General features: G+C 41.0%; 2 protein-coding genes, 5 non-coding genes and 1 pseudogene across 7 annotated transcripts; 6 read left to right on the forward strand and 2 right to left on the reverse strand.

Moving 5' to 3' along the window:
- Positions 1 to 3,396: 3,396 nt before the first annotated feature.
- On the forward strand, positions 3,397 to 17,174 carry LOC142106818 (uncharacterized). The gene is made up of 7 exons (XM_075189844.1): positions 3,397 to 3,604; positions 10,957 to 11,082; positions 11,466 to 11,600; positions 12,320 to 12,386; positions 13,460 to 13,683; positions 15,143 to 15,253; positions 16,708 to 17,174. Exons 1-7 carry the CDS (start codon positions 3,436 to 3,438, stop codon positions 16,785 to 16,787), a joined length of 912 nt encoding a protein of 303 aa, XP_075045945.1. The 5' UTR covers positions 3,397 to 3,435; the 3' UTR covers positions 16,788 to 17,174.
- Positions 17,175 to 20,857: 3,683 nt separating this feature from the next.
- Positions 20,858 to 20,940, forward strand: TRNAL-CAG (transfer RNA leucine (anticodon CAG)). Its single transcript has one exon. It is a non-coding gene; the product is annotated as a tRNA-Leu (tRNA).
- A 275-nt stretch (positions 20,941 to 21,215) lies between these two features.
- Positions 21,216 to 21,288, reverse strand: TRNAF-GAA (transfer RNA phenylalanine (anticodon GAA)). Its single transcript has one exon. It is a non-coding gene; the product is annotated as a tRNA-Phe (tRNA).
- A 392-nt stretch (positions 21,289 to 21,680) lies between these two features.
- On the reverse strand, positions 21,681 to 21,753 carry TRNAR-CCU (transfer RNA arginine (anticodon CCU)). Its single transcript has one exon. It is a non-coding gene; the product is annotated as a tRNA-Arg (tRNA).
- Positions 21,754 to 22,056: 303 nt separating this feature from the next.
- On the forward strand, positions 22,057 to 22,138 carry TRNAL-UAG (transfer RNA leucine (anticodon UAG)). Its single transcript has one exon. It is a non-coding gene; the product is annotated as a tRNA-Leu (tRNA).
- A 1,271-nt stretch (positions 22,139 to 23,409) lies between these two features.
- On the forward strand, positions 23,410 to 41,504 carry LOC142106828 (L-amino-acid oxidase-like). Its single transcript, XM_075189856.1, has 7 exons — positions 23,410 to 23,433; positions 26,251 to 26,471; positions 33,771 to 33,880; positions 34,448 to 34,649; positions 36,223 to 36,291; positions 38,732 to 38,865; positions 40,309 to 41,504. The coding sequence occupies exons 1-7, from the start codon at positions 23,421 to 23,423 to the stop codon at positions 41,090 to 41,092; spliced, it is 1,533 nt and encodes a 510-aa protein (XP_075045957.1). The 5' UTR covers positions 23,410 to 23,420; the 3' UTR covers positions 41,093 to 41,504.
- A 15,122-nt stretch (positions 41,505 to 56,626) lies between these two features.
- On the forward strand, positions 56,627 to 56,708 carry TRNAL-UAG (transfer RNA leucine (anticodon UAG)). The gene has a single exon. It is a non-coding gene; the product is annotated as a tRNA-Leu (tRNA).
- Positions 56,709 to 64,739: 8,031 nt separating this feature from the next.
- Positions 64,740 to 70,241, forward strand: LOC142106819 (L-amino-acid oxidase-like; annotated as a pseudogene).
- Positions 70,242 to 72,089: the final 1,848 nt, after the last annotated feature.

Below are 72,089 nucleotides of genomic sequence, written 5' to 3' on the forward strand. Positions count from 1 at the left end.
GGCCCTTGTGTGTCAAGTCTGCCTTATTTAGTTGACAGTGCGCTGTTTTTTTTTTTTTCGTTTTTTTTCAACAATTGATGTATACCACTAGGATCGCCCCCTTTCCTGAAATGTTCACACAACATAAACCACATCAGTCTGCACAGAAGATGAAAGACGTGATTGTAGAATACATTTAAAGGGACACTAATATTTATTTTTTTAATCTTATGAATCATTGAATTTACAGTGCAAAATAGTCTATTGTTAATTAAAATTTTAATTATGAACGGTGGTTAATTGAAACATAGCTGTGTATGTATATATGTAAATATATATATATATATATATATATATATATATATAAAAATATTAGAGAGATCAGTACGTTAATTGACTGCTATGAAATTGACCCTAGTCTGTCTGTCTGTGTGTGTGTATGTTAGGGAATTTAGACTGTAAGCTCCAATGAGACAGAGACTGATGTGAGCGAGTTCTCTGTATAGCGCTGCGGAATTAGTGGCGTTATATAAATATAGCTGATAATGATGATAAAGAGAGATCATTTTAGGACTGGTCTGAAGGGGAAGACTTGGCATGGGTTGGTCAGTTTGACATATATTGCAATATGTGGCACTAACATCCCCTGTTGTTAATATAGAAAAGTAGTTAGAAAAGCATTACTTGCACATTTGGAGAGCGCAGAGTATCCATGGTCTTTTATTTATATAATGTTGGGCAACCCCCTCCTTCAGTTTGTACATGGAGAGTGCAGAGGATCAATGCGATATATATATATATATATATGTCCTAGTTCATCTACTATAGCTATATTTTTAAGGCATTATCACATCACTTTTAACATTATAGTCACTTTACTTTGTTTTGTTTTCTCTACAGCTTGGATTGTTCCACGTGTAGTAAATCCATCCATTCATTAATTAGTGCAGAGAGCTTGCTGCACGTAATTGATTGAATGAAGATTGCTAGCACAACTTGGATTCTTCTCTATAAACTTGATGCAATCTATATATTTTATCCTAATTAACATACTGAGTATATACGATTTTAAATAGTTATTTAACAGTAAATGTGTAAATTTTTTTCATAAATTTCCTCTTTTAACACTGTGACAATGTAGTAATTAGACTATAATGGATTTGTATCATGCCTTTTTGTAATCACTAGATTTGAACAGTTTGTAAATGGAAATTATTAGTGATAGAGTTCCGCTGTAACTGTTTGTGCTTTATGTATTATTTTGGTAACATATTTTTATGCCATTATATCAAAATATAAATACTGACTAATTTACACCAATTGTTCACACCAGAATAAGGGGTATTGCCCACAATTTGTTTTCTGTCTTGTGTTTGCATTAAAAAAACATACCCCACCTGGGGTAAATCGCTCACTAATACTTGTGGGCAGCCTTTGAGCAAATGTCCCAACACCTAGCTATGCAGTAATAGATTTTGCTGGGCACTGTTTGCTCGTTCTAGGATCCATGAAGCTGATAATGGAGGTGGAAGGCTGGCTATACTGGTATTAAATATCGCTACAGCCTACTTCCCTACATTTGTCTGGGTCCATTTTTACTGCGATACCCACCAACCAGCCACGATTGCTTTAGTACAGTGGTCAGGGCACAGGGGTAAATTACCTCAAATGGGGTACAAATTAAATTCCTGGGGGTAATGCTGCCTGTTCACATGCTGTCAGTTGGATTGTAGACCCCTTTAAATGTGAAATTGCTGTTGTACCAGAAGAGCCTCAAGGGTTGGCAGAGGCACTTCTTGAGCTTCGATGCAATAATGAAGCACGTATTGCATTTGAAAATAAAAGCAGATCTGTCATATTTTTGGATGTCAACAGCTACAAAGGCATTCATTGTACATGAGGAGGCAGTCAAAAAGTTGCTGCCTTTTGCAACAACCTACCTTTGCGAACAAGGATTTTCCACTCTAGCGATCATAAAAACAAAGCAGAGACATCGATTGGACGCTGAAAACTGTATCCAAATTGCTCTGACATCAAAATGCCCCAATATTGATGCTCTCGTATCAAAAATGAAGCAACATCATTTCTCCAAAACCTGAAGTTTTGAAGTTGAAGCTTTCAAAGCAATTTTGAATAGATTCAATTACATTTTGAATTCCAATAATTAATAATATATAATAAATTAATAATATTTCCTTCCTTTCAAATCAAGGGGGTAACGTTGTGTATCTAAATATATTTGGGGGTAAAAGGTAAAAAAGTTCCCTGACCCCTGCTTTAGAGGAAGCGGTGATTGTTCTACTGAATTTTCCTTTCGATAGGAAGCATTGAGTGACATCTATGGGCTGGGAAAACGTAATTTCACGTGTCTGGTTTTCCATATACCTCTACCCTGATCATATCCAATTCATGTATAGTGATGTATTAGTCTTGTTAACCCATCTAGAACTTATTGTATCTGTTCATGATAAACAACATTATGCCAATCCTATAACACATGAACTTATTTTAGTATCCTTAGATATTGTGGTTAAATTCACACTTTAATATGATGTCCAGGAAATGTTCCTATTGCACTGTACAATTCCTATTTTGTATGGAATGCAATTCTCATTCCATACAAATTGTATTAATGTTTATTCAAAATGAGTATTAGAAATGCAAAATAAATAAGACATTACTTTCTATCTCTAGTAGACATTTCAGAAGGAGAAGTATAGTGTACTAAAGCTAGGTACACACTACAGAAATTTCGACCAACTTTTTATGCCGAGCGATTTTACATGCGACCGATGTGCCGAACGCTCGGTCCATGGACTGCATACACACTAGCCTTGTTTAGGACCAGAAAGGGAAGAGCGGACGTCCGTTTAGCGACTTTTTACAGCCATGTTGTCGTGAGCAATGACTGTAATTTCGTACTCACTGTTGTGGATCGGTCGGAAGTTTATAGACACTACACAACGGAAACGAGATTGGAACGAAAATATTGAACGGTACGACCAACCAAATGAGGCGATAATCGTCCATTTGGGCAGACTTTCGACCATCGTGTCACTGCACACACTGACCCGACTTTTGAACGAGCGGTCGTATGTCGGCTGTTTGAGCCGATTATTGGACGAAAACAGTGTAGTGTGTACCCAGCTTAAGTTACAGGCATACAATGTAGCACATTAAACTTGATGAGGTGTCTCTGGAAGTGACAACCAGCTGTGTATGTATAAGTATTATTCTACTGTGACAGATGTGTATTTATAAGTATTATTCTAATGTGACACCCGGCTGTGCATGTAGAAGTATTATTCTACTGTGACAACCAGATGTGTATTTATAAGTATTCTTCTACTGTAGAGTGCTGAGCTCACATGTTCATATCAGAATTTTATCTAACACCCGCCTCTAGTTATGATTGGTTATGGAGAACTGCAGAATTTCCTCCTCAAAAGTTAGTGAATGAAGAGGAACTGGTCATTTGTACTTGAGATGGCTGCTGGCTTCTATATCCGGCTTACTGTACTGCTGCCTCTTCTGGTCCATGTTCCTTCTACCTTAAGCTGTGGTCCAAACCAATATCCAGAATTGTCTGACAAGAAACAGTTTTGCTGTGACTTCTGTGCTGCAGGTGAGACAATACTCTCTTAATCTGTTACAATGTGTTTAGTAGCCGCTGCCAATAGAGTTTTTATTCTGGAATGAAATGTTGAATGAAATATTCCTCGCTCAGGAGTAAAGGCACTTGCTTAAAATCAACAAATTATATATCTTCAATCTTGCAAATTATCTGCATTATATAGAATAATGATACAGTATTAACCAGAATGGCACTTTTCCTATTACCGCCACTGAACAATGCACTGATGACTGATTCTATCTGTTTGTTTAGCTGTTTGTTTTAATCTGATGGATAAATATTGAGCTGTTGATATAATTTTATTTTGTTATAAGTTACTTGCATTTAAGTTATGAAAAGTTCATTATTTTTCTATGAATAACTTGCTTGTTAAGAGAAAAAAATATAAAATCTTCTTAATGATTAACTGGAAATTAAATCCTGAAAATTAAAGTTTAAAGGGAGAATGACTAAATTGGCCAAGGATGAAATTATATATGGGGATATATGTCATCCTCTTGCAGTAACCAGGGCTGAATTAATTAATTAATTCATTGTTAAAGATATCCTTCTCGTCCATTCATTCATTCGTTCATTCATTTATTCAGACAAGTTGCTAGGACGGTTGAAAGTAGAGCGTTTTGTGCCAGTTTAGAAGGGGTTAGGGTTCACTTGAACAAGCACATTTAGAAAACTTGCTAACACTATGTTACAAATGGAACTGCGCTGAAAATCGTGCTGAACTAATTAAGTTCTGATGATTAACCCCGTCACAAGAGGTGACATTTACAAATGTCGCAACTTCTTTACATTTTCAAATGTCATGATGGAGATGAGGGGTCACCATATGATATCAACAGCGATTTCCTTCAGATTGGCGGGCCCGTCCTTGCTTGGCGCATCTGAATCAGGTATCCCATGCAAGGCATTATTAATAGATCTATGCTGACATGGATCTAATAGAAACTGCTACTGAAGTAATTTACTATATCTAAGGGGTCAATGTCTATAACTTGCCTAGCAGTGAAGTTAGTAATTGGTTAGGTTGCATTCTGACACATACTGGTTCAACCCATCAATAGACAAGGACGTATTGACTCTGTGAGCAAATATTTCTTACGCAGGGGGATTAGATACCTGCTCCCCAGGGGCTGGCTGGGCTGGGGGCAGGGGGTCTGGTTCCACTATAGTGGGCCACGTTAGGCTAGGTCACTGGGCCACCTGCACTTTGTTTCCCCCCCCCCCCCCTGCCCCTCTCTCCCGGGCTAAAATTTGCCAGCCTCCCCTGCTGCTCCCTGACTCCTATTTAATGCCTTTACCGTAAAGAAGACAAAGTAAAACACCTGTCACAACAGATATTAACAGTAACATTCAGTCTGAAAATAGACCTAAATCTATTCTAGGACACTTTATTGTATGCATATAAAGAATACTTCTTATCTCTCACCTGTACCTACTGCAGTCACAGAACTGGTTATTCAGTGCTTGCAGGAAAGACAGCGAGTGTTTGATGTGAACCCTCTGGCTCCCAATGTCAGGTACCAATCAATCAATATCATCATAAGATTTGCTTTGCGCTCTTGATGATGCGAATAACGTCATGAAACGGCGTCCACCTCTTCTTTTTCATCCCTCTTCCTAGACGGGAGAAGAAGAGTAGAATTGTTTTTATTATTATCGTTATAATTATCTATCTATAAAAGCATGGGTTATCGCATGCTCTTTTCCACAAGACCACAATCTGCTGGTGGATTTAGGCTGGGTACACACTACATGGTTTTTAAATGATTATCAGGCCAATCACGTGATAAACAAGCGTTTGGCCCAATATCACATTAGTGCGTACGCTACAACGAGGAACGATTAGCGTTTCAAAGCACTGTGTATCGTTTCTTTTGATTCTTACTCGGTCAAAAAATCTCGTCCAACAATGGAACGATGTCGTCCCAATCCTGCAGTGTGTAAGCACTCAGGACCGGCAGTGTCCATAGATCTCTATGGAGTGTGCAGAGTCACCATCTTATCTGCCGATGGTTATGACAGATTAAGAGCACAGATCTGAATGTGTTTAGTGTGTACACATGGATCGGCATGCTGATCGGGATTTTTTTTTTTTTTCAGTCGTTTGTAAAATCGTTAAGGATATCGCATCAGGAGAAATTATGTATAGTTTGTACCCAGCCATAGTAAAGTACAATCTGCTGACACTCATACAGTGCCTGATTCATTAAGGAAAGTAAAGCAAAAAAAATAAGTAACTTTGAACCTTTGCAATACCATGTCGCATTGAAGGGGGAGGTAAATTTAAAATGTGTGGACAGATTTATAGTTGGGGTAGGGCATGTCCTAGATCAACTTTTAAAGTCAGTGTAAAAATAAAGCTATCAAGTATCTGTGTCCACCATGAAAAAGCAGCCAGTATTTTCCTTATGTGCAAAACAATAAACTCATTTGCGCCCTTTGCACTGCAGCATGGTTTTGTCCAGGAGAACACTTACTCAGTTTTTTGTTTTACTTTCCTCAATGAATCAGGCTCTAAGTGTCTACTGAGGAAAAGTTCTCATGGTCGGCTGTGGTATGATTATAAATTTCCTTAAGTCTGATGAGCATAATGCGGGGGAGTGATATATTTCTCCTTTTGTAAAAATAGACAAGTATTATTTTTTTATATTTTTTTTGTCTGAAAATAAATGTAGTGTACAGAAGTGACACATTACTATGATCTGCAGATAATGCAGTTTTCATGTATCATGAAGTGGAAAAAAATATCATAGGGGAAAACCCACAGCGAAGGTGGACTAGTTTCATTGCACACTTTATTTTATTGTTTGAGTGATGTTTGTGTAAAATTACACAGAAAATGATTCATAGCTCATTGATAGACACAACTGCTGTGTTTTCCCTGAGTACATTCTTAGATATGTTAAATGCTACATGTTTAGCAGATACAGGGGCATATACAACAACTAGTGATGGCACACTTCCGTGCACTTACCGTAAAATCCACGGCCCTCTGTGTGTCCCGCATATTTAAGAACGGTGCATCGCAGCAGTTATCGTGGATATCTGCTGCTTTGCATTCTGCTTCGTTTTTGGGAGCAGTCACCATTCAATAATATGGTGACTGCTCCCTCTCGCAATCTAACAAGTTCCGAAAAATAGGTTTTTTTTGGAAACTTGTCATGATAATGTACGCCAGCTGAAGCTGGCATACATTAACATAATTAAAAAATTTCAGTGCTGTCAGCTCTGCTCCGAAGAGCAGAGCTGGACAACGCATGTGTGGAGGGATCACGTGATCCCTCCCTGTCACTCACCGCTCTGTCTCTGCTACTATAGTTGCAGAGACAGAGTGGAGATGTTTGGGCGCATGTCCAGTTCTTTGAACTGCACATGCGCAATTACAGTAAGAAGAGAAGCGAAGAGGACAATGAGGAGATCCGGACACAGCGCATTACGAAGAGGCGGGATAAGTGTGTTTTTTTTTGTTTTTTTTTATCACAGAAACAGCAGTTTATCGGAAATAATTCAATGCGATAAGGATTGAAAACTATTTTTCACTTTATGTGAACATTGATAATTGTGCCCTACAGTCCTTTAAGCGCTGGAGAGAAGTGACTCTGGAGTAAATAGTAATAAAAGATCACACATGTACGTTCTCAAACACCCTAATCTTTTGTCTGCAGCCAGGGCTCAGTCAGCAACAGTTCACAGATCATTTACTCACAATTCGTTCTAGATGACACGAGAAAATAGCTCAGGCATTGGGACAATGTAGCTTAGTGGTTACGTGCAAATTCTATTCACAAGAGCAGCTGTACAATCTACAGATGAGAGCCAACCGGAATAAAATTGTGGATGCACCACTTTCTGACATTTTCATGTGACCCGCAGATTACACTGTGATTTGTGTGAACAGCATATGCACGCAGACACCGGAATCCATGATCCTGATGCCTGCGTTATTTCTGAGCGCATTTCTTGCGTCTCGTGCAATGATTCAGCAGCAGCAGCTATTTATATAGCGCCACTAATTCTGCAGCGCTGTACAGAGAACTCGCTCATATCAGTCCCTGCCCCAATAGAGCTTACAGTCTAAATTCCCTAATAAACACACACAGACTAGGGTAAATTTTATAGCAGGCAAATAACCTACCAGTATGTTTTTGGAGTGTGGGAGGTAACCGGAGCACCCGGAGGAAATCCACGCAAACACATGGAGAACATACAAACTCCACACTGATAAGGCCATGGTCAATGCATTGTGAGAACATTCTCTGAAACTTTATTGAAGTATGAAGAGAAAAATGAATGAAAAGTGGATGATCTGTTTATGATAATGAGTATGAAGACCAGCAATACAATGAGTAAAGTCACCTTCTTGTGAAACCAATCTTTTTCCGTTTGGTCGTGAATAATAACAGGTCTATTTCTGTAACCACTAGGAGAGTGTACAGATAGTTGCTGTGAATGTGGTTTATTTCTTACAACGGAAAGTAGCAGTTACTACTGTAGAAACGCCTGCTCCTTGCTGCATTATTTACAACCATATAGTAATCTAGTAACATTGGAGCTGTGATATAGATATTTCTGAAATGTTTATAGGATAGTTTGTTGGTAACGCACAGTTAATTTTTTTTTTCATTTTCATTATCCTCCCTCCACTCCAAAAAAGTTATAATAATACTGATAACACACTTCTTTTATCATTTTGTATATGAATATTTGAATTTTCTTATGACCGCGCAGTACAATGCATGCGTCACTTTTTTCTCTATTGTTATGTCATGTGGCTCTTGCCCTGTGCTTAGGCCACTAAAAACATGGGTAATGTTCATAGTGAGATGGCATTGACGGGTTGAAACAACCCTACAAATGGTCTTGCATGTTGAGATTTGTCTGTTCGCTGTTCAGACCATGGGTGTCGAAAATGGACATTTCTGACTATTTTAGGAGCTCTATAATCAGTGCTGTTGGCGATTGCGGTGTCCTCTGGATTTTTGTCCAGGAACGACTGAAAGTCTGCTGGGTTTCACTTGTTCTCAGCCAATCTTGGTGGTTAGCAGGGCCGAGCAGACGCAGTCATATCGGATCAATATGGTGTACAGGGGCGCACGCAGGATTGTCAGAGAGAGAACTGCTGCGCATGCCTGCTATAAAATTTACCCTAGTCTGTGTGTGTGTTAGGGAATTTAGACTGTAAGCTCTATTGGGGCAGGGACTGATATGAGCGAATTCTCCGTTTCGGCAGCGCTGTCCTATACAGCACGGTGCTGTATACAATACAGCACGGTGCTGTATACAATACAGCACGGTGCTGTATACAATACAGCACGGTGCTGTATACAATACAGCACGGTGCTGTATACAATACAGCACGGTGCTGTATACAATACAGCACGGTGCTGTATACAATACAGCACGGTGCTGTATACAATACAGCACCGCCGCGGACGCTTCTTTGACAGCGCCGCGGCTGCTGTATAGGACAGCGCCGCTATGGTGGCCACTTAGTTAGCGCGCGGGGGGGGGGGGGGGGGGGGGTTTCTGGAGACTCAGAAACCCCCCATGCATGCGCCACTGGTGTAAATTGGCCAAATTAGCCAGCAGAATGGACTCCTTAAAAAGCTTTGGGGAGCAGAGCGAGAGTGTCTGTAAGGTTCACAATTGGGATGCTCTCTCCATAAGATATAACGGCTAACGCCATCTTCAGATGGTGTTAGCTGTTGGGGTCAAGCTCTGAATTTCGGAGCTTGGTAAATAGGGTAAATCAGCCCCTGTAGTTATCTATGGGGACTGGATATGCAATTGAAGAGGCTGAGAACGCAGCAGATACCGGAGATATCTGCTGTGATCCTCTATTAATAAAAAGCCTGGAAATTTAAACCTCTTTGGAGGTTCATTAATAGGCCCCAAAGTAGGGTGTGGTCCTCATTTAGGTTCAGAGTTATTGCAAACCATAAGACCAGAACCATACAGTGATAATAATTTTGTATGCTTTTAGATTGTAATTGTAAAAACTATGAATGTGGCACAAATCCGTCCCTAGTGTAAGATCTAAAAAAAAATATCAGTCAATACATAGCAAGAACCATTGTATATGTAGCATCCTGCCCACCTTATGGGGCATTCAAATTTGAGCATGGTCCTCTTAACTGTTCTAGGGAATGTCGTACAATCCCCAGCACTGCAGTGACAATGTAATCTATACTAGTTGTCTGAGCCTGCCACTAATGACATTTGCAAGAGAGCAGGTAGTGAAAGTTTCCGGCATGGTCACACCAGCATGCATAGGTCTAGCGCGTGTCCTAGATTTCCCAAAACAGTTCGTCTTTTTCCACCCAAAATCTTTAGCCCACAATATTTAGTTATGGCCTCAACAAATATCAGGTCAGATGGGTGTCCCAGTTCTTCCTTTAAAAATTATAGGACCCGTCCCAGTGCCAGCAAGCCGTAAACCACCACTGTCCATATCCCATGTGCCCGGTTGAATCACATCACAGAAGATTCGCTCATTTAGCCGGTAGATTGCATCTGCAGTATTTTTCTGAAAAAGCAGAAATTAATTTACTATCCTTACATATGTTGTACTGTGTAATAAATATATATATATATAAAATCTCATGCTTGCCAACTTTTCCTCGTTGGCTTCAGGGAGATCCTAGGAGAGGTGGGGGGGGGCTTGACAAACAGCATAATTTTGGCACCGCCACCTAAAAGATTGTCACAATTTTGGCCAATTACAGCAGGGCTAAAATTATGCAATATTTGTGTCATTAAGCCCCGCCCCGCCACTTATCTATTGCGGGGGCGAGAACCGGGAGTCTCCTGGACATTCTGGGAGAGTAGTCAGCTATGCGTTAAAGAAAAGCAGCTAATGAATCTCTAGAGACTAAAGTGTCTTTTACATTTTTGTCTCCATTACTGAAGTAATTTTGTCTTACCAGTCAGTCTTTGAATAAATATTGGTCTCCATGAAAATGGCCACCTCCATAAGCATCAATACATGGACATAGGACACAATTTCTGAACCGTGTCATCATGCCACAGATGGCGAAGCCAACCACGTCTTGTACTGGCTCAGCATCAGGGAGAATGCCAGACTCTTCAGGGACTCTCCCTGACATTCAGGGAGAGTTGGCAAGTATGATATATATATATATATGTGTGTGTGTAAACAAGCAGGACTGAACAGTACATAGAATATGACTCTTATACAGGACACGAAAAATGGAGCACCAATATATGCAAATGGAAAAAAAATTGGTGACAAAACAATCCAGTATCACCAGAAAGTGAGAATGTGTGCAGGTACTGTTATATTTTACTACTGATTTATTTATTAGTGCTTTATTTTTTTTCAGGTCAACAAATATCAGACATATGTACATTCCACAATGCAGCATCGAAGTGTACTGATTGCAAAGACCAATATTATAACCCAAAGAATGCCAGAGGCTACTGTAAGCAATGCATGACTTGTTATAAAGGTAAGCAAAAGAGCAAAGGAAAAAAAAAGTAAATTCAACGCTAAAAATGTAATTTCGGATGCAGTTCACTATGAGCAAAAAAAAAATGCAAAATACCTACTTTTTTTAAGATGCACCCTCCATCTAGCCGGTGTATGGGATGGTCTGAAGCTATGATTCTCTCTCCTAATAAGGGGGGCCTTGTCTGCTGCAGTCTTGTGGATGCCCTGTCCTCTGAATCCCCCCCCCCCCCCTCTGATTTGCATGAAGGGGCGGGGCATTGACAACTCTGCTTGCTTGAATCAGGCAAGCTCTAGTAAAAGGGAGAAGCTGAACCAATTTTTTGTAAGCTCCCCCACCCCCCCCCCAAAAAAAAATGTTTACATCTGTTTGTCGCTTTACAGATGAAGGAAGTATTGAAATATCGCCATGTACCAAAAGTTCTGATGCTGTTTGCGCCTGTCCCGAAGGAAGTACCCCAAAAAATGAAAGGAACACGGCTTGTCGTTGTGACCAAGGCAAAGAAATCGTAAATAATAGTATGTTCCATACAATTACGTTAGGTTTAATATAGTGCAATAGGTACATTGTGAAGCAGAAAAAAAATGGACTAGACACCTCCTGCGACACCTCCTGCGGGCAGCATATGCTAAAACAGTAGAACCCACCTGCTGCCCTCCACAGTATGCTGAAATTCCAGTAGCCCCATTCCTCTCCTGGAAATGTTCTTATTGCAGCTGGTTGAGAAGAGCCCCAACCAGCCACAGAGGTCAGGGGATGACGAGTTCACTCTACAGCCTACAGACAGCACATAGTTCATCTCTAGTATTTATAGTTCAGTAATATGCAGGAAACAGCTGGGAATAATGTATTGTTGAAAGCCGGTATGATAATTGGAAAAGCTAAATGTAATGGTTTCACAGCTGGGTATAATGCATTGTGTACATGCCAGGTGTAATATGATGGGGGCTGCTGAGGGTAATATGTTGAACGCAGCTGGGTATAATATACTGGATACTCCTGAGTGCTGGACAATGTTAGGTTTAATATGTTGGGTACTGCCGAGTATGAGATGTTTGGGTAATAGGTGACGTTTAACACATAGCAATCGTTTCTTTAATACAACATAATTATAAAGTATTATTTTCTTTTCAAATGTCTATATAGTCATTTTTTTTAACATACATGTTTGAGTACAACTGCAAATTTAGCACTGATTACCCACAAACAATGAACTTGTCTTTTCTGATTCTTTTAGAATGCCAACCCTGTCGTTCGGGATATTTCTCGACTATTGAAAATAGTGTCTGTCGTCCATGGACGGAGTAAGTTGATCCAACTTTATATTGAAAAATGTCTTATTTAGAGGATGTCACTTGTGTTTTGTGGGGTTTATCCTTGTAGACAAGACCAGGGGTACTCCCATATCTCAGAAATTCTCTATCACTTATATCAAAATTGCCTGTTATCAGCCGTTAAGTGGTGGTGGTCTTGACTCATTGAGGTTCCTAATGAGTTGATAGGCCATAATCTTGAGAATATTGGTTAAGCCCACATATGGACTATTGCCACTTTATGCATGTGATGGGGGCAGTTTAATGGGACTCTAACCCCTTTTTTAATGATGTTTTTGCCTCCTGTGTAGACAGCCTTAACAGATCTTGAACCTGTCCTATTTGACTGGTGGTTTTCTGTCATTGAGCTTCACACTGAGAGGACCTGATGGTGTGGTCATGCCCGTATCTATATTTTTCACCTGTGATTCTCCTGTCCCCTCCCCCTTTCTTGTCCCAACCCCTCCCCCCTCTCTCCACTGCCCACACTCCAACGCCCAGCATTTTACCATCTGACCTTCTTTGGCTCACGTTCCTGACCTCCTCTGTCAGCTCTGTCAGTAAATCTCAGGGTGGCCGGGTTCAAGCTGATGGTGCTTGGGCTCTTTGCGGCCAGATAACTGAGAGCGGGCAGCCCTAACTGCCTCCATGAGACTCGTTGACAGTGAAGCTCTTAGATGTGGGCTTGCCTGTCATGGCCTCATGTACAGAACCAATAACTGAACCAATCCAATGGAAAGCTGTCTCGGAAGTTCCAGCAGGTAAGTACTGGGAGCTCTCAGGTAAGTACTGGAAGCCACTGACAGCCCAACTCCTTGCACCAGCAATGTAGTCTGATAAAATAGCTTTTTTTTTTTTTGCTACCCCTAAAGTTTTGGTTGTAAGTCCCACCTGAGGCAAGGTCCTACAAGGAATCCATAGATGGGGCTGAGCACCCCCCCCCCCCCCCCCCAAAGGGACCATGAGTTTATATGTGTTTGTATTTATTCACTGTTTGCACAACCTGTAAAAGCAGCCTTATTTCTCTGCCTATCGCCTAATCCCTGTCATCGTGTCCTTACCAGCTGCAGCGCAAAGGGTGAAACGGTTGTGGAGACGGGTTCTGCCACGCGAGATGTAAAATGTACCAAACCGAAGAACGTCACGGTGGATATCCTCCCCAGTGCTGTAACGTCAACACAGACACATTCAATCCAAGGAAGGAAAGCGACCACTCTTCAGAGTACCAGAAATAACCCTCCTGACATCTTCAACACCGAACCCACAGGAAACGGCTCTCTGTCCTGGGGTGGGTATCAGTCGTTATAAGTTTTTTAATCCTTGACAGATACTGTGCCGTTATTTTTTATACCCAAAAGTGGTCATTTTTCATACCACGTGGGAGTCTCTGACATAGGTGCTTAGTGCAGATAAAATGTTCCTCCTCATTGAGGCAGAAAACAATATTATGTAAATATATTGTGACTTTTTTTTTACTGATATATTTGCACATGTGCACAGGATTTTGCCCTATCTTTGAGTGGCAAACTTGCTTAACTAGTGCTTGGGATGTTATTTATGTCACAAAGTGTGATTCATAATCTTACTTTTACAGATAGTGGCATACACGTTTCTTGCTGGTTGCTAGTACTACAGTATAACTTTGGCAGCCAGGGTGTATGTTAGGCTGGGTACACACTATACAAACTTTTTCCCGATGCGATATCCTTAACGATTTTACCAACAATTAAAAAAAAAAAAAGTCCCGATCAGCCTGCTGATTCCTGTGTACACACTATACACGTTTTACATGATTTACTTTCAGATCTGTGCTCTTCATCTGTCATAACCATTGACTGAAAAGATGGTGACTCTGCACACTCCATAGAGATCTATGGACACTGCCGAATTGGAACGATATTGTTCCATTGTTGAATTACATTTTTAGTCCGGTTTAATAATCATATGAAACAATATGATGAGCTTTGGAACCATAATCGTTCATCGTTGCAGTGTACACACTAATGTGATATCAGGCCGAACGGTCGTTTATCGTCTAATTGGCCGATAATCGGCTGAGTAAACTGTAGTGTGTACCCAGCCTTACACTATACACTGTGTCTATGTTACCTCTACACTTACCGGTAGCACATTGCTAATTGTCTTTTGCTTGACTTTTCATATGAAGTGAAAGGGAGATATAAGATTACTACAACCTTCCCAGTGGTCACACGGATCAATATGTTGGCATGAAACATTTCTGACCCCAGTTGTGATAAGCAACATGCTATTGATCCAGAAACTGAAATGTAGGGACTATACCTTTTTATTATATTTTATGACACCTATAGAGAGAATTATGTTGATGTAGAAAAAAGGCAAGTGGAACTACAAGTCTCAGTGTTGTTCTACTTTGTTTAGGATGATCTAAAGCTCGTCGAAATGTTCAAGAGGGTCAAAATAGTTCAGCAAAACATTGGCCGCATTTGATATTTGGTAGTGAACTTTCAAACAAAATTTGTCGTAGTGTTTCAATCCGACCTCAACTATCCCGGCAAGCTGAAAGAATAAATTATGGTCCCTCCAGTTTTATTCATTGGCTACAAATTCCGCAAGAATGGTGAAGCAAAGCAGGACAGAGATTGTATCATCAAACCTCTGTGATTCAACATATTATGCAAACCTTATAATGCTTTAGAATGTTTACCGGGTTCTGTTCTCCTTTGCACAGATTGTATGACGTGTAATTTCCTGTTTTACTCTCCTAGGGACCCTGGCATTTATTCTGATTGGCAGCACCCTACTCTCAATCTCTGCCGGAATAATTATAACTATGATCATTCAGGCAATTCGTAAGAAGAGGAACAGAGGGTTCATTAGTAAGTATTACAAAGTTCAATCACAACTGGATGGTATAGAGGATGCAGACTCTCTCGGTCAGTGACCATACAAAGAACTACATGTTGTATTAGAGAGAGGGAGGAGTGTACTGGCTCAACTTCCCTAGATGTCAGAATCTATTTGTTTACTTGGAAAGCAATTAAGAAGTTGCTGTTTGTACACAGCTATATTTCTGTGTTAAAGTCTCACAGTCACTGACTTTAATCTGTCAAAAAAGCCTAACAACAGTGGAGGTAATTTATAAAGTGCACTCAATACGCACCAGAAATTGGTTTTGCATTAGTGCGCCTTGATGGTCCATACCGTGAACATCAAAATGTACAGTTAATCTCCTCTTAATAGTATCGTTCATGGGTAAGTGGAGAAGCAGTGCAATAGTAAAGTGCTTTGCGTCATGAAAATGATGGTGCGCACATCCGCAACAGGGAACGCCCCTAAAACTCTTGCATCCTCACCCCTACTAACGATGATTTAGGGCTGTGTCTTGGCTGCTTTTGCGCTTTGGAAATTGCTGCCAGTGTATGTTGCAGCAGGATTTTTAAACCTCTTTTGGGAATGCTCGTAGACAGTAGACTTGGCAATAGTGCTCAATGTCAAGCAGCAGCTGCAAAGGCCAATAAATTATTGGCATGCATAAAAAGGGGCATAGATGCAAGGGAAGACGGTGTAATTTTGCCACTATATAAATTTTTGGTAAGACCTCATCTTGAATACGGAGTACAGTTCTGGGCACCACTCTATAAAAAAAAAAAAAAAAAAAAGACATTTAGGAACTAGAAAGGCTTCAGAGAAGGGCGACAATATTGATAAAGGGTTTAGAGTCATTAAGTTATGAGGAAAGGTTAGCCAGTTTAGGCATGTTTACTTAAGAAAAGAGGCGTCTAAGTGGGATATGATTACTATGTACAAATACATTAAGGGAATCATTTGCTGAACTTGTACGTTCTTGTGGAATTTGACTGCCTTAGTCAGCAACAACTTTGACGTTCTATTCATTACTTATACAAGCTACTGCAATCATTTGTACATCAGCTATGTGCGCTGTAAAATACATGTAATTTTTAAGCACTATTAGGTCTAACAAGAAGTTAAATACATTTTTTTAAGAAAATTATAACTTAAAATTATTTCCCTTCATTTAGCTGCCCCCAAAACTTGCTGACTGAGACAGCTGCCTCGGATTGCCTCCTTATTGCTTCACCCCTGCATTCTACACTTTTTTATTATCATATGTTGTCCCGTGCTTTTATATACTTAATGGAATCCTTTGCTGTTCCGTTATGCCATGTTATGCCATGTTCTGTCATGTGACACTCTGTATTGTTTTATCTTATCACATGACCTCCCGTGCTTTGCTGTATTCTCGCATGATCCTATTGGTTGGGCCCACTGATCCTTACATCTGATGTTTTCTATGTGTTTCCTCTCCCAGGAGTTCAGAGGTGCAAACTACCCGTGCAGGAGGAGAGCACAAGTTCTGATACCAGCCTTGCCAAGGAGTGCCCAGCATGAGCTAGCCTGGGAGCTCACACATGGCAGTCTTATCAACTGTCCTTACCACTGGCATCCAGTGACTTACTATAATAGAGGGACTGTGACTTGGAGTGACTTACAGTATCTGCAGCTCACCCTACAACCCGGTTCTATATGGGACTGTATAGCACCCGTGACGTACTATAGACTCTATTGTCTCCATATCCCATTGAGGAGTCTCAATTTTAATATGTCATTTCCGTTAAATCCTCCTGGATGACCGATCAGAAGTAATATATCTGAACGTCTGAAGGATGCTGAGGATGATTGTTTAACTGGAGGAGTTTAACCTATAGTACAATTATGTATTGTGTTGTCTTATTGTGCCGTCATCAACAGATGTTACATAAATTACATTTTCATGAATATATACTCATGCATTCTAGTCAAATCAAGCTACTTAAGGTGTTAAAAAGGTTCTTGTCATGCATTTGGGCCTAGCCCAGGCCTCCTCAGGGGAAGAGCGTTACTTCCTGACGCAAGCGCCCTTTTTTAACGTGGTTTTGTCCACATGTCACCACCTCATCATTTTTCTCCATCACCTCATCCTTCATCTTCATCGCCACATCCTTCATCAAGCTACTTAAGGTGTTAAAAACTCCCCACTGTCACCCCCGGCAACCACCAACCACTCCCAACTGTCACTTCTCCTTCAAGAAATATATAGGTCAGTGTATAACTCTGCCCAGCAGGTGGCGCTGCAGCTTGGTTTTTTTTTTTTTCACACACGCCACTAGGCATTTATATAGTAGATAATCAGTGCTCTGTCTTCGTAGACACAGGCCATAACTGACAGTATACAAGGACAGCATTATAAGGAGGGAGCCATATATTATGCTAATTTATCACACACTTGGTTTGGTCTAAATAAAAGACAATATTCCACTTTTTTGGATTTACTCATTAAATTGTTCGGCCATGGAAATACCATCTACCTATTGATGCACAATATTAGGGAATTGATGGTGCGGGGTAACAATTGAAGTAATCATTTCTTAGAACGATCAAAGAACCCCTTTTGTGACATGTCAGGGACAGAGCACACACAACTAACTCCTGTGTGTGCCTTTTGTGAGCTAAGAACAGGTTCTTACCCCCAAAAAACTCCAAACATAAGCATGAAAAACTTACTGTAAGGTTATTCTAAATTTGCAGGGATTGGTTAGTAATTCATTCCCAAAAGGCAAGGGCAAACGCAGGATTTGTAGAGGGGGTTTCCACACCACGCTGCCAGTGGGCGTGACCAGCATGCATGGGGGTGTGGCTATAATATTAAACAGTGCTTGGCTGCTCTCAAACTCTTTCTATCCCCATAATAGACAAGGGCAATGCTGCATGCATTACTGTTAGGTGCACGCAGATCTCCCTTTTCAGGCAGAGCTGTGTAAAGCGGGAGCAGGGTCCAGCCACCTCAATTATACAGTGTCCCAGGCTTGGAGGGGGGGGGGGGTCCCAGGCACTAGGAAACCCCCCTTGGTTTGCCTATGAGAGTGGTATGTTTTTCTGACATTTTTAGTAATGATGTATTATGTGATGTCATTGTGTCAGCATTTCAATACTGTCCAATTCTTAACATATGGATTATGGTTGCAACATGGAAACATTGTGTTCTTTTTTGCACTTGTGGCAGTAAACACACTCTTCAGGGGGATTAATCACGAATTTGTATCTTGAGCAATTTTTGAACACAGAAGAGGCAATGACTTAGAACAAGGATTCGTACTTGTTTGTGCAGGTAGCTGTTGTCAATGTAAAATATTATGTTTTTTTTAGTGAACAAATACAATGTTTTGAATTTTATTATATTTATTTATTTGCTGTGATAGCACACTCTTCAGTCTGTCAGCTATTGCCTGAGTAAAGGCTTGAGGGATGTTCAGCTCGCCTATCCTACCACCTCCTGCCCATCTTACCCATCACCTCCTGCTCATCTTACCCATCGCCTCCACTTACTTCGCCTGCCATCTCCATTTTTTCCCAGTTGGTCTCTCACCACCCCTCCCTCTAGAATGTAAGCTCTCGCAGAGCAGGGTCCTCTCTACCTATTGTCCCACGTCTGTCTGCTGTCTGATTCCATTGTACTCCCTGTCACGTCTATTGCTGCACTGTGTGAGTCCCCATAGCTTTACTCACACTCATCTGTGCTACTTATGTGTATTACCTAATTTATTTGTTACTTGCTTCTGTATCCGGCACCACGGAATCTGTGGCGCCTTATAAATAAATAATCATAATGTCATCGATAGCAACTCTCTAAACCAAGAACAGCAATCCTACAGGCAATATGTAAGTACTGCATGCCATCTAATAAACTATTTCTTTTTTTGAATAACCTTAGCATTATTTTAGACTGACTTCCAAGCTTTTGTATTGCTATTTACTGTGCTGGATTCAGCACTGTATACCATTTTCCGCATCTTGGTGTGCCCATTGGCATATATTTGAAAAACGTTTCCATCAGAGCAATGGATTGATGTCACCTACCTTTCATTTCCAGTTTCACCCATTGTACTGTTTTCATCTCCTCTCCTTTGCAGCCATCAGAAACTGTGGGACCCAGTATGATTGAAATAGGTAGGGCACCCGCACCAGTAAGATGAGCTGCAGATAATCCATGATGTCCCACAATTTTTAGTATGGAATGCTAACCCAATATGAGAAAATGTTCTGGACTTTATATTTGTCCTTTCAGATACACTGACATTCACACATAAATAAGGGCAGAAAAGATGATAGTTTTTTTTTCCACATACCTAATCTTAATCTACTTGCAGTGCCTACATTTTACCATTATATTGTACCATTGGGATTCCCTGTAATATAAAACCAGCGATCAGGGACAAAACTAAAAAGATGCCCCCAAAAAGGAAAATCGTTGAAGTCTGTACACTGTTTGCACACTGACGATAAGGGGGCATGCTCATACCACGCGGGAGGCCACGTCTCTACGAGGGCTTGCCTAGTGCTTGTGAAGTGCTAGGCCACCATTAGCCCCTCTTCATTCCCCAAACAAAACACCCCTGCACCGCCACGCCCACCAATTGCTGACGAGGGACTGATGTGAATGAGTTCTCCGTACAACGCTGGGGAATTAGTGGCGCTATATAAATAAATAGATGATGATGATGATATTGCACCCTATGTTTCATTAACAAAGCGAAAATTTGTTCACTTTTACAAAATTGCTTGTATGTAATAAACGCTTGCAATAATGCTACTTTTGTGTTATCTCTGTAAAATCCTATGTGATTTAAATTGTGTGTTTTTTATTCTCATTTCTGTAATAAATTTATAAGTAAACACATATCCAAGCTGCACGTGTCTTCAATTATAAACCACCAGTGGGAAATGCAATTTCATCAGATGTCTATTAAAGTAATAGTTTGAATGTCTAGACGATGCTATATAAGATAATATAATTAAAATTATTATCAGGGTTCTAGCCAAACCAGTTTTCATATTTGCATTCACTGCAGTGTAAATGGTACATTCAGAATGGTGGATAAAATGATTTCTATGAATGTATAAGTGATCAGGAGGTTTATAATGTTATGAAATAGTAAAGTTTCGGGGACATATTAAGCAAAAACTGCATTTTTGACACAAACGTTTTAATTCCTTATTTCAATGGAATGGAAGATTGTGACCATTTTATAAAAAGTGTCACGACAAACTGCTGTCCCTCTACAGCTCAGGTGGATGCTAGATGGCGAATAACCGTCAAGCATTCATCCAGCATCACCTCAAGTGATTGTGTGAGCGCCTCTTTGCAATCCTCATAGGGATCAATGATCCCTTTTACAGTACCATTTAAGCTGCTTTCTGTAGTATAGAGGTGTGTAAAATAGTACATTTAATTCTTTATATGCTCATATATTATATTTGTATATTACTCTTTCATTTGGTTATGAGTAGTTAAAGCAGTCCTGCTCTATAGGCCTGTTGTGGTGTTTCATTGTTTCAACACAACTTCTATGTTTTAGCTTTAAAATATTTGCAATAATCAATAGTTAAAGATAATTGAGACATTAAGATGCTTTTGACATGTAGTCAGGATGGCCGAGCGGTCTAAGGCGCTGCGTTCAGGTCGCAGTCTCCTCTGGAGGCGTGGGTTCGAATCCCACTTCTGACAACCTTTTTGTTCTGTTTTATCATCAACTAGTTATTGTGTTAACGAAAACATGTTTGCTTTCCCCATACCAAAAACATTTACTTTCCCTATAGCAAAAACATTTACTTTCTCTATAGCAGAAGCATTTATTTATTTATTTATTTAATGATGTATAATATTAAATATATTATATCAATATATAATATTGAGCGCATTGCCAAGAAAAGACATGTTCAAATACCAGCATAGTGTCGTGTTTCAAATGGAAGTATTGAAATATATATTTGCAAAAGAACTGCCGAAACCCGGGATCGAACCAGGGACCTTTAGATCTTCAGTCTAACGCTCTCCCAACTGAGCTATTTCGGCTACCATGTTACTGTTTAGTGAAATATCAATTTTGTTCAAAGAAGGGTAATTGCTTTTGACCTTAAGAAGGACTCCATGTGATTCTATAATTTCCTGGCCAGTATTTTCTGCTTTTAGTCATCAATAAATTAGAATCTATTTGTATTGGTTAGATAGGATATCATAGGCTTTGTCATTTTAATCCCTTATCTTTAGCAGTTTAGCCAATTCAGCATATCAGTTATACCAACTCTGTGAATACCATGTGCATAATAAAATATTACAGTAGAACTATCAATGCAAAAACATGAAGAACCTATGTTTAACAAACAAGCAGTGAAAAAAAAAGGGATAGCACCAGTGAAGTTTATTGGGTAAATATAGTACTTTGAAAAAAGAAAATATTTACAGACCACCCCAGATGGGACTCGAACCCACAATCCCTGGCTTAGGAGGCCAGTGCCTTATCCATTAGGCCACTGGGGCTGATAAGATTATAATAGACAACGTATTCACTGAGATTGCGTGTTCACTGAGACTGACGTATCTTGAAATTTCCAGTTTAATTGTTTAAAAATATCTATTATTTAATTGCATCGCACTGTGTAATAACTTAGAAGTGCTCAATGGAACTGGTACACTGTAAATACTGACTTCCCATGATTTTCTACTGCAACATAATTTCTATATATGTTTTCTAGTTTTAAAATAAAAAAAAAAATAGTAACATAGCACTGATAAAATGATACATCAAAATCACAATGTCAGAATTTAGAACTTGCATTGTCTGGTAGCGTGGCCGAGCGGTCTAAGGCGCTGGATTTAGGCTCCAGTCTCTCTGGAGGCGTGGGTTCGAATCCCACCGCTGCCAATCATTTTTTATTTTTTATGCCTCTAATTATTCTGCTACTTTCCTTTAGATGGCGTTGTTACATTACTTTATAATTACAGAAAAGTATCAGATGCTTATACGTGTCTGAGGCTGCTCTGCTCGACGTTTATGAAGGTCAGATGGGGAAGTGATCGTGTGTTCATGCTCTTTTTTTTTTTTTTATATTATCCATAATATAATATAATCCATTATGACTCTGATCTGTAAATTTACATTTTTCTAAGTTATCTTTTAAGTAGACACAAAGTTGCTCCGTGCACTCTTTTTCAGCCACATAAATTGCATTTTTACTACAATGTGAAACATTTGTGGAGAAACTACTATGAGGTGCCAATTATGTGGACATCAACTTTTACAGAAGTGTTGTAATTAATTTGTATGTTTCCCTGTCTTTTTCTTTGCTGGAATCATACTTGACAACTTGTCACAGTTTTCCTAATTTATATAAAAGATGACATATCCTGGTACTTAAGCTTAATTATTTCTGTTGAGGTTACAATTAGAAAACAACTTTCAAATGTCCCCTAAAATCGGGACTATTTTTTTTTATTGGGCGCATGATATTGATCATATTGAATATATATATTAAGTGCCTCAACGATCTCACTGGTCCTTGGGAGATCAATAAAACTGTGTTTTAGTGACAGGTGCTTTAAAAGACGAACTTAAATACTATTTGAAATTTCCTTTTCAGTGAGAATGTTGTTGGATCAGGAACTGAGATCCCTATAAAGATAATGAATGACCTTTAAAATAATTCCTTTTGATAACTTGTTCATCTGCCTTTCAGCTGATCACTTTTTGGATATCACATTTTTTATGTAAACAGAGCTAATGCGGTATTTATATTATCAGATTCCCTGCAGGCAATGTCAGACTTCTTCATACCTAAATGTGCAGCATATCAGCCAATTTACATCTTACTTACACACTTTTCCTACAGCCTTTAAGGACAAGCATAAACTACTTACTTGTAATTTAGAGCCAAATTTATGTATTAAACAGTTATATGAACATGCTGTTAAAACATAGTTTTTAAGAAAGATGGAATATTAAACACTCTGAGCTGTGGTCTATAATGCCCACTGGACACATAACTACTTATCTCATTGTATATAAATATCCACCAATGGTATCACTAAGATCATATGGTTGGATTAACGTGTTGATTACTCCTCCAATCCTGATCTTCTGCATTCTATATAAGAAATATGAATAGTGTAAAAGGAGTTTATTTGAACAACAGGGACTGGAGGAAGACATGAATACCTTAGGTAAGAAGTGTGTTTGAAATACAGATATATCCTGCTGTCATTATACACAGTATTGCTACATCCTTATTGTTTTCATTATTGCTATCCTGCATTTATAAATCTCCAACATTTACTTCGGTGTTCTAGATGGAAAACTATAACACAATTTGCAAAATATATCAGGATTAATATTGATCTTTGGCAAATGAGCTTACAATCTACGGCAGTGGACCGGATGGAGGGTCAGTTTTAAGCAGTTTAAGGCAGGCCTCTAAAGCTGTCCATTCATCATCATCATCATCATTTATTTATATAGCGCCAGTAAATTCCGTTGCGCTTTACAATTGGGGACAAACATTAATAAAACAATACTGGGTAATACATACAGACAGAGAGGTAAGAGAACCCTGCTCGCAAGCTTACAATCTTTAGGACAATGGGAGTTTGAAACACAAGGGCACGTGCTAAATCATATTGCACACTGGACCAGCTAGAATGCAAAGGTAAAGTATTGAGTGGGCTGTGTGATCAGTCACACAGCAATGTTGGTCAGAGGGTTGTTGTCTTGAGTTAGCTGTGTAGAGGATGGTAATAGGGTAACCTAGGGAAATTAAGATGGTGGTTGAGGAATATCATAAACTTGCCTGAAGAGGTTGGTTTTCAGAGAACGCTTGAAGGTTTGAAAACTATAGGAAAGTCTCACTGTGCGAGGGAGGGAATTCCACAAAGTGGGTGCAGCCCAATAAAAGTCCTGTAACCGGGAATGGGAGGATGTGATGAGAGTGCCTTGTATGTAATAGACCTTGAAGCCGCAGGTTGCGGTCCTCTAAAGGGGATTAGAGCAAGGTGAGATGGAACCGTGGAGTGGAGCAGGACTGCTGGACGATAAATGCAGAGGTTTAGGTCAACAGCAGTGAACTGAAGCGTTGCTATATTGCTAGCCATTGGCCTGATATCACAGCGTGTGTGGTCTTGATAGGAGTTTAATAATCCTGTTGAAATTCAGTTTCAGTGTTCAGTTATTTTATTGTTAAATAAATGATGAAGCTTGAAAAATTAAATGGAAATTCTACAGTGGATAGAAAGAGAGAATAAATTCAATGGAGGCTATTAAAGGGTACAATATTTATGTTGGAAAATAAAACTTGTAAATGAATTACACCTTTATCAGGAGACACACGACTACAAAACCTCTTAAACAGAGGATTCTAGAGCATTTAGGTAATATAAAAAGAATGATGCAGGTTTGATAAAGGGCGTCCAGTACTTTCCTATCGCAAAACATCCAGGGTTCTCCACCATCTGTCAGGAACAAGAGACCGATGGGTAAATTTATCAAGCTGCGTGATTGAAAAAGTGGAGATGTTGCCTATAGCAACCAATCAGATTCTAGTTATCATTTACTTAGTACATTCTACAAAATGACAGGTAGAATCTGATTGGTTGCTATAGACAACATCTCCACTTTTGCAAATGGCAGTTTGGTAAATATACCCCCAAGTTTTGACTTTGTGCTAAACTAAGCAGTATTTTAGGAGGAAAACAGGAAAGATAAAACGATTAAAGGGATGACGTAAAGTTTGTATTGTTTCCATCATTTACCTTTACTGTCAGAGCATCTCCTAATCCGCAAAACTAGGAGGAGATTGCGTTCGCATAGACCTGAAATGGGCAATGCATCTAGAAAGGAGTACAGAAAGAAATACCACAGGTCCATAGATTTTGCAGTTGGTAATTAACTCTTCATTAAAAGATAACAAGTAGGTCTCCCGGACTACCGGGAGAGCAGGCAAGTATCCCGCATACGGCAACTTCCTCCTCAACATGATGCAATTTGCGGTGAATCGCTTCATTTTGGCCCCACCTCCTGCAACAAAATGGCATTTATTTTTTTTGCGGGGGGTGGGACCATGACACAATTCACCACGCCCCCACCCCTCCCACCCTCTGACCACGCCCTCTGCCTGGGATCTCCCTGAATTAAATTTCCAAAGGTTGGCAAGTATGCTTAAGAGATTGGCACCAACGATGACATCATACCAACGTATATATATATTTCATATGTTCCGTGACCGCCATCTGCTGTCTTTATTTTCTTATTGTACATTAATTTATGTCACAATATAATATAATTTATACACGCATCTAATTAATTATATATGAATGCAATGCTATTGATGCACGTCTCTCTGTAATCATTCTGGATTAAAAAAGACATTATTGCATTAAGCTTTTCTTTAACAATACCTGGATACTTGTAAGTGGATTTCTCTATCACCCTTAATACCTTTATTGTACAGCAGTCTTATATAAAATATAGTTATTTTGTGTAAGTTAAGGGAATGGCGCCATTGCAGTTGTCACCTTGGACAAAAGATTGAATAAGGTCACCCAATGCATAGGGAAACCAAGGAGGGCTCTGTATAATTGAGGTGGCTGGACCCTGCCCCTGCTTCACACGGCTCTGCTTGAAAAGGGAGAGCTGCGTGCACCTAACGATAGTGCATGCAGCATTGCCCATGTATATTATGGGGATAGGAAGAGATGGAGAGCAGCCAAGTACTGTCTAAAATTATAGCCACGCCCCCATGCATGATGGTCACGCCCATTGGCGGCGTGGTGTGGAAACCCCCCTCTACAAATCTTGCGTTTGCCCCTGCAGCGGGTGTAATGCTTGGTAAAAACAAGTATTATACTGTTGTCAGTATAGGAACTGTTTCATGTAGGTGTAGGTCTGACCCTTCTTTAAAACTCAATAGAGTTTTTTCGCAGGATTTAAGGCTTATTTCCCTTTAATAAATAGAGCCCTATCACATACATGTATTTTCGTGCCTGCAGTGTTTCTCTCCCTGCTATTCTGGCCAATGGTTGGTGGGATGAGGAGCGATCTGAAGACGATCCAGAAGTGCTTGAAAGATCCGGACTACGAAGGGTTACTGGATATTGCCAAATCTGGGTTGCCTTCTTCTAAGACACTTCACCGGAAACACGTTGTGATTGTGGGTGCGGGCGTGGCTGGGCTGTCCGCTGCCAAAACTTTACTAGACGCCGGTCACAAAGTACGTAGGTGAATCTGTGTAATATCACTATTTGTTTTCTCATTTTCTATTAAAATGAGACTTAAAAACTTGTATTTTTTTTTTTTTACTAATGTAAAGATTTCATGTGAATTGCTTCAGTCTGTCATTTGGACTCGACACCCTTAAAGAAGAGCTCCGCCTAGAATTCCAGTGTAGCACCCACCGTTTCATGTTCGTGTGCATGATTATAAGTTTGTCATTAAACAAGAGAGAGTGAGAAGGGGAGATTCTAATTAAGTGTCTCCGGAACGTCCACTAAACACTTTGCTGCCGAGATTTTACAGAAATCTCCGCTGATTTTTTCTCGTGCCCCATAGAGCTGGGAGAGAAAATCAGCAGAGATTTCTATCGTAATTTCCGGCAATGTGCGCGGCGCTATGTCTGCACGCTACATTGTCTGCAAGTGAATCTTCCCCATAGCAATTGTTCTTTTTTTTAGGACTGTAACTGAAGAAATACTTTTTTAGAAATTGTTTTTAATTGAATTGCAGTAGTCGGAAGGTGGATGAGTACATGAATTTAAGTTTGTGCTGTGTCTTGTGTGAGATATGTGCGTGTTCTAGAGATGTTTATTAGATATATGTAACAGGATTTGGATATAGACTGGGTGTGGGGAGCAAAGGATATTTCTGAGTTAAAAGTGACACCTAGGATTAGTTTTCCAAGAGACATGTCATAGCTAGAGAACATTAGAGGGTGTATATAGGGCCGTTACTAGGGCTCCCAATAGGGGCGACCATCCAGGGTGTAACGCTGAAGGGGGGCACAGTGTATGAATATTTTAGCTTCATTTGGTTAAAATTGAGAGCTAGGGGGCAGTATTTTTGTTTCTCGCTCCAGGCTCTAAAATTTTAAGTAACGGTTGTGGGCGTAGGATCTAGTCTGGTGATACTCCAATCACCAGAAAGCAGAGATGAGGTGAATCTTGTGGATCGAACCTTGAAGGTGCAGTTTAATAAGTAGAAGGAAAATTAGGATAGGACAGCGCCCTAACGAATAAGGGGGTTTCAAAATACTCTGCAACTGAAATGCATTGTATTTGAGCAGACCATGTTACACAGATCATATTAAAGGCTCATTATAAGCCGATTTAAAAGCACTGCAATTTTCCAGTTGTAATAAAATCGCTATAAAAATCTGGTATGAGCCCTTCCAAAGCTGGGAGAGCACTAACATGGAAAGTGCTGATGTTTCGTCGCCCTAAATGTCAGTTCTGTTTCTAATTGTCACTCTGTCACCGATCTTTCCTCCATCAATCTGTCAAAAACGGAATGTAGAGTAGCCGGAATTTGCTAATTCCTTTTTGCACATGGCTTATCTAACAAACTCATAGAACGGTTACATATTGATTCGTGGAACGATAGTAGCAGGTCCTCATTGTAAGTTAACTAGCATTTCAGGACTGGCAGTCTTTTAAAGATTTTGTTTTCTTTAGGACACACCTCACCAACTGAGCATGATCATAATACAATTCTATTACACTCTATACAGACATAGGACACTACACCCCCAACATGACCTGACCACTGGACATGATCATAATACAATTCTATTATACTCTATACAGACATAGGAAACTACACCCCAACATGACCTCACCAACTGAGCATGATCATTATACAATTCTATTACACTCTATACAGACATAGGACACTACACCCCCAACATGACCTCACCACTGGACATGATCATAATACAATTCTATTACATGCTATGCAGACATAGGACACTACACCCCCAACATGACCTGACCACTGGACATGATCATAATACAATTCTATTACACTCTATACAGACATAGGACACTACACCTCCAACATGACCTGATCACTGGACATGATCATAATACAATTCTATTACACTCTATACAGACATAGGACACTACACCTCCAACATGACTTCACCACTGGACATGATCATAATACAATTCTATTACACTCTATACAGACATAGGACACTACACCCCAACATGACCTGACCACTGGACATGATCATAATACAATTCTATTATACTCTATACAGACATAGGAAACTACACCCCAACATGACCTCACCAACTGAGCATGATCATTATACAATTCTATTACACTCTATACAGACATAGGACACTACACCCCCAACATGACCTGACCACTGGACATGATCATAATACAATTCTATTACACTCTATACAGACATAGGACACTACACCCCCAACATGACCTGATCACTGGACATGATCATAATGCAATTCTATTACATGCTATGCAGACATAGGACACTACACCCCCAACATGACCTGACCACTGGACATGATCATAATACAATTCTATTACACTCTATACAGACATAGGACACTACACCCCCAACATGACCTGATCACTGGACATGATCATAATACAATTCTATTACACTCTATACAGACATAGGACACTACACCCCCAACATGACCTGATCACTGGACATGTTCATAATACAATTCTATTACACTCTATACAGACATAGGACACTACACCTCCAACATGACTTCAATGACTTCACCACTGGACATGATCATAATACAATTCTATTACACTCAATACAGACATAGGACACTACACCCCAACATGACCTGACCACTGGACATGATCATAATACAATTCTATTACACTGTATATGTCACGAATCAGAGTAGTAATACAGCTGAGGAGTCATGGATAGGTGGAGAAAACAAACAATGTTTATTGCTGGTGAACAGTTGATGAGATAATATCTTGCAGAGTTTACCAGATATACAGCTGATGCAGGTAAATAGGAGGTGAGGTAATATTCCAGACAGCATGCACAGGGAAATACACGGATAGGTCCCAGGTACAAATAAGGAACAGGTCAGCAGATAGTTCCCAATGCAGCATACAATCACAGGAGCAGGGTAGGAGACAGAATCACAAGGTGGAACCACAGGATATGACATCAGGATGACAACAATAACCAGCAATGACTGCTGGGAGGAACAGGTATATATAAGGGGAATGAGACACACCCAGGTGCATGAGATAATTAGTGAACATACAGGTTAACTCCTTAAGCACAAGAATAATGCACAATAGCAGCACCTCTGGGGAAAAGAGGTACTGCTGGAACACAAAATAGAAATACAAATAATAGAATGACAAAAGGGCAGGAGCTGCCATGCAAAGCAGCATGTAATGCATACGCTGTAGGCAGATCATGACAGTATCCCCTCCCTTAAGGGCGGATTCCAGACGCCCAATTACCAAAAATGTCTGAATTCATCGGAATCATAGTCCAGAATTGGGGGCCCGGCAGAAAAGTCCTCGTCCATGGGTGGATGGGCAAAGGAGACTATGCCAGCTGCCAGTTCAAGCTCTGTAGACCTTGCTCTCTTCTTTCGCTTTTTCTTTTTGCGAGAATTCCCTGGAACAGCAGTTTGAACCAATTGGGTGGAGCACAAGGAAAACTCTAGGCCAGGTGAGATGGGTGGACCTGCTGACAATACAGAGGCCCCGTAACAAGGCATAGCGGGAGGTGTTGGTGAAAACTTGTTGATCACTGCCTCAACAAATAGTTGTAAGTCAGAAAGAATGGGGTGATCAGACTCAACAAAAGGGTTTGCCCATTCCATAGCCTCTCCTCTAAAATGTGTTAACAAAAACAAAACTTGCCTCTTTGGGTCACTGGCAAGGCTAGGTACTGAGGGGAAATAAGAAGCACAAAACCTTAGTAGAGCACTAAATTGAGAAAGGTGCCCCTCAAAGGTAGATGACAGCTCACACTTGGCACCCTTGGCAACGGATGGTTCGGACTTGGCAGCAGGCTTGACAGGAGGCCCGGACTGGGTGGCAGGCTTGACAGCAGGCCCGGACTGGGCGGCAGACTTGGGAGCAGGCCCGGACTGGGCGGCAGACTTGGGAGCAGGCCCGGACTGGGCGGCAGACTTGGGAGCAGGCCCGGACTGGGCGGCAGACTTGGGAGCAGGCCCGGACTGGGCGGCAGACTTGGGAGCAGGCCCGGACTGGGCGGCAGACTTGGGAGCAGGCCCGGACTGGGCGGCAGACTTGGGAGCAGGCCCGGACTGGGCGGCAGACTTGGGAGCAGGCCCGGACTGGGCAGAAGGCTTGCCAGGGACAGCGCTTTGAGAAGCCTGAGGGCAGACAGCGCTTTGAGAAGCCTGAGGGCAGACAGCACTTTGAGAAGCCTGAGGGCAGACAGCACTTTGAGAAGCCTGAGGGCAGACAGCACTTTGAGAAGCCTGAGGGCAGACAGCACTTTGAGAAGCCTGAGGGCAGACAGCACTTTGAGAAGCCTGAGGGCAGACAGCACTTTGAGAAGCCTGAGGGCAGACAGCACTTTGAGAAGCCTGAGGGCAGACAGCACTTTGAGAAGCCTGAGGGCAGACAGCACCAAGTGGTAACTCGGGCTGAACCGCATGGACTGGCAACTCGGGCTGGACCGCATGGACTGGCAACTCGGGCTGGACCGCATGGACTGGCAACTCGGGCTGGACCGCATGGACTGGCAACTCGGGCTGGACCGCATGGACTGGCAACTCGGGCTGGACCGCATGGACTGGCAACTCGGGCTGGACCGCATGGACTGGCAACTCGGGCTGGACCGCATGGACTGGCAACTCGGGCTGGACCGCATGGACTGGCAACTCGGGCTGGAGGGACAGAACCCCCTCTGGAGCAGACTGTAAGAGCAGCGCCCCCTCTGGAACAGTCGATAAGGGCAGCGCCCCCTCTGGAGCAGACTGTAAGAGCAGCGCCCCCTCTGGAGCAGACGGTAAGGGCAGCGCCCCCTCTGGAGCAGACTGGAAGGGCAGCGCCCCCTCTGGAGCAGACTGGAAGGGCAGCGCCCCCTCTGGAGCAGACTGGAAGGGCAGCGCCCCCTCTGGAGCAGACTGGAAGGGCAGCGCCCCCTCTGGAGCAGACTGGAAGGGCAGCGCCCCCTCTGGAGCAGACTGGAAGGGCAGCGCCCCCTCTGGAGCAGACTGGAAGGGCAGCGCCCCCTCTGGAGCAGACTGGAAGGGCAGCGCCCCCTCTGGAGCAGACTGGAAGGGCAGCGCCCCCTCTGGAGCAGACTGGAAGGGCAGCGCCCCCTCTGGAGCAGACTGGAAGGGCAGCGCCCCCTCTGGAGCAGACTGGAAGGGCAGCGCCCCCTCTGGAGCAGACTGGAAGGGCAGCGCCCCCTCTGGAGCAGACTGGAAGGGCAGCGCCCCCTCTGGAGCAGACTGGAGCTCAGGAACAGAGACAGCGGCTGAAGACTCGGAACCGGACACAGTGGCAGGAGACTCGGAACCGGACACAGTGGCAGGAGACTCGGAACCGGACACAGTGGCAGGAGACTCGGAACCGGACACAGTGGCAGGAGACTCGGAACCGGACACAGTGGCAGCAGGCTCCAAGCTGGAGGCAGATGATGTGACCTCGGCACAGGAGACAGAGGCTGGCACCTCGGCACAGGAGACAGAGGCTGGCACCTCGGCACAGGAGACAGAGGCTGGCACCTCGGCACAGGAGACAGAGGCTGGCACCTCGGCACAGGAGACAGAGGCTGGCACCTCGGCACAGGAGACAGAGGCTGGCACCTCGGCACAGGAGACAGAGGCTGGCACCTCGGCACAGGAGACAGAGGCTGGCACCTCGGCACAGGAGACAGAGGCTGGCACCTCGGCACAGGAGACAGAGGCTGGCACCTCGGCACAGGAGACAGAGGCTGGCACCTCGGCACAGGAGACAGAGGCTGGCACCTCGGCACAGGAGACAGAGGGAATGGGTGCCTCAGGACAGGTGGCTGGAGCTGGCAGATGGGGTCTCTTCGCAGAGAACAGGGATGCTGGAGCATAAACAGATTTGGAGTGCCGAGAGGAAACAACAGGAGATGGTTCAGTAAGCTGACGTGGTCTACGGACAGGACAGTCCTGCAAGAAATGTGCATTGCTGGCACAGTAGAGACACAGTTTGTTGGTTACTCTGCGCTGTCGCTCCACTTCGGTCAGATGGGGGCGTGGCCCACTTGTGAACCGGGCATTAGTTAAACTGCAGTTGTGAGTTAAATGCAAATTTGACATGGTATTATTGCAAGGTGTTGGCGGCACGGATTCAGCAGCAGACAGAGTTGGCTGGGTCAAATCAACAGCATTAGATTTCAGTGAAACCGTCTCTGATAGTCTCCTGAGTGGGTCCAAAAGCAAAGCGGAAAATCCGGCCAGCTGGGAGCGCAACAATATAATGTCCATTTGTAAGGTCTGTAGCAGGGGTAATTCCATGATTGGTAAAACAGACATGTTGCAAAAGACAAATGAAAACTTGACTGCAGCAAAAAAAAGTCCCAGAACAAAACAAAACTTTCACCTGACTCCAAAGCTGTTTTTTGGGCTGGTTATACTGTCACGAATCAGAGTAGTAATACAGCTGAGGAGTCATGGATAGGTGGAGAAAACAAACAATGTTTATTGCTGGTGAACAGTTGATGAGATAATATCTTGCAGAGTTTACCAGATATACAGCTGATGCAGGTAAATAGGAGGTGAGGTAATATTCCAGACAGCATGCACAGGGAAATACACGGATAGGTCCCAGGTACAAATAAGGAACAGGTCAGCAGATAGTTCCCAATGCAGCATACAATCACAGGAGCAGGGTAGGAGACAGAATCACAAGGTGGAACCACAGGATATGACATCAGGATGACAACAATAACCAGCAATGACTGCTGGGAGGAACAGGTATATATAAGGGGAATGAGACACACCCAGGTGCATGAGATAATTAGTGAACATACAGGTTAACTCCTTAAGCACAAGAATAATGCACAATAGCAGCACCTCTGGGGAAAAGAGGTACTGCTGGAACACAAAATAGAAATACAAATAATAGAATGACAAAAGGGCAGGAGCTGCCATGCAAAGCAGCATGTAATGCATACGCTGTAGGCAGATCATGACAGTATACAGACATAGGACACTACACCCCCAACATGACCTGACCACTGGACATGATCATAATACTATTCTGTTATACTCTATGGATCCAGTCAGCTATAGACAATGTATTAAGTATAAGCAAAAAACTCTTTAAGATGAAATGCAGTAGTGTTAGGACTACACCTTGCTCACAACCTCATTATCTCCCTAAACCAAGTGTGATCACATATGGACAATTTTACTTTAAAAAAAATTGGCTCTCCCAAAATAGTAATTTAAAAATGAATGCAACAAGGACTGTCAACCTGGTCCATGTTCTCCAAGAGAGTGACTAAAAAGAAATATTAAATGAATCATATTTTATATTCCAGGTGACTGTAGTAGAAGCCAATAACCGTGTGGGAGGCCGTGTGGAAACACACAGAGACCCAGAGGGCTGGTATGCAGATTTGGGACCCATGCGTCTGCCAAACTCACACAGGTAGTTTCAATCTCTGCTTGGAGTGTCTTTGCCCAGTAGACAAATGGAAAGCAGATTTTCATACGTGCTATGGTCACTTTGAGTACTGTGTGATGCCTTTTGGGTTAGCCAGTGCCCCCACAACTTTGCGGCACTTTGTAAATTACATTTTAAGAGACCACTTAGCTAAATATGTAGTGATCAGCTTGTTTATGTGATCCCAATACATAGTTCTTTGCAAGTCACTCAGCTTGATCGTCAATCAACCAGATCTTCTTAACCTGCAAACCTACCTCTGTCAGACATGAATGCTTCCCATATTGAAAGCCTTATTCCAAAAATAGATGTCAAAACAGCTGATATGCATGCAAAATATTTTTTGATTGTAATTAGAGAGTTGCATTGTAGGTTTAACAATGTTAATAATATACTGTACTTTCACTAATAGGCTATAACTTGCTCAGTTTGATACTTGATCTAGAAATAGAACATTAAGAATTTGTGATTCAATTAATTTTTGTGTAACACAAGGACTAAATCACATTGGCGCTGATTGGATATTGAAAGTGTTTCTGTTCATTTTTCCAGGATTGTACATGAATATATTCAGCAGTTTGGTTTGAAACTGAATCCTTTTATTATATCGGATGAAGACAATTTTTATTTTTTCAACAATATAAGACAAGTGCACAGGGACGTTATGAAGACACCAAACCTATTTGGGTTCCATCTAAGGTCTGAGGAAGAAGGAAAATCTGCTGATGATCTGTTTTCTGAAAAAGTGGACAAGGTACATAATGTTCCTTTTAGCAGTGCTCCCTCTTTGTGGGGCCCCCTTTAAAGCGCTACCCTCAGTTACCATCACTTATATCCTCTGCAAATACAGAGCCGGATTAACAATAGGGCTAAAGAGGCTACAGCCCAGGGGCCTCTGGCTGCTGGGGGGCCCGCCGGCATTCATCGGGTTGGGGGCGTCCCCGGCTCTGACTGTCACCTGTTCAAGGAGAATGACAGGCAGCTAACAGTAAATGTTATGCTGTTAGCTGCCTGCTGTCACTGTAAGACTTACGCGGTGCGCAGTAATCTCCTTACTGAGGAGATCTCGTGAGAGTGAGACAATGAGTCATAGCCTCACTCTCAAGAGATCTCCTCAGTAAGGAGATTACTGGGCACCGCATAAGTGCTACAGGGAGTGGAAGAACGGAAGGAGATTAGCTCATGGGGGTGGCCTCATGGCTGGGGGGGCCTCATGGGGGGGAGGGGGCCCTCACAGTACCCTTAGCAAGGGATCCTCCCTACCCTTAATCCGGCCCTGTGCACATTAAACTGTATTCATTCCCGTACATGTTAACTTCTTTATAATACCACTGTCATTGTAATGTCAGTTTTGATGATGGGCATCTTCATATTCAAAACATTAGGCTAGGTACACACCGAAGAATTTCCGACTGACGTGTTATCTCAAACGATTGTACCTACGACTGAAGGTCCGATCAGTCTGACGATTCATGCATACACACTGACACGATTTACCTTCAGATCTGTGCTCTTCATCTGGTCCTCTAATCCGGAGAATGACAGCACAATATTCATTCATTCATTATTGTCACATTGTCACACTGATTAAAACTGCCTTGTTATAGCTATCCACATGTCCTAACGAATTTGTGACTCTGAAACGAAACATTCTGTCTCAGAGCGAACAAGTTAATTATTCCTCCTACAGCACTCTCTACATTTATTCCCCGGGACATTCATCACTAGCATCGGCTGAAAAGAGCCTGACTCTGTAAACTCTATGGAGATTGTGAGCATGAGGGCATACACACTACATGATCGGTCAGTGATTGGTCGGAAAATATTAAACAGTACGACCAACAAAATGAGCCGACAATCGACACTTTAGTGTCACTATACACACTAACCCGACTTCCGACCGAACGGTCGTATGTCGGCTGATTTGCCCGATTATTGGGCGAAAACGCTCCAGTGTGTACCTGGCCTTAGCGCTTACACTTAGGTTTGACTCTAACAAATATTAATCCTGAATTAGAGGCTTTTTTATATTTTCAAATACAATTTCAACTATTTTAAAGCGACCTCGTGTACATGGTCTCAAGTTGTGATCTTCTTCCATTGCATCTTCTCTCCTGATATATTAATTCCCAACTGTAATATTCAAAGGGGTTCTTGCAAACAGGATGACTGTGGGACAGAGAATAAGTGTTACCAGCCACTAGTTTAAAACTACTTTTACTGATATTAAATATATTTGTTGTCTCATGTGACTCCATTTTATTGTCCACTATCCAAGAAGATACTATAGGTCTTGTCTCACACGGTTCTTGTTTGTCTTTTTTTAGTATCTGAAGGAAATGAATGCCAGATATTGCTCTGACATATTGGAAATATTTGACAAAGTCTCTGAACAGGTAACCAAATAAGGTCAGATGTTGGAAACTACCACAATTTAAAACCTCTGTGCAAAATGATTTAAAGGGTTCTTAGTGAGATGCAACAAGTTCAGTAGGGTTTGGTTTGGTGTTCACCTGAACAATAAAGGATTGTAGCAAGAATCAGGATTCTCTCAACCTTTTGCCATCCAAATATTATCCCTGATTTCACTGTGACTTTAGCGTACAGTTTCGTGTACATTGTTCCGTTATTGTTCAACACCAGAATGGGTAAGAAATGTGATCTAAGTGACTGACCGTGGAATGATTGTTGGTGCCAGACAGGGTGGTTTGTGTATCTCAGAAACTGCTGATCTCTTGGGATTTTTCTGCACAACAGTCTCTAGGTGTTTACAGAGAATGATGTGTAAAAACACCTGGTTAATAAGTAGGTCAGAATATAATGGTCAGACTGGTTCAAGCTGACAAGAAGGTGACAGTAATCAAATACCATGTGTTACAACCAGAGCCGGATTTAGACCTCATAGGGCCCTAGGCAGGATACTGTTTTTGGGCCCCCTCCCTGAAACAATCCATAGCACTATATTTTTGCAGCCTACCATATACCCCTATAGTTACGTAGAAGTGAAAGCATGTGCCGCCGCATGCCTACCATATACCCCTATAGTTACGTAGAAGTGAAAGCATGTGCCGCCGCATGCCTACCATATACCCCTATAGTTAAGTAGATATGAAAGCATGTGTTTGCAAAAATAATACGCATAAATCCAAGTATGTGCTCTTGTCACTTTTGTCCCTCTATCATCACACTGTGCCCCTTCATTGTCACTTTTGCCCCTTCACAATATCACATGTGCCCTTTCACCATCACCACCTCTGTGCCCATCACCACCTCTGTGCCAATCACCATCACCACCTCTGTGCCAATCACCATCACCACCTCTGTGCCCATCACCACCTCTGTGCCCATCACCATCACCACCTCTGTGCCAATCACCATCACCACCTCTGTGCCCATCACCACCTCTGTGCCCTTCACCATCACCACCTCTGTGCCCTTCACCATCACCACCTCTGTGCCTCTTCACCATCACCACTTCTGTGCCAATCACCATCACCACCTCTGTGCCCATCACCACCTCTGTGCCCATCACCACCTCTGTGCCTCTTCACCATCACCACTTCTGTGCCAATCACCATCACCACCTCTGTGCCTCTTCACCATCACCACCTCTGTGCCCTTCACAATCACCACTTCTGTGCCAATCACCATCACCACCTCTGTGCCCATCACCACCTCTGTGCCCATCACCACCTCTGTGCCTCTTCACCATCACCACCTCTGTGCCCATCACCACCTCTGTACCTCTTCACCATCACCACCTCTGTGCCCATCACCACCTCTGTGCCTCTTCACCATCACCACCTCTGTGCCAATCACTATCAGCAATTCTGTGCCCCTTCACCATCACCACCTTTGTGCCCTTCACCATCACCACCTCGGTGCCAATCACTATCACCAATTCTGTGCCCCTTCACCATCACCACCTCTGTGCCCTTCACCATCACCACTTCTGTGCCAATCACCATCACCACTTCTGTGCCAATCAGCATCTCTGTGCCCTTCACCATCACCACTTCTGTGCCCCTTCACCATCACCACTTCTGTCCCTCCGTTGTTTTACTTACCTTTCTATTGCCTCTCTTCTCCGGCGCGCTGCTCCTCCTCCTCGGTCAGTCCAGATTTACAAAAAAAAAAGAAAAAAAAAAAAGAGTCACGTGATCGCTCGTCGGGTCCCGGCAGCCTCTTCTCCTCTCTCTATCCCTGAGACACTGAGAGGAGAAGAAAAAATTTTGGCCCCTCCCCCGACTCGCGGCACCCGACTCCCCCCTCCCCCGACTCGTGCGGGGGGGGGGGATGCCGCGAGTCGGGGGAGGGGGCGAATTTTTTTTAAAAAATTGCTCCTGTCCCCCCAGGCTGTGCCCCCCCGAGAGCCGCAGGTGCCTAGGTTGCCTAGCGGTAAATCCGGCCCTGGTTACAACAGTGGTTTGCAAAAGAGCATTTTTGAAGACTAGAAAAATGTTGCCTGGTCAGAAGAGTCTTGAATTCTATTGCAACATCCAGATGGTAGGGTCAGAATTTGGCGTAAACAACAAGAATGAAATCAATCAGTTCTAGAATGGTGTACCTAATAAAGTGACCAATATATAATTTTACTACCGTATTTTTTAAGTCTCAGTATTACAGCTCCTAAGTTTGTGGGGAAAAGGACTATGATATTTGGTAATAAATAACATAATGGTACAGAGCTTCGCACTTTTCCGTAGTATAGTTCACATTGTGCTTTCAACAGTTTCCTTTTTTAGTGATTTCCTTTACAAAATTAAAATTTACAAAATGTCCAGTTCAGTGATAAATCCTGTGACAATACTGTGTTCTTATCTTCTCCTACAACAGTTTTTCCTGGAGAATGAATTAGGTTTGAGCACAGGAGCTATTGAAATGCTTGGTGACTACATGGATCTGAACAGTCAATTCTACATCTCATTCATGGAATCAATTATAGATGCCATTACATTTAACACTACCAGGTACAGTAAGGAAGATATTATTTTATTTTAGATATTTTCTGTTTTCATTAATAGCATTGAATTAATACTTTACTGCTCACTTTTTCTCTACCCACATAATCCCAATGCAATATATATCTACAAAGGAGTGAGTCTTAAATGTATTACAGGAATTATTATAACAAACTTAAGCATGGAATCTTGCTATCTGTGTATTGTCCAGGCACTTGGTTTCTTATAAGTGTTGCTTTATGTTTGGCCAATCGCATTATTTAACACCATTGGGGCTGACATGATAATGAGTGCAGACAGTGGCGTAACTAGCGCCGTTGCATTGAGTGCTACGGAGATGGGCCCTAGTCATCTCTGGGCCCCATAGCCAAAGCCCTTACTGCATTAACAGTAGTTACGCCACTATCTCAGTCTGCCTCTACCCAACGTGAACATGACCACTGGATATGATCCTAATACAATTCTGTTATATTCTATACAAGCATAGGACTCTATACAGGCATAGGACACAACATGAGCATGACCATCGGGCATGAATATAATAAAATTATATTACACTTTATGCAGACACACCTTACACCCACAAAACATGGGATAAATCTCTGGAGACAAATGGTGGTGAATTAACACCATAGTGTAGAAGAATACCACCAATTTTACCTCCCGTTTACCTACATTTGTTTATTTTTCTGTCTGGGTTGTTGTAGGTCAATGTCACCATATTTTTAAGTATTTGCTTTGGAGAATGCCCTAAGATTCTCCTGTTGCTTTGGAACTACAAATCCCAATATACACTTTGGCTGTCAGAGCATACCTGGGAGCCATGAGTTGACTAACTGAAGTAAATCCACGAAACTCTCTCAATGATTGTTTTGTAAGGGATGATTGACTAGGATCAGAGCACCACTTTCTGCTAATTTTTCATCTTCTACATGTACATATGTACAGTGTAATGAGGTAAGTGGGGACAAGGCAATCAGATCATTAGCCTGGTGTGCGGATCTTGTGGGAGGCAGTGACCTGTCCATTTGTGTGATTATATTAGAGAGGACAGGGGTGCATTTGGCAGGGATGATGTCAGTCACAGACAGAGTTGCATAGGGGAAGGAGCATGGTTCCATGAAAGAGTAGTCATGTGAGACTAATGTCAAACTGGTGCAAGGAGATTGCGGTGTCAGATGCTCTTGTATTCGAAAACAGCTCAACATCTAAATTGCTTTTTATTGGGATGCAAATACAATGGTTCATAATTTGCCTTTTGATGTTTCCGTTGTTTGTTTTTTGTTGCCAATGGCAAGTAACACCTGTGACTACCTGTCTATATGTACTAAGTCCCGGCCTATATTTAGTATGATATCACTTACTTGACTGTAGATCAGAATCAGTGAAGGTCTAATACATATAGAGAGGAAGATCACTTTATCTTTTTTTCATTTCATTGTGTTTCACTAGGTTGGATGAGATCACTGGAGGATTCGATCAGTTGCCTTTGGCTTTTGCACGTCGTCTTGGAAGTAGAATCAGACTAAATGCCACTGTAGTTAAAGTCACGAGGAAGCAGAACACTGTGATTGTCCAGTACCGCAAAGATAAATCTTCCGATCTCACCAGCTTAGCAGCAGACTATGTCATCATCACCTCCACTGCAAGAGCCACCAGACGCATTGAGTTCAGTCCTCCACTGAGTAAGGACAAGAACAACGCATTGAGTTTTGTCCATTATTTAAGTGCAACAAAGATTCTGCTGAGCTGCAACGAGAGATTCTGGGAGAAAGATGGGATAGTGGGTGGAAGAAGTTCTACTGATCGTCCATCTCGCACCATCTATTACCCAAGTCATAACTTCACCAATGGAGGTGGTGTCCTCCTAGCATCTTACACTGTGGCAGACGACTCGATGTTCTTTACATCACTCAGTAACGAGGACTGTGTCGATGTGGTTCTACAAGACTTGGCTGCCATCCACAGGAGATCAAAGGAGGAGCTCAGAAAGCTGTGTCCAAAATCTGTGGTGAAGAAGTGGAGCCTGGATCCATATTCTATGGGAGCTTTTGCCTACTTTACCCCTTACCAGTTTGGCAACATGTACAAATCTTTATCTCAACCTGAAGGCAGAATATATTTTGCTGGAGAACACACATCTTCTCCTCACGGTTGGATTGACACTGCTATCAAAAGTGGTCTGAAAGCTGCAAGAGACATCCACAAGGATGCCAATATGTTTCTCTATAGATAAATCCTTCCAGGTTCTGGGATCTTCCACATGAAAATTGTGACCAGCAACAACTATCATTGCCAAGCATGGCTGCTGGAAATATTAAACAGAGAGATAAAGTACAGCAGGACACATCATAGAGCACTCTCCCTAAATGCACACTCCGTAAATATTTTAGCTTTAAAAATTATGTTTTGAAGTTTGCAGAATCTGCATCATTTCTATGAAGATATTGTGCCCAAGTTAGAGTTGAGCGCAATTTGCAGCCCGAACGTACACAGAAAATTTGGGCAGCAAAATAGCGCTTTTACCTGGTTATTTTGAGTTGCAGATATCTTAAGGTATGTGCAGCTAAAAATATCATGTAAGAATGTCTTGCCATCCAGGGCCCGCGGGGGCATATAATGCACCATAGTAAAGTACTAAGAACTAGATACACACACTGTATTTAAAGTCCTTTAATTGAAATAAAGATTCAACCAACCCCTTGTTGTGTTCTTTATTGCTTACATAATTACTTAGGGACCTTCTTATTGTCTTCTTCTTTCTTTATTTCCTTGTTATGTCTTAATTTTTTCTTTGGCAACCCAGTGGTTAAGAGTAAAACAAGGTTTATAGACCACGTCCTAATTGCTCCTAGCGGAGCCATGGTGCAAATGTCAGCCGGGTGCCTCTCTACATATCACCAGATCAGCTTTGCTCTGATTGGCTAGGTTGTGGGAAAGCTGCTCTGATTGGCTACTTGTGTACCCTAACAGGCGTAACTGGCGATACAACCAGCTCAAAACAGGCTGCATCTACAGGGGGCGTGCTGCATTTATAGGCTGCATGGGTGCGCCCCCAATCCGCCTCTCCAGGTGAAGATGGTGCATGCACAGTAAACCACAGCTGACTTGTGTGCCTGAGAGTTGAATTTACAGCTCTAACAGAGAATGTCCACTTTTTAAATCTGTTTGCACGCAGGTTAATACGTAGGTCAAGTGAGTATCTGACTATCAGCACCATCAATATCGTCATCACCAATAGCTTTCATCCTTTTTTTAATGGCAGAACCATGGTAGAATAATAGCCACGTCACCTTACTCCGTTTGTACCAGAAATGACATATAGCCAACAAGATCTTTAATTGCATAAAATTTAAAAACTGAGGACTGGATGTGTGGAAATGTTACACCTGACCTGGTGTAGAGTGCAAATACCACACAGCTGTCGAAGTCAGCATATTGGATAAAGTCATTTCAATTGAAATCGAGCAAACTTGGTTGTCTTTGTCTGAAAAGATGCGTACGGTACGCTACAGCGTAAAAGGGCACGCTACGGCGTAAAAGGGCGTACGCAGCTGCAACACGTGGCAACAACAGTATTTAGTCTTTTACATACATTCGCACACACACGCACACTTGTAAAATAGTACACATTAATGGTAGTTGCAACACATAGTCATTTATGTCGAAATATAGTAGTATTTATGTGTAATATCATAAGTTATATGCATATCAGTAAAACATATGGTACAGGTTGAAGGAATCATATCATGTGTGGTATCATAATACTCCTATTAACATTTGCAACTGTCCGGGCCACTCTGCGAAGGGATCGCAGAGTGCATACGCAAGTTATGAATGATAGGGAATTATGAACTATTAAGACTAAGGAATCTTGGCGGGAAGATCGGAGCATACCCCCTGAGGAGATGACCCCCTCCTTTGGATTCTTTAGGTTGAACTAGTCAATGATTGACAACCCCTTGGACCTTCCTGAAACCTGGACCAATAGAAGCAAGCTATACCATTCTGCATTGTTTTACTGTATTTCTGTGTGCATATAAGCAGCAGCTCCTCATCTAGTGTGCAGACATCTCGTCCCCAGACTTCAGGATTGAATGACTGTACACTGGATCCAGAGCGCCTGCGATAAGTAACGGCTGTACTTATTATAATTTTCGCTTGAATATCTACTACTACTTTTTGAGAATAAATCTTTGTGCGTTGGAAACACAAATCGAGATTCGACAATTGTTATTGTTTAGCGACAATACGCACTTAACACAGCCTTTGTTTTGCTCATGTGTTGGACCTCATAGTACAGAGATTCTGCGGCCCTAACAAGCTTGTCAGAGGCTTCATTCCTTATATAGCAGATCCCCTGCTCGCTGCTACTGGCGCCAACATCACGCTGTGCGGTAGCCAGTCCAGTGCTGGCAGTAACCTGTTGTCACCATGTTCATGCCAACCAAATTCCTCATATACACTTTTTGGAGGTACTGGTGGATGGCAGTGGAGCCCAAGTGCTCTGGGCCTTCCACAAAGCAGCGCTGGAAAGATTGCAAGGGCCGGGCCCAATAGCAAACTTTGGGGGAGAGTCTGAACCCTAAATTTTGAAGTTGAAGTACCCTCCTTAGTTCAATTGCTGTGTTTTGCATCCCGCTGCTCCTACAGACATTGTAGATGGCTTTGAAGGGGGAACTGGAGCTGAGATCTGGCGAATGAAAGTTAATCGTGATTCGCAAGCAGAATCTTCAATCAAAGAGGTTTGCTGTGATTTAGGAATTGTGAGCCAAACAGAGAGCGGTATTTCTGGGGGCCTAATATAACCCTATGAAAGACATGGTTAAAAGATACACCAAGAGAAGCTAGAAAGAAGGAGCGATGGAATCCATGTATAGCAGACGCAGTGCTCCATTTATAAAACAGAGCTTTGCTCCAAAAAATTGGCAGAGCTGACTTCTGTCATCTCTGATGTGATGGAAGATTTTATTGCACAGAGGAGGAGAGGGAGCTGCTTGCACACGTCGCTTGATAATAATAAATTGCGATGCAATGCAGGCCAGGTGGACCTCGTCTGGGAACTCCCCTCTGCTGGGCGACATAGGGCAGGGGAAATGCTCCACTCGAACCTTCATATTTGCATATTACATAAATTCCATTATATTTAATAAGAATGACAGGAGGGCATGTACAAGTCAACAAGCTAGAGTTATAAGCCCTTTATACAAACTATTCTGGACACAATGGGCGGGGCCACTCATGAAAACTGAAGCACCCACATAGAAACCAATCAGATTCATAGTGACTGATTGCTATTGGTTACAGCACCTTTTCCTGTGCACTAGTTTTCCTAAATGTCCCTGACAGTTTCCCATTGGGTAGTCAATCAGATGGATTCTACCCATTCGATACACTAAATCTACCACATTGCTAGAAACCTGAAACATCTTGAGCCTGATTCATTAAGGAAAGTAAAGCAAAACAAAAAGGAGTAACTTTTTCTCCTGGACAAACCATGTTGCGATGAAAGGGATGCAAATTAGTTTATTATTTTGCATATGAGGAAAATACTGGCAGCTTTTTCATGTAAGACCCAAGATTATTTTTACACTTCAATTTAACGTTGATCTAGGACATGCCCTACCCCAACTATAAATCTGTCCTCTCATTTTACATTTACCTCGCCCTCCAATGCAACATGGTTTTATGAGTTGGCACATTGTCATGACATGGTGGGGAAATCCACTTCTATGGAACAAATGAGGAACTGGCTGCAAGTGGAGAAAAACTTAAGTGTTATAGAGAAACAGAAGAAAAAGAAAAGAGAGAGAAGACAGTCACTAGAAAAGAGCATGGGGGGACGGAAGGGGGAGCCCATACGGGCGAAGACCCTTGAACACAGGAACCCACAAGGGGTTCAAATCTATGAAAAACAGAACATATATAAAAGTGTACCAGAAGTACAGGGGGCATGGGGTCATGGACAGGTTGGTGGACTAAATCCCGCTAGTGGGTCCTGGGGCCATGGAGAACGCATTAGCAATAAATTAAAGCTAAGAAATCTGGGGGGCTGGGGGGACGTGCATGTGGGACAGTAGGAAATAAAACTGTGGCAGCGGGGATAGAAGGGGGGATTAAAGGGGAAAGCAGGAGCAAGAATATGGGGGAGAAAACAGGAAGATGGAAAAAGGAAGGGGAAAGAAATAAGAAAGGAAAAGTGTGTGTTGGGGAGTTAGTTGTCTAGAAGCCCAGTACTCACTGGGCTATGATCCAGATGTCTAGAAGCCAGGTACTCATTTGGCTGTGGTGCTGAAGCTTGTTACTTGAATCTCTAAGTGTGTTCTCTCTTACTACCATGAATGTTGCACTAGGCTGGTTTGTAACATTGAGAAAAGTACATGAGCTAGTCCAGCAAGCCACCGCCCTGTGGTGGTAGAGTCCCAGGTTTGAATCTGATATCATTTTAGTACTTGGATATTGCACATGATTGGTGACATTTAGAAAAGTCTTACCTCCTAAAGATACTGTGCTGGGTCACTGGACTAGTACCCATGTGCTCTACTAACAGGGATGTTGAAATCCTGGTTTATGTTCCACCAGGCAGCATTCTGTTAGTACCTTAGATGTTGCACCAGGCTGGTTGATGACATTGAGCATAGTCTCCCACCATATCTAGAATACAAGCTGGCTCTGTAGACTTGTATCCAGAGTCTCTGTTCACAGCTAATGGTGGAGTTTTTGGTTTGAACCCCAAGACAGGCTTCTTTTAACTACCTTGTCTGATGCACCAAGATGAATTATGACACTGAGGGAAATCACTTACATAAGCTTATGCTGGCTCAGAGGACTAGTAGCCTGGTTCTTTACTTGTAGAGATTATTGACGTCTTAGTTCAAATCCACAAACAGATGATGCTTTGTACCTTGGGTTTTACACCTGGCTTGTAGAAGACATTGAGAAAAGTCTCTGCTCACTTGTTTACAGCATATGGTGGCTCTCATGACATTAAATAAGTGAGGTCCTGGTTCAAATCCCATTTATACATTGGTTGGTAAATCTGGCTGGTTTATAACATTGCAAAGAGTCTTCCTACTTACCTGAAGGATGGTCTGTCTTTATACACATTGAGGGCAGAAGTTAGTGGGCAATCAGAAAAGTGTTCAACTGAGAAAGGAGTAGCCTAGTGGCAAATAAAAATGTAAGAAAGAGTTCTTTTCATAACATTGAGAAAAATATCCAGAAATACTGGTGGCAAAGGCAAGCTTAGTTGTCTAAAAGCCTAGTACTCACCTGGTTATGATGGAGATGGCTAGAAGCCAGGTACTCATTTGATGGTGATGGTGGAACTTGTTACTTGAATCCTTAGATGTGTTCTCTTTTACTACCATGAATGTTGCTCCTGTCTGGTTTGTGATATTGAGAAAAATACATTAGTTTGCCCACCAAGTCACTGCCAGTGATGATAGAGTTCCAGGTTTGAATCTGCAGACGGGTGTAATTTTAGTACTTAGTGAACTTTAGAAAAGTTTTACCTCCTAAAGATACTGTGCTGGGTCACTGGACTAGTACCCATGTGTTCTTCTAACAAAGATGTTGATGGCCTGGTTTATATTCCCCAGGCAACAATCTGTTAGTAGATTGGATGTTGCTCCAGGCTGGTTGATGACATTAAGCATAATCCCCCTGCAGTACCTAACGAACAAGATGGCTCTGTAGACTTGTGTGCAGATTCTATGTTTACAGCTAATGATAGAGTCTCTGGTTTGAACCCCAATAGAGTCTTCTTTTAACTACATTGCCTGATGCACCTGAATGATTTATAACACTGAGGACAACCACTTACATAGTCTTAAACTGGCTCAGAGCACTAGTAGTCTGGTTCTCTGCTTGTAGAGATGATTGAGATCTTAAAACTTAGTTCAAATCCACAAATAGCTGTAGATTTTGGACTTTGGATTTTATAACTGGTTTGTTGAAGACATTGAGAAAAGTCTCACCACTTGCTTGCACCATATGTTGGCTCAGATGAGTTGTAGACTATGCTCCTCTACCATTACATGGCTGAGATCCTGGTTCAAGTCCCCTCTTTAAACATTGGTTGGTGCACTTGGCTGGTCCATGACATTGAAAAGAGGCTTCCTGCTTACCTAAAGGACTGACTAACTGTCTTTATTCACATTGAAGGCATAAGTTAGTGTGCATGCAGTCAGTAAAGTGCTCAACTGACAGCAGAGTTCCCAGCAAAAGAGAGTAAGAGTGGAGTAGGCAACAAATGTAAGAAAGAGTTCTTTTTTTCATAAACTGGCTGTTGAACTTTTGGATACTACATTGCCTGATGCACCAGGATGAATTATGACACTGAGATAAGCCACTTATGTAAGCTTAAGCTGGCTCAGAGGACTAGTAGCCTGGTTCTCTGCTTGTAAGGGTGATCTAAGTCTTAGTTCAAATCCTCAAACAGCTGTAGCTTTTATATGTTGGATTCTACACCTGGTTTTTTGAAGATATTGTGAAAAATCTCCCCCTCTTGCATAAGCCCTTTGTTGGCTCAGATGACTGGTGCACACAGTGCTCTCCTGTCAACAGTGATTGCTGAGATCCTGGTTCAAATCCCCCCAGCATATTGGCCCATGCACCCAGCTGGCCCATGACCCCAAGAAGAGTCATCCCAAAGGATGCTCTATCTTTATTCACATTGAAGGCATAAGCTACCATGCAAGCAGCAAAGCACTCACAGCAGAGCTCCTCCCAATACAGAGACAAGACAGTAGTCCGGTGGGGGCACAAGACAGTAGTCCGGTGGGGGCACAAGACAGTAGTCCGGTGGGGGCACAAGACAGTAGTCCGGTGGGGGCACAAGACAGTAGTCCGGTGGGGGCACAAGACAGTAGTCCGGTGGGGGCACAAGACAGTAGTCCGGTGGGGGCACAAGACAGTAGTCCGGTGGGGGCACAAAAGTTTCTCTTTTCATAAAGTAGCTGTTGTACTTTTAGATACAACAGCCTAGTATATTAAAGAAGTCTATACAAACAAGTTACCATATCATCACCAGGAGAGAACCCAATAACCAGCCCCAGACCAGGCTAATGACTTAGAAAGACCATCAAGCCTGTCTGGGGATTCAAACCAGGACCTCCAGCATCACAGTCAGTAACCTTACTACTAGCCAACTGAGCAAGTACATGATCTAAGCAGCAGTGAGACTTTTATCAATACCATCAAGGGGCCTGGGGCAAAATTAAAAAGATCTTTAAATGTTACCTGGTTGGGGATTCAAACCAGGGAATCTATATAAACCATAAACAGGTCTCCTACCTACTGTGCCACCAAGCCAGAACATGTGTTAGCCATATGGAGAGACTTCTCATGGAGTTCATCAAGATTGTTGCAATATGAAACATGCTAATGAGGAAGCCACTTGGAATTCAAAGCAGGGCCTCTACTATGACTGTCCATGGGCACCTCACTAGTAGTCAACTGAGCTAATTACACTTTTCTCAATGTCTTCAATCAGCCTGCTGCAACATTCAATTTACTAAAATGAAACACAGCAGGGGATTCAAACCAGAGATTCCTCAGTACTGCATATAAAGAACCTGGCAACTAGCCTGCTGAGCCACTTCTTCCTTCAAGAATGGTGAGTGATTTTTCTCACTGTCTTCAATGATTTTGTATCAGGAATGGGCCATGTTTCTGAACTGCAAGTCCCAGCAAGCTCTATAAAACCACTTAAAGGAAGAAGTGGCTCAGCAGGCTAGTCCCTTGGTTCTTTGTATGGAGTGCTGAGGAGTCTCTGGTTTGAATCCCCTGTCTGGTTTCATTTTAGTAAATTGAATATTGCAGCAGCATGATTGAAGACATTGAGAAAAGAATAAGTCAACTAGTATCACATATCTCCCATACCTGTCATAGCTTGCTAGTGCAGTAGATAAGTGATCAGTTTACGGTTTATATGTGTTTCCTTGTTTGAATCCCCAACCAGGTAACATTTATATCTCCTTTGATTTTGCTCCAGGCCCCATGATGACATTGATAAAGTCTAATTGCTGCTTACAACATGTACAGTTGACTAATAGCCAGATTGCTGACTGTGATGGTGAAGGTCCCAGTTCAAATCCCCGGCACAGGCTTGACTGTCTTCCCTTTGTCATCCTGCTCACTGGGCTGATTGTTGGGTTCCCTTCTGAAAGTAATGATGTGTTAATTTGGTTGTCTAGCATTGTTTAATAAACTTGGCTGTTGTGTGTGCAACAGCCAAACTCTAAAAATACTAACTATTTTTTTTTACTAGCTTATCTTTTCACAACTTTGTTGCATTCCTAACATTGTTAGGAACACTGATGCCAGTTGAGCACTTTACTGCTTGCACACTTACTTATGCCCTCAATGTGAATAAAGACAGACCGTCCTTCAAGTAAGTAGGAACATTCTTCTCAACATCACAAACCGGTCATGTGCATCAACCAATGTACAAAGGGGATTTGAACCAGGATCTCAGCCATCTAAAGACAGAAGAGTACCTGACTACCAGTCAACTGAGCCAACATATGGTGTACATTATGCTTGACAATTTTCTCAATGTCTTCAACAAGCCAGGTGTAAAATCCAAGTACAAAAGCTACAGCTGTTTGTGGATTTGAATCAAGACCTCAATCATCTCTACAAGCAGAGAACCAGAACTAGTCCTCTGTGCCAGCTTAAGTTGATATAAGTAAGTTTCCTCAGTGTCATAATTCATCCTGCTGCATCAGGCAAAGTAGTTAAAGTAAGTCTGTCCAGGGGTTCGAACCAGAGTCTCCACCATTAGCTGCAAATAGAGAATCTGGACATAAGTCTACAGAGCCACCACGCTTGCTAAGTATGAAGAGAGATTATGCCCAATGTCATCAACCAACCTGGCGCAACATACAAGGTACTAATATTATGCTGTCTGGGGGGAACCTAACCAGGACATCAACATCTCTGCCAGTAGAGCACATGTTTACTAATCCAGTGAACCAGCACAGTATCTTTAGGAGGTAAGACTTTTCTAAATGTCACCAAGCATGGGCAATATCCTAAGTACTGAAATGATACCTGTCTGCAGATTCAAACCTGGAATTCTACCATCACTGGTGGTGGCTTATTGGACCAACTCATGTACTTTTCTCAATGTCACAAACCAGCCTGGTGCAAGTATTAGCAGCAGAGACACTTATATTTCTCTTATTCTGTGCAACACAGACCTTCAGATTTGATGACATTGAGAATAATCTCCTCCCCATACTTAGCAAACAAGCTAGTTCTGTAGACTTGTGTGTAGGTTCTTTGTTTACAGCTAATGGTGGAGTCTCTGGTTTGAATCCAACGATAGCCTACTTTTAATTACTTTGCCTGATGTACCAGCATGAATCATGACACTGAGGAAATGCACTTAAATAAGCTTGGTTCTCATCAAGGGGCCTGGGGCAAAATCAAAAGATCTTTAATTGTTACCTGGTTGGGGATTCAAACCAGGGAATCTATATAAACCATAAACAGGTCTCCTACCTACTGCACCACCATGCCAGAACATGTGATAATGATATGGAGAGACTTTTCTCATGGAATTCATCAAGATTGTTGCAATATGAAATGTGCTAATGAGGAAGCCATTCGGAATTCAAAGCAGGGCTTGTACTATGACTGTCCATGGACACCTCACTACTAGTCAACTGAGCTAACTTACACTTTTCTCAATGTCTTCAATCAGCCTGCTGCAACATTCAGTTTACTAAAATTAAACCAGACGGGATTCAAACCAAAGACTCCTCTATCACCGCACACAAAAAACCTGGCTCTTAGCCTGCTGAGCCATTTCTTTCTTTAAGCAATTTGCCTTCAAGTGCAAAGGACCCTTCTACAGATTACAATTTCAGGGGTGGATCGGGGAGGGGAATGGGCGTATGCATGTAGTCAATGTACATCAAGTACATCAAGATTGTTGCAATAGATAGTGGCAAGTTAATAATGTAAGAAAAAAAAGAAAGTTCTCTTTTCATAAAGTGGCTGTTGTACTTTTGGATACAACAGCCAACTTAATTAAAGAATACTAGACAAACAATCATCATCATCACAAGGAGAAAACCCAATAACCAGCCCCCAGATCAGGCTAATGACTTAGGAAAGACCATCAAGCCTGTCTGGGGATTCAAACTGGGACCTCCAGCATCACAGTCAGGCAACCTGGCTTCTAGCTAACTGAGCCAGTACATAATGTAAGCAGCAGTGAGACTTTTATCAATGCTATCAAAGGGTCTTGAGCAAAATCAAAGGATTAGTAAATGTCATCTGGATGGGGATTCAAACAAGGGAAGACATATAGACTGCAAACCAATCACCAAGCTAGAACATTTCTTTGTGATATGGAGAGACTTTTCTCATGGACTTCATCAAGCCTGTTACAACATGAAATGTGCTAAAAAAGGAAGTCACTTGGAATTCAAAGCAGGGCCTCTACTATGACTGTCCATGGGCTCCTCACTACTAGTCAAGTGAGCTAACTTATACTTTTCTCAATGTCTTCAATCAGCCTGCTGCAACATTCAATTTACTAAAATTAAACCAGACAGAGGATTCAAACCACAGCCTTCTCTATCACTGCAAGTAAAGAAGCTGACCACAAGCTTGCTGAGCCATTTCTTTCTTTCTTTAAGCAAGGTGCGAGAATGGGCCATGTTTCCGAACTGCAGGTCCCAGCAAACTCAATAAACCTCTGTTTGACCTTCAATGGAGAGAGTCCAGGCACAACTGGAGTCCTCTATTTCTCTGACTGCAAAAGCCTTTGGTATCTGATTATCTTATATTTCTACATAGGTACCTTTAGAGTTTTTAAACAATGGTGTCAAATCATTCTGCTCTGTGGTGGGGTTTGTACATGTCAAGGACTATAGGATGGGGAAGGTGACAAGTGATATGTGGAGTGATGATGATGATTTTGGTGTGGTCACATCTCCAACAGACAAATCACAGCTGGGGGCAGTTTGTGGTAGAGATTAAAGAGAGACCTTTAGGGCCTCCTCACACTTGGGGCAATTAGTGAGAGAGACAAATTTTTAAGTTAGGTATAATGAAGTTATAACTACATTATATACAAACCTGAAAATTGGAACGTAAATGCCAATATGTGCCTTATTTTGCGTAAAATCGTTCTGCACATGCCCAGAAACAAACCATACACCAGTGAGTGCAGCAACGTCTAGCTCAACCTCGAGCGCAAAGGACCCTACTACAGACTACAATTCCAGTGGTTTATTGTCTGTTAGAGCAGAGCGTACCAAGACCTGTATTCATCAACAGTGGCAGGGCCAGATTAAGGGCCACATGGTCCTGGGACTCAAAATTATAAAGGACCTATTGTTAGAAGTGCCTTCCTTCCAGAGTGGGTGTGGCCAGTAATGTGTGGGTGTGGTCAGCTGTGTGGGTGTGGCCAGCACCATGGAGGGCATAGCTTGCACTTCCCTCCAATCACCTACATCTCCCTCCCATCCTCCCTTATATAAAGAGTGCACCACTAACTGTCTCACACAGCTTGTATGTAACGTGTAGAGTGGAAATACATCCCAGGTGTCCCTCATGCCGGGACAAGTTCCTGGCTAATCAGAGATAGTCCCCTAAAATCAAGACTATACTGATGGGAATCGGGACAGTTGAGAGGTAAAGGTATGTTATTTTATTGACCATTGAAGACAAAAATACAAACAATGGTTTATTATTTTTATTTATAAAGTGCTTTAACAGAAACAAACATGAAAAATGGTAATTTTCAGGTTTTTAACATTGAACAATGTACAGGGTACTGAAAACTTAAGAAAAATAAATAAAAATAAAACTTGAATCTATGTATAAATATATATATAAATACACTGTCTATTGTATGTATCTATATTGATCCTAAAATGTAAACATTCACTGTCCACTTTATTAGGTATACCTGAAGCAAATATTAGCAAATTTCTAATCAGCCAACCAATCATGTGGCAGAAACTCAATACATAAAAGCATGCAGACATCAGGGGCTGGGGGGAAGGCTCACTGGGCCACCTGTATTTTTTTCCTTTAAAATGAACCCCGCGGGAAGAGGGTTCCTTGAACTTCTGAAGGGAGTACTGGAGACAGTACTTGAACTTCTGAAGGGAGTACTGGAGACAGTACTTGAACTTCTGAAGGGAGTACTGGAGACAGTACTTGAACTTCTGAAGGGAGTACTGGAGACAGTACTTGAACTTTTGAAGGGAGTACTGGAGACAGTACTTGAACTTTTGAAGGGAGTACTGAAGACAGTACTTGAACTTCTGAAGGGAGTACTGGAGACAGTACTTGAACTTCTGAAGGGAGTACTGGAGACAGTACTTGAACTTTTGAAGGGAGTACTGGAGACAGTACTTGAACTTTTGAAGGGAGTACTGGAGACAGTACTTGAACTTTTGAAGGGAGTACTGGAGACAGTACTTGAACTTTTGAAGGGAGTACTGGAGACAGTACTTGAACTTTTGAAGGGAGTACTGGAGACAGTACTTGAACTTCTGAAGGGAGTACTGGAGACAGTACTTGAACTTCTGAAGGGAGTACTGGAGACAGTACTTGAACTTCTGAAGGGAGTACTGGAGACAGTACTTGAACTTTTGAAGGGAGTACTGGAGACAGTACTTGAACTTTTGAAGGGAGTACTGGAGACAGTACTTGAACTTCTGAAGGGAGTACTGGAGACAGTACTTGAACTTCTGAAGGGAGTACTGGAGACAGTACTTGAACTTCTGAAGGGAGTACTGGAGACAAATGGCTTGGACATAAGTCACTGCATTGGTAATACAGATGGAACCGCTAATATGCAAGAGGTATATAAGGGATTTTCAGCTTGGCTTACCAACGAATCACCTGGACGAGTGCACGTGTGTGTGTTACAGCCATATATTAAGTCTCGTCATTAGTGATGCAACTCGATCACCAATTGCTGCAATGTCACTCTTTGTATAGGTACAAAGCTATAACACCAGAGGACAAAATAATTATATCGATCTCTGTAATCTCACTCATGTCTTGAAGTACATTATAAAATAATAAATGATTTGAATGGAAGGGCTCTGTATCTAAATGGTGACACCTGGTGGTCACAATTATTTTGGCTGTTTTTTTTTTTATTTAAATATAAACTTGGGGGTATATTTACTAAATTGTGGGTTTGAAAATGTGGAGATGTTGCCTATAGCAACCAATCAGAATCTAGCTGTCATTTATTTAGTACATTCTACAAACTGACAGCTAGAATCTGATTGGTTGCTATAGGCAACATCTACACTTTTTGAAGCCCGCAGTTTATTCAATATACCCCTTGTACATGTATGTTACACTTGAAATGGGTTATTAATACTTGATATATATACATATCCGAATTTCTTCAATAAAAATATTGTAAAAAAAAAAAAAAAATATATATATATATATATATATATATATATATATATATATATATATATATATAAAATAAGTGGGACTGATTCATTATGGAAAGTAAAGCCAAAAAGGAGTAACTTTGCACCTTGGCAAAACCATGTTGCATTGGAGGGGGAGGTAGATTTAAAATGCGGGGGCAGATTTATAGTTGGGGTAGGGCATGTTCTAGATCAACTTTAAATTTCTGTGTACAAATAAAGCTATCAAGTATTTGTGTGCTACATGCAACTCAGAGATAGGGGAAGTACCCCAACTGGGAGGAGACCTCAATGAATAAACATTTTTAAGGGAAAGACGTTTATTAGGGGTAGGATGTAGAAGGAGATGAAAGGCAGGGAGGGGTAATGTGGTGGAGCTTTTTTGCTTATATCTTCAAAATGATCATAAATAACATTTAAATGTAACAATATTAAATTGACAAGAGAAATCTTTATTTAAATAGAATTATTTGGTAGAAACAGGTTGCTTGTGCTATCAATATACCACTTTCGTTTCTGTTTTGTTTTTATATTCAGTTTATAGTAACGGCCCTATCTGTAGAACACAGCACAGTTCATTAAAAAATTGTTTCCTCTTAAATTGGTGTCTGTGTTTGCTGACTTTGTCAACCTGGTAGTCTGTAGGTCTTAAATGGCGCTAGCCGCAATTTGCAAAAAGTGCCCTTTTACCTATCTGAGATATGGATTAATATGCCAAGAGAGCAATTTATTCCAAATGATGGGGCTCCTCAGAACACATCAGTATTAACAAACTAAGGAAGAGAAAATAATCTGCTAATACAGGACACTCAAGGATTTAGTAAATGATAAAATCAAATATTTATTGGTATGCATTAAAATATAAAAACAAAACAAATTAAGTGAGCAAATGTGTGTGACTGTGAATTACCACAATTGTACCAAGTGAAGATGGATTTAATTAATTTTATTGCCTTCCAAAAAATTTTTTACCAAGCCCTTAAATGCCCTCTACTAGAAAATTATTTTCTCTTGTAGGTCCTACAAGTCTGTATGTGTAAGGCTGGGTACGCTCTGCAGGTGTTTCAACTAACTATTGGGTCAATCGAGCAATAGCGACTGTTCGGGCCAATATCGCATTAGTGTGTATACTTAAACGATGAGCGATAGTCGTTCCAAAGTACTGATGGTCATTTCATTAGACTGTTCAGCAGAACTATAAATCTCGTTACAATGTTCCAATCCTGCAGTGTGTACGCATTCACGATCGGGATCTCCATAAAGTTTACAGAGTCACAATCTTTTCAGCTGAGGTTATCACAGTTGAGGAGCACAGATCTGAGGGTAAATCTTTTGAAACATGTACAGTGTGTATTAATCGGCATGCTGATGGGGACTTTGTTTTTTTGGGTTTTCTTTTACAGTCATTGTAGATAATACATTGGTCGGAAAACTCTGCAGTGTGTACCCAGCCAAACTGATCCTCTGTGGATCCCTATTATTGGTGATGTTAGTACAACGGGGCATATTTATCAAAGGGCAAAAGTCCCTATTGCTGTAGAAAACATCGATAGGACATATTATTTCTCATATCTACCCCATGTCTTTCCACAGACCTGTTCTAAAGCACAGCTGTCATGTGCCACCCCATGTCCTTCAGCTATAGTACTTAATTGTACATATTTTGCAGTTAACTATATTAATGTAAATTAATTCAATTAGTCAACTCAAAAGTGTTTTTTGTGTACTGGGGAAGGTTTGCAATGGTAATTTAGTTTGTTTCTGAAAACCCTTTTATATATAAGATTTGATGTAGAGCTCAAGAATGTGCTTTAACCAGACATCTGTCTACTATAGTATCATACATTGTGTATCAGGCAAGTTATATGCTTATCTATGAACTACAGTATTGCGTCAGCTTGTTATTATAAAAGGCATCTATGTATGTAAAATAATAGATGTATCTAGAAAACAAAAACACTCCTAATAAATTATTAAATAACAAACAACGTTAATAACATGAACTATTATTGGAGAAATGTGACCATTGCAAAAACATAGTTATATGGTACCAGTACTGCTAGAGGATCCGTTATACGGCCATGAGCCCATCCCAGAGCCCCTAATTGTTTTAAGATTAGGAACACTGTCTGTCTCCAGTTTGGATCCGGCTCCATCATCTTCGATTCCAGATGCAGCCAAACGAACAGGATAAGTGAGATATTAAAGAGCATACAGGGACCCTATTGGGACCCTAAACATGAAGTCCCCAGTACCTTTTATAGCAATAAATTTTTGTTTTAGCTCTAACACCAAGCTACGTGACACATCAAAGTCCCAATTGAAGCTGTCCTTCATCAGGTAGTGTGGCCGAGCGGTCTAAGGCGCTGGATTTAGGCTCCAGTCTCTCTGGAGGCGTGGGTTCGAATCCCATCACTGCCAATGTTTTTTTTTTTGTTTTTTTTTTTATTTTATTGTTGCTTTCATTTAATCTCCTACATTCAGTTATTTATTATAGTTATAATTTATGCATCAGATGTTTAAATGTGTCTCAGGCTATCGCAAAACATTCCATATCTGCATTGAGTTTAAATCCTCTTCTTACTTCCTTTAGAAGTGGTGGTGCTCCAAGTCTGTCCCAGGGTCCTCCAGTCTGCAGCAACAAAAAAACAACAATTAGGAAACACACCTTCACAGAGCCTGTGTTTCAGAGGGGATTTTATTTCACATGATAGGTAGGGTGACAGAGTGCACAACATTTAGGGGAGAGGAATTCCCGGTTCTTCATTTTCTAGTACTCACAATAATGGTGACATATGAGGCTCTATATAGTCTGTGAAATACGTTATTCAATCAATAACATCATACTTGCCGATTTTAAGAAGACGGCGTCCGGGAGTTGCCTGGGGGAGGTGGGGTGTTTTGGTGTGGGGCTATGCTAATTGGCCCTTTTGGCCCCGCAATGTAATGATGCAAACTTGTCATTTTACAGTGGGAACCGGGGCCAAATGCCGCGATTCCCTGAGCATCGCGCCATTTTGGCTTTAATTCTGCCCACGTCCTATTGAAGTGGGCTGATGCGGGAGGCTGCCATACTCTACCGGAAGTCTGGGAGACCTACCGGGAATCCGTAAGTCTCCCGGACATTCCAGGTGAATTGGCATGTATGAATAACATTCATTTTCAATCATATTACTATCCATACTAACAAGTCCATACTCGTGAACATTTAATTTCATATTTGTCATAAAAGTGGCCTAAATAGCAGGATACAAAGTGGTTGTTAAACATACATCACAGTATTATTATATAGATCCTTCCAGATCTATAGTGTAAACCTTACAACAATAACATATTATCATAAACATCTGCTAGGCAGGACACTCTTAACCTTTACTTTTAATCAAATGTTTTTATCAAACATTTTGCAATAACAATAACATACAATAAAGCTAACTAACAACTGCATAACAAAACAACCCAAGGTACCTAGACTCAATTCCTTATCACACTAAGAAAAAGAAACATATCAAAGGTGAGTCACACAGAAGCATTTGTTTTCAGTTCATACATGTCTATGGAACATTTATATATATATATATATATATATATATATATATATATATATATATATATATATATATGAAGAAGTTTGTTTGTTTGTTAGTGAATATCTTCCACAGTTCTCAAGGTAAAGCTATGGGAACTCACACAGAGTGCAGCAAAAGACGTGACAGAACGTATGAGGGAGTCAGACAGCAGACAGACATTAGGCAATAGGTAGAGAGGAACCTGGCCGTGAGAGCTTACATTCTAGAGGGAGGGGTGGCACTTATAAAGTCATATACAGACTTGCAAATCCTGAAAACATTTTTCAAGAAAAGAAGTTTCATAGCAACGTTATGGATGGTTATAATTCCTTCATTTTCATTTTTTTTATTAGCTAAATAAACACTGTGGTGTCCGAAGTTAAAGGCACAAGTTTGATAGATGACGATCAATGATTAATTATGGCTGTATAGTAAGAAATATAATTTTAATAATTTAATTTTAAATATCAAAAATACACATATGGGGAATTCAGTTCCTCTGGAACGGTCATTGGGGGGGCACTTTATGTCAATGTAATTTTGTGGTGAAAGAAATCTGCAATATTGGGGTACAGTAGTAACTGTAAATGTGCACAGCCGCAATGTTCGGCGAAACATCGCAGCTAATTGAATTCCCCCCTAACCGGCTGATGTAGAGTCGGACGTAATTTATAACAAAGTGTTGGCATAAATGTTGTCCATAAAAACTGCGTAGTATGCAGAGTTGAACGTACTTTAAGATAAAAATTGCGTACATTTCAGTAAGATACTTAAAGCGTATGATTTGCTTTAACCGTATCTTTCGTTCGGGTTTAAAAAAAATTAATAATAAATGAATAAAAGGGGGAAAATGCAACACCCCCCACCACCTCCACCACCAAAGACAATGGGAAAACCAACTCTAGTGCTGCCAGCCTATGCATTAGCAAAATCAGGGGGCAAAAAGCAGGGATCCCCCAAAATTAATTATTAATTTATTTCTTCTATTGTCTTCTTCTTTAAGGCTCTCTTTGTACGTTCTAATATATCGTTAGCATGTTGTAGTAGATGGGTCAAAAGAACGATATTTCAGAAGTCTAACTAAAAAGTAATACAATTATATTTCAGGTGTCTGTACTAGAAGCCAGTGACCATGTGGGGGCAGTGTAGAGACATACAGAGACCCACAGGGCTGGTATGCAGACTTGGGACCTATGTGTCTGGTAATATTTCACAGATAGCGCTTGTAACTCGTCACGCAGTCTATCTGTAAGACTTTTTTACAGAGCAGTAGGATCATTGAACAACTGGACTACAGACTTGGAGGGCTAAATGTCTAGACCCAATTGTGTAGCTACTGGGCTGAAAAAAAAATTTATGGAAATATTACCAATGTCTTCTGAGTCAACCAGTGACTTGGATCTCAATAGAGTTCATGAACTGAATTGATTTGATCTGATCCTGTCGCACGTACAATGGGCAGCCAGCTTAATCAAGAGTGACCAAATTAGCCGAATTAACCCGCATGTGTTGGTTAATTTATCTGTGTCTACAAATTACATTTACTTTCTGTTCTAATTATACACAAAACATACATTCAGAAAATGTTGATTGAAAATTAGTACTTGAATCAGATTAACAATAAGTTATTTACTTGAAAATGGGTATTATCAATAATTCAGTGTAAACGAATGTTAATTAGTACTAGTGGTTATGAACATATTGATCTGATTATTTCATTGATAGAATAATACATTTCTCAACTGTTCCACTTTGTCCCTAACAATTATCTGCCAACCATTACCATAACTCCTTGCACTGGGAATTTCTCATTCCTACTCCAAACGCACAGTTCTGAAACCAATTCCTCAAGGGGGCTCTAACCATACTTTTTAAAAAATGTTCTTGTTATAAGATCAGGTTGCGGAGATCACCACTCAACAAGCTTCTATTGTTTGAGTCTGTGCTCCCAATCCCTTTATCTCCCCCAGAACCTTCCTGTCAATGTATTGAGTTGTGAAAATCCCAGAGGAAACCCAAGAAAACAGAGGGAGAACATAAGGCCATGGTCAGGAATTGATCCCAGTGCTGACCCAAAACATGACAGAGTAGGTAAAGTGTAAAGGGAACTAACTGACCAGGCTGTTCATATCCTGCACAGTGGGATAAACTGAATCTATGTCTTGCATATCCATCCCCATGTTTAGGCACAATAAAGCACAGAACATTTTTTGAGTCCTTAAATAAGCTTCCTGTCCCTCAACCAATCCTACAAGATATAATCGTATAATACAATAAACAAATAATACTACAACTCTCAACACAGCTACTGATAGCCTGGAAAAAAGCTCTAAGTAATGAGAGCGGGAGAGAAGAGGGCCCTGCTCACTAGAGCTTACAATCTAAAGGGAAATGGGCTGGCAAACGGTTGTCACATGGGGGTGAGCCAATGTATGGGGATCTGAGGACAAGAAGCACGAGAGGGAGAGATGGAGGATGAGGTATACCACATGGTGAGATGGTTAATTGGAGGACTGGTAGGCTTTTCTAAACAGGTGGGTTTTCAATGATCGTTTGAAGCTATACAGGCTGGGGATAGTCTGATAGAGCGAGAGCGATTGTTCCAGTGGTAGGGGCAACACAGGAGAAATCTTGGATAAGGGAGTGAGATGTGGTTACCAGAAGGGAGGAAAGGTCATTGGCCGACCGGAGAGGTCGGGAGGGAGTATGTATGGAGATGAGGTTGGAGATGTAGGGAGCAGTGGAGTTGGAAAGGACCTTATACGTGAGGGTGAGGAGTTTGAAGAGTTCTGTAGGGGAAGGCGAGCCAGTGTAAGGTTTGGCAGAAAGGGGAGGCAGATGAGGAGCGGCGAAAGATGAAGATAAGTCCAGCTGCAGCATTAAGTGTAGATCGAAGAGAAGCAAGATGGGAATGGGGGAGGCCAGTAAGGAGAAGGTTGCAGTTAGTCGAGATGAGAAATGTCCAGTAAGTAGATAAGCGTATTGGTGGCATCCTAAGAGAGGAAAGGTTTTATATGGGCGAGTTTACAGAGCTGGAAGTGACAGGATTGGGCAAGAGATTGAATGTGAGGGGAGAAGGAGAAGTCAAGAATGACACCCAGGCAGCGGAGTTGGGGAACAGAGGAGATAATGGAGGGAAGACAATGAGTTCAGTTTTGTCCATGGAAGTGATAATAAAAGGTCCAGCACACAGCTGAATATAGAGATATAGGGTTCTTACTGTACTTGCAGTAAAGGCGATTCCTTGAGATCATAAGGTAGAGACAGTAATAACAATCACAGCATTAAACCACTAATGAGAGCACATTAAGCACTATATTAGCAACAAGGATTGGAGATTAATATATAACAACTTGCAGCATCAGGCTGGAATAGTCTATGTGCTTGCTAGACCCCAATAACTGGGAGCGAAATAAATGTTACACTATCTTAACCTATGATATAAATGAATGAATAAGGCACAATATGGGTGTCAGTCACTCTTAACCATCACACTTGGAAGCAATACAATCATAAGCCAAAATGACAATAATCATAGTAAGAAACCACAATGACAGCTGTGTAAACGGATGTTGAGAACAGAATAATTGGGGAGTTAGTTACTTAATAGGGCTGTCATACTTTGTTACTGTCACACTGTCTTAACTTATGATACAAATGAATCAATAAAGCTTCATCCCCTGTTTATTAACCAATTGAGGGGGAAGTAGTAAAAGTGTCAAGCTGCTTATTTGGATAGTAGTAAAACCATAAATAGCTTATGGGTGATTGACAATATAATAGATCTCTGTATCATAATCACTCGAGTAAGCAGTAGAATTACATGCTATTGATGGCGATGAGTCGCTATGCTTGCGTGAATACTGTAAGCGCCTTATAAATTAAGTGATTAAATTAGTAAAAAAAAACCTGACTTAATACAGGAAAAACTGTGAATTGAACTCTACGGTTATATAAGTTAAATACTGACTGTTTTTTTCATGTAGCACACAAATATCAACTTTAAATTTCAGTGTACAAATAAGCTATCAAGTATTTATGTGCTACATGAAAAAACAGTCAGTATTTAACTTATGCGCAAAACAGAATACTAATTTGCACCCCTTGCATTGTAACATGGTTTTGTCTAGGAGACTTGGATAAGAAGTTTCTTAAGTTAAGGCCTTATGTCTCTGACAGTACGATGGAAACCTTCAGATTTTTTTTTTAACATTTTTAATAATCTGTTCACATATTTTCTTTTCCTTAAACACATTTCTTTCATTTTAGGATATTTCGGGGGGAATTCAATTGACCATGTTTTTTTTTTTTTTTAACACCGCGTTAATTGATGTAAATACGGTTTTCACTCATTTTGGAGCGTGTTATCTTTACACAATATTCAAATAAATTTTTAATGCACCTTTTTTTTTCTCAAACGGTCCTATCGCGGACAAGTAGAAGATCTATTTAAAGTATGGGGTGGGCGGGAGGCAGGCACATTAAAAGCTATTGAGTTGCTATTTAACCCGGCGTGGTAAAATGCCCAATCCGCAGTTTTATCTCGCACCTCTTTGGGGTGTGCTAAAAAATCTAAAAGTGTTTTAAAATATAAAAAAATATGTATAAAACTGAAATAAGTAGTTTCTTATTATTTTTGAAAAGGAAAAGGCTGAAATACAGTTCAAAAAAGCATGTTAAAAATATTAAAAAATGAATTGGCTAAAAGATAATCTATCTACCTAAATACACTTATTAATTTATTAAATAATGTGTTATTTTAATATAAAAACCTATCCTATACTACTACTAAAATGATTTTGCTCCATGCAAAGAAATATATTATTATTTTGGCCTATCTGCAATAGAAAAACCTATCCTATACTACAATGCTAAAAAATGATTTTGCACTGGGTTAAGAAAAATGCAATACAAACAACAAATACATTGATTTGTGGGTATGTATGTGGTTGTATGCAATATGTGTATGTACTAATGTTTTTTTTTTTATAAATAAAACCGTTTAAAAAAACAAATTACACAGACTCTAGCATAAAAATACACCTAGAAATTTAAAATGGAGATATAATAGGTATAGCTATATATAGGTATGTATGTATGTATGTGGGGTGTTCTGTGTTTGTAAAAGTGGGTATGTATGTACTAATGTGTATTAACTAGTGTTTTATATTAAATTAGTTTTAAACAAAAATGCAGTATGTATTTATTAAAATAGTATTGTGTAGTGTGATGCTAATGTTTGCCAATTCAATTCAATGCAGAAAACTCACCAAGCCAGATGCTATGCAGTCACCAAACCAGCCAACAGCTATCAGCAAATGACAGTTTGCTGGTGGCAGCGTTAATTTTTATATTCAAAATGGCCGCGTTAAACACTCCCCTCCACTCCCATAAAAAATTGGCTTTGATCAATCGCTAGCGCGCGGGGGCAGCGTTGCAAGATTTGAAATTGAATTGCACAAGTTTTTAAACGGCATTACCTGTAAACGGTCGCGCCAGCTGGTCAAAATCCGAGCGGCTCAAAAAACCCCCAAAACCTGCGGTCAATTGAATTCCCCCCCCCCGCCCCGCTAGGCTATAACAAACTCTTGCTATATATTTTTTTTTAAAACATTTTATTTTTGCAGTCAACCGATACAAAACCTCAATAATCTGATGTTGAATTAATATGCGGCATTCTTACAATACAAGTTATATAGAATGTCTTAGTTAAAAAAAAAAGCAAAACCAAAAAAAACAAACAAAAGGAACTCTCTCTATCTTTTATTAAGAAAAAAATACAGTTTATATATTTTAAAATTTAGTGTGGATTTAAGTGCATCCAGTTAGGAATTATTATTATCATATCTTCTAATTAAAGTTTATAAAACATTCTGGAGAGCGCCCCCTATTGAGTGATATAAGTAGAATAACATGGAATATAGAGATAATTAATTTCCTGTGCTGACAATTCTTACTCTATTGTCTTTACAACCGCTGAGCTTTTCACACACAGGACCAGACACTGCTTGACTGCAATACCTATTGTCTAATATAATTAGAATATTTCACAATAGCAAAATTAACATACTATATGATTGGACTAAGGAATACAATAAAGGTTCCTCCTTTTCTGATACTCAGGACTCTATATAACAGATATGCACAATATATATCTATTATAGTTGAATTTGACTTACAACTACTGGAGGAAGACATGGAAAAGTTTGGTGGTAAGATGTACCGCTCTCATTGTGTAATATATATATATATATATATATATATCGCACGTATGTACATATACATCTCCTCCTGTTCATATACTTCATATTCTGGGAATATCTGCCTATGTTTCAGGTCTGTATGTATATTATAATATTAATAACATTGGCACAGTGTCCCATTTCTACCAGCTGAGCCTAATGTTGCATGGATGTTTACATGTCAAGTTTGTGGAGAGCCCACATAGTCCTGGGCCAGGGGGGCAGCAGAATAGTAGTTGGGCATCAGTGTGGTCCTTAGGTTTCCACTGGGCACGGGGATATATTTCTCTTTTATAGTGTACATTGCAATAACTCACATATTAGTTTGTATAAGTGGTGCATTTCAGTTACCCCCTCGGTATGCAATATGGTATGGTCCATGGCTGTATTAGGTGTTTTGTTGTGGTGCAGACACTTTGCTTGGTGAAGTTAAGAAATATATCATTTGGCCACTGGGGACACGGTTTCCCATTTGACTGGTATAACTTTACCTAGGCCGAGATAGCAATGTGGCGGTTTACAGGTAAATAAAGTAATGTTAAGGGCATGGAGACTGTGTATATTCTAAGATATGTAACTGAATACAATAATGACTCTGCTCACATCCATTAATCTCTTATTTTCATACATTCCTCAGTGCCTGCAGTGTTTTTCTCCCTGGTATTTTGGGCAATTATCTGTAAGAAGAGGAACGATCTGAGAATGTTGCAGAAATGCTTGGAGGATCCTGAATATGGAGAGTTACTGGATATTGCCAAATATGGATTGTCTAAGACACTTCATCGGAAACACATTGTGATTGTTGGTGCTGGGATGGCCGGACTTTCTGCGGCCAAAACTTTAATAGACGCCGGTCACAGAGTAAGTAGGTGAATCTGTGTTATATTGTAGAGCTTGTGTCCTTCATAAATGAAGTCTAATCGTATGTAATTTAAACGTTATTGGGATTCTTGGTGGCTTGCAGTATTTCATACTTGCCCATTCTCCCGGAATTTCCGGGAGACTCCCAAATTCTGGGTAGGTCTCCCAGACTCCAAGGAGAGCAGGCCATTCTCCATCCAGCCCACTTCCTATTGAATCTAGTCACTTTTGCCCTATCCACTGCAACATAATGGTGCGATCCACTGCCATGTATGACCCCATCTACTACAACGTAGTGGCGTGATTCACTCAAAAATAGTTCCCAGTGAATTGATAGTCTGCATTCTTTGTGAATATGTCTGTTTCACTGACCAGCTGACAGTAGTGAAGGGGGTGTGTAGGGGGAAAGACCAATCAGAATGTGCAGCTACGGACACTGGCGCTTCTGGCTGTGATTGTAACTTCTGATTGGTTACCACTTTAGGTGGCAATAGAGCTTTAAGTTGTGTTTTATGTTCATGTGTGTCCCACAGTCAGCCCAGGTGTTTATGCATATAGTTGAAATAAAAGTAAAATTGTCTTATTTTAAATATGTCTTTCCAGTTATTCAGTATTATAGACAGGAATTCATTAATTTCAAGAGACTGCCAAACAACTGAATGGCAAGCACAGGATTTCAGAGGAGGGATTACAAATATAAAGTTCATGTGAACTACAACATGGTAAACATAGGATATAAAGGTGTCATTTGGGGAATATTCTTAAATGAATCAGATCTTGGAAATATTAAATCTCTATTTTTTTTAATCCCAGGTGACTGTGCTGGAAGCCAATAACCGCGTAGCAGGTCGTATAGAGACCCACAGGGCTGGTACGCAGATCTGGGAGCCATGCGAATCCCACAGTCTCACAGGTACTGTTATTTATACATTTCAATTAGGGATTTCAATCGCTACATGGACAAACACATGATAAATCACTTTTTTGTCAAAAGCCACTTCATGTTTTCTACATATGAATAACCTCATGCATGTCCAAAACAAAAACACGCAAAATCCTTCCCTAATATAGTCTATAAACTACATTGTGCAATAAATCAATTTGGAAGAACGAGCTCTCAATTGAAAATATCAATTTTAAACAGATCATTCCTGCTGAAGTCACTTACAAATATGACATGAACATAATGTTAGAGCATGGAAAAAATACACATATACAAAAGGGTATATGTAAAAAACATTAATGTGGACTCACAGTTACCATGTAAGGAAAGTGTATAACCGCATAATCATATAGCAATTGCCCTCCATTAATAATCATCATCATCATCATCATAATTTATTTATATAGCGCCAACATATTCCGTAGCGCTTTATAATTGGGGACAAACATAGTAAACTAATAAACAAACTGGGTAAAACAGCCAAAGAGGTGAGAAGGCCCTGCTCGCAAGCTTACAATCTATGGGACAATGGGAGTGTGACACATGAGGTTAAGTCTACATTTGCAGTCAGCCCAGCCAGACTGCAAAGGTAAAAGTGACTCATAAGCTAAATGATCCTGTCACACAACAATGTTGGTCAAGGGGTAGTTGTATAACGGGTGGTAATAGGGTAATGTAGTGAGGTTAAGAGGGTGGTTGAGGAATATTATAAGCTTGTCTGAAGAGGTGGGTTTTCAGAGAATGCTTGAAAGCTTGTAGACCAGAGGAGAGTCTTAATGTGCGAGGGAGAGAATTCCATAGAGTGGGTGCAGCCCGAAAAAAGTCCTGTAACCGTGAATGGGAGGATGTAATGAGCCTGTTTTGTTCCATTGATAATAATGGGGGGGCTGCTCTCCACTGTCCGTCTTGTTTATTACAAAAATTCTTGTTTCATATATTCAGATGTTCTAAGTTCTCTTCCTCTCTCATGATTGGATATTAATAGAGTTTGTGTACATTTTTACAGGATGGTGCATGCATACATTCAGCAGTTTGGTTTAAAGCTGAATCCTTTTATCGTATCGAATAAAGAAAATTTGTATTTGTACAACAACATAAGACACGTACACAGGGACTTTAAGAAGACACCAAACCCGTTTGGATTCGATCTGACACCTGAGGAAGAAGGGAAATCTGTTGGTGAACTCTATTTTCAGGCAGTGGAAAAGGTACACACACATTTCCTTTCATAATGAACGCAGACCTTGCATAAGATGAACAATAAAAATATTACAGTCGGGATTCTCCTAGGGATAGCCGCTTGTCCTGGAAGTCCCGTGTCACTAATGCCCATCTGCAGGTATCAGGGAGGTTCTTTCGGAGGGACTGACTTTGAAAGACAGAGAGAATTTTCCCCCCCAGTTATGGGTTTAAAAATATAGAGGCATTGCATCAGTGAACGAGCTATGCCCCACACCAAGGGGTATATTTACTAAACTGCGGTGATGTTCGTCGGAACCGAATTTTAGTAAATATACCCCCAAGCCTATGACAGCTTAATGGGAGAGGAGGGGAAGGTTCTGTTACCTGGTAATATATATTAGCTGAGTGGTAATATTTAAAGTACCAACAATAAAATCCCCCCCCTCCAAAAAAGGTGAAATAAAACCAAAAAACTATAAATATATACACCTGATCAAATTCCCAATCCCAGTTAAAAATAGTAAAATTGGACAAGGCAAAAGACCCTTTCCAGTAAAATATTCAGTACTCACCAATCCTTGTTCTTAGCACTCACCCCATCCCCAATTATAACCTGGAGCAGGGCCTCTTAAATAGAGATTTGGGGGTATATTTACTAAACTGCAGGTTTGAGAAAGTGAGGATGTTGCCTATAGCAACCAATCAGATTCTAGCTGTCATTTATTTGGTGAATTCTACCCGCTCCGAGGACAGTGGCAGGTGGGGAGTTTGACTGGGGCGGTACACCTGTCAAACCGTAACGCAGGTGTCCTAAGGCGAGCTCAGGGAGGACAGAAACCTCTCGTGGAGCAGAAGGGCATGTCAAACTAGCAGCAAACAAATGCAGCAGCCTCAAACAAAGGGAATGAAGCAGCCTCAAGAAGAAATACAACAAATGCAGGATAAATCAAAGATAAGTATACAACAAAAACTGCAAAGAGCACAGGAGGGTAATCAAAGTGCAGCAAGCCTCCCGTGGAGCCCTTCTGCTCCACGGGAGGTTTCTGTCCTTCATGAGCTCGCCTTAGGACCCTGCGTTACGGTTTGACAGGTGTACCGCCCCAGTCAAACTCCCTACCTGCCACTGTCCTCGGAGCAATATCAATGCAAAGAGTCACATAAAAAGTGTCCTATAAAATTATAGCTACATGGCAGCAGGGTGGGGCGGTACACCTGTCAAACCGTAACGCAGGTAAAACCTCCTCTGCTCCACGGGAGGTTTCTGTCCTCCCTGAGCTCGCCATATATATATATATATATACACACGTATCTGGTCATGCACACACAAACATCGTCTTACGTTTTACTTTGCTTTTATTGTCAGGATGGCAAAGTAATTCATAACATAAAGTCGCACATGCTTTCTTGTGACCCTAATGGTAAAGTAACAGAGACCAGCTCCCTAGACAACGCCCACTGTCTAGCATCGGTCACCCTGTACAAAAGAAAGACAGGTTTAAATAGTTTACACACCTCCCACAGCCCCAACTTGATGGACAGATGGCACTCCCCCCTTGCCTTTAAAAGGGTGTTCTCTGCAGGTGTTCTGTTTGATTGCAGACACACCCTGTCAGCTTGCTGCTAGCTGTGGAGAAAAGATTTTAAACCACTTTAACATATGTATGTTAAATCAGACTCTTTACTATTATTTTGTCACACATATGTCCTCCACCTGTGTCTCTTTAACCTAGGTGCTCTGCTGCACAAATGTGCAACTCTGTTTGCAGCTTTGCTCTTCAGATTACCAGTTAAATACTGAACTCCTGTCTTAGAAGCCCATGACAAACCACCCTTTGTGACATACTGGTGAAATGATGGTTATTTGCTGTTCTTATCTCTTTTAAAATAGTCATTTCTGGCTGAGGAAGGAAGTTTGAGTTCCGGAGCTATTGATATGCTTGGACACCATATAAATGCGAACGGTCGATTCTATATCTCATCCATGGAGTTGACTATATATATATGGTTATGCTTAACAACACCAGGTACGGTAAAGAAGAGATCGACTGACAATAAATAAAATCAGGAAATTACCTCGTGGGTAATCCAGGCTTGGACAAGGACAATGCAGTTTGTCTTTTTCTGAAAACTGCAATAGTGACTGGACAATATTGGTGGAACTTAATTACATTTTGGAACAACTTTGAGAGATTTGCTATTAGTGTATGTTTAGAGCACGGTTAGGAGACCTGCTGAATGTAGAGCACAATCATTGAAGTCATCATGAGGATTACCTTATATAAACAGCATGTTCACATTTCCATTGTGTCTTACTAGGTGGGATGAGATCACTGGTGGATTCGATCAGTTGCCGCTGGCCTTTGCCCGCCGTCTTGGGGGTGCAATCGGACTGAATTCCGTTGCCGTAAAAATCATGAGGAGGCGGAAATCTGTGATTGTCCAGTACCGCAGAGATAAATCCTCACATCTGACCGGCCTAGCAGCAGACTGTCATCATCACCTCCACTGCAAAAGCCACCAGACGTATGGAGTTCAGTCCTCCAATGAGTAATGACAAGTACAACGCATTGAGTTTCATTCATTATATAAGTGCAACGAAGATTTACTTGAGCTGTAATGAGAGATTCTGGGAGAAGGAGGGGATAGTGGAAGAAGTTCTACTGATCGTCCATCTCGTTACATCTATTACCCAAGTCATAACTTCACCAATTGTAGAGGTGTCCTCCTAGCTTCTTACACTGTGGCAGATGACTCAATGTTCTTTACATCACTCAGTAACGAGGACTGTGTTGATGTGGTTCTAGAAGACTTGGCTGCCATCCACAGGAGATCAAAGGAGGAGCTCAGGAAACTGTGTCCAAAATCCGTGGTGAAGAAGTGGAGCCTGGATCCATATTCTATGGGAGCATTTGCCATCTTTACCCCTTACCAGTTTGGTAACATGTATCAACCATTGTCCCAAACCGAAGGCAGAATATATTTTGCTGGGGAACACACATCTTATCCCCACGGTTGGATAGACACTGCTATCAAATGTGGTCTGAAAGCTGCAAGAGACATCCACAAGGATGCCAATATGTTTCTCCATAAATAATTATTTCCAGGTTCTGGACTATATCTCCATATATCATTTGTGAATATAAACAGTATATAAACATTGTATAGTTAACAAATGAAAATAATTAAAATTTAGAAATGTTTGTATTCTAGAATGTAACTAATGGAATTTTTTAAATATGTAAATTTTTGTTTATACATGTTAAAGACTTTGCAGGGGCAAACATGGGGGGTATAGGGGAATTACAAATGTAAACCTTTATAAACATGTTTCAATTGTAAAATACACACATGCATGCTATATATGAATTGTGACCTAGTATAGTCTAGCATCACCATGCTCTAACATAGGCTTTGGATGTCAATGACAAAGAAAAGAGCCCTATATCAAAATAGTATCACCTTATGAATAGTACTTTAGTTTTGTTTTTGCTTTTTTAAAAATAAACTTGACATGTTTGTGTTATATTTCCTGGCTTTGGGTGATTTCAGGCTTCAATGATTATGTGCTAAACATACCAGTACTTCGAAATCTACCTCATAAGTTACATTCTCTGAGAATACTGCAAATATATTGCATGCAGAAAACTCTGCAATATATTTAGTTAAGAAAATGCATAGCTTTGAATATATACGTTAGTATGACATGAACCCAGTAACAAAATCATCAATCTAAAGAGGTGACCTTACAGGAAAGAATGTTGGTGCACAAAAGAAAAAAAAATCAATTAATGTCACCTGCTCATAATATAGTCATTAATGATAGAACATTAAAATATAAAAAAGAATTGTACTTATTTTTTCTCATAAAATTCCTTTATTAGGATGTTCTTAATATCTATTGTACATAAAATTATTTTTTACAGTTGCCCTGGATTGCAAACACATGTTGTAGCATGCATACACAGCTGTAAGGTTTCTAGTGCTCCAATTTATTTTTTATTTGTATGCATACACAGCCGTCATCACTTACACAAGCACTTACAGCACTTACACCAGACCTGTAGCTGTTACAACTGAAAATGACCTACCTTCGAGATACCCAAAGCTTGAATCTGACGCTGCTACGTGCATATGAGCTTGGCACGCTCTTACTGCACATTGGCTACATGCAAATGCAATGTATCACAATCTAATTTCCTTAATGAATGAGACCTCTTATCTGTGGTGCAGCTGCTACTGTTCTCCCTGTTGCCTCCTGCACCCCTGCCCCTCCCCCCTTTCATATTTTCATTGCCCCATTTTGGGGGCTCAACCACCCGCCTTGCCAGCCTTATTGACCCATCCCTGGTGTTTTCAGGGCCTCCTTGGGCCGAGCCCCCCTTTTCAGACCTCATTTGTTATCTCATTCTTTGCATTCAGCAGGGGGAGGGGGGTGCTACCTCTATTAAACCAACATACAACTAGCAACTAGTTTCCCAGAAAAGCAAGTGGTTCTTTTCAAGGCACATTGTGATATAAATTAAAACAAGCGTTTATGGATCTGCATTAAAAATGAACCTTTATGCATTGTGAGCACTAAACAAACAGAGAAATACAATTACAGTCAATAAGTGTAGAAGTAAGAAAATGTATAGTTTTAAACTGCAAATGTCATCTGTGACTGATTCGTTAACTGCTTAGTCTGATATTACAATTTCCCATTTTGTTAGTTGTCCCAAAAATCATTTACATTTTTTATTTATTGATTATTCTCTGAGCTATGTCTGTTTTGATCTAATACTCCTTTTATAATTACTCTACAAATCTCTTTTATCTATAAGCACTTTGTTTGAGATCCCATATGAATTGTATATAAGAACTTTGATCATTTAAACAAATGAGCAATCAGCCCTTCTCATCGCCCCTTTAATTGGAAGCCAGAACCTTTACCCAGCATGGAGGCTACATTGTAACATTGTTTTTTCCTATGAGCCGCAGGTAATCATATTGCATCTTGATAAGGTGA

This window comes from Mixophyes fleayi, chromosome 11 (assembly GCF_038048845.1).
Source record: "Mixophyes fleayi isolate aMixFle1 chromosome 11, aMixFle1.hap1, whole genome shotgun sequence".
NCBI classification, from domain to species: domain Eukaryota; kingdom Metazoa; phylum Chordata; class Amphibia; order Anura; family Limnodynastidae; genus Mixophyes; species Mixophyes fleayi.

Bases quoted from the DNA above. Each gene is read 5' to 3' on its own strand.
- LOC142106818 (XM_075189844.1), top strand. From the start codon at position 3,436: ATGAAGAGGAACTGGTCATTTGTACTTGAGATGGCTGCTGGCTTCTAT. The intron at 3,605-10,956 runs GTGAGACAATAC...ATTTTTTTTCAG, and splicing joins CTGTGACTTCTGTGCTGCAG to GTCAACAAATATCAGACATA. The intron at 11,601-12,319 runs GTATGTTCCATA...TGATTCTTTTAG, and splicing joins CAAAGAAATCGTAAATAATA to AATGCCAACCCTGTCGTTCG.
- LOC142106828 (XM_075189856.1), top strand. The intron at 26,472-33,770 runs GTACGTAGGTGA...TTTATATTCCAG, and splicing joins TACTAGACGCCGGTCACAAA to GTGACTGTAGTAGAAGCCAA. The intron at 36,292-38,731 runs GTAACCAAATAA...CTCCTACAACAG, and splicing joins TTGACAAAGTCTCTGAACAG to TTTTTCCTGGAGAATGAATT.